Genomic DNA, 72089 nt, shown 5'->3' on the forward strand with positions numbered 1-72089 from the left:
ATTTAAAATACAGGAACCTGAGGGCACATCCCTCTTTTCCAATTAGTTTCTTTTTTTTTTTCTTTAGCTAAATACCCAGATGTTGAATTTTTGAAATATTCTTAATTTTTTGAGCAATGTTCATGCTCTTTTTCCATAAGGGCTACAGTTATTTGTACTCCCACCAATAGTGCAAAGGATTCTAGTTTATCTACATCCACATCCTCATCAACACTTGCTATTTCCCGACTCATAGCCTTTTAATTTCAGATTTTTTAATTCAGCACCTAATAAACTCTGCATATTCCTCCAGCATAGCAAGGGTAATGGACAACAGCTCTTGGAAAACCAAAGATCCGAGACATTTCGTGTCTTAACCTTTGATATAGAAGAGGCTGTAAGAGGCCTTGTTTTAGTGTCTTAAATGCTAAGTATCTGGGATCTTTGGTTTTCCAGGAGCTGTTGTCCATTAACCTAATCATGCTTGATGGATATAAAGTTTTTCAGGCACTGAATTAGCTACAGCTGATGTGAATGTACTCCAACAACAGTAAACAAAATCACTCAAAGATAAATACCATATTTTTAATTTATGTGTTGGGGGAAAAAAATGAAACAAAATAGTGACAAGAAAAGATAAACCCATAGGTACTGACAAAAGAATGGTTATGGGGAGGAGAGAGTGGATAAAACAGGTAAGGCAGGTCAATTTGTTGGTTGCAAAGAGAAAGCAGGCTGTTGGTAGAGATCATTATGTTATACACCAATGCCAAGATGAAGCTGTATACACCTAAAAGCTATAGATAGTTGTTACCCAATGTTACCTCAATTAAAAGAAAAGACACCTGAACAGAGAGACAACAACAGTTAGGTACAGTACAGTGAAATTCAAATGAACTTTGATTTACAGACTTTATCCTTCTTTGTATTACTTATATAAATTGCAAATGTAATTAAAACTGTTCTTATCTTGTGAAACAAAGTCAAACTTGGACTGTTAAATGTTAATAAAATATATCCCCACAGTCTTGTCAGAAACATAATTACTTGCTTAAACAAGGTATCATCTCCCTCCTGGCAGAACTTAAGGCAGGACAGAAAGAAAAACACAAAGTAATACTTGGGCTGGGCTTGGTGTATTGCACCAGAGTGAAGTATTCTGGAGAGGGAGGACAGGGCGGGCATGGTAGGTGGGTAGCTTTGGGGTCTTGGTGCATCACGGTAGAGGGCTACCTAGGTCGGAGGGTGAGAATGTTTTGCAAACATCTAACATGGGGGGATAAGAAATTGCACCTGTGTGTCAACAGCTGTACGGTGAACCATCAACTTCCTAATAAAATGATAAAAAAAGACAAGGTTTGATTTTCATCCTGATTGCTAAGTGAGAACAAATTTTAAAGCTTCCAAGACAGTAACGCAATTCTCTGAAGTTTGTTAAGATTTCAAGTTTGAGAGAGGCAGTGTTCTCAAACATTGATGTTGAACTAGTGGAAAATTCCAGTTCCCTAGCCATCATAAAATGGAGGTCTAGAATAGAATTATGTACACATGATCCAGAAATTCCTCTTCTCAAGAAGATGAAAATAGAAACTGGAAAAATAACAGGACCCCCCATTTTCTTTCCCTGTAGCACCACAATAGCCAAGAGATGGAAGCAACTTAATCTCCAATCCATGATGAGCTCAGGTGAGCAGCATCTCAGTGGCACTGCAAGAAAGCAAAGGCAAATTCATGCTGATACAAGACCCTTTGCGTGTTGGGGAAGACAGAGAGAAGTGATAGGAGACCTGTCAGGTTGCCCCCTCCCTTAGGACCGTGCTTATCTTTCCTCCATCAAGTCTCCCTACCAGTTCTCCAAGGGGGCCAGTACAGAAGTGTATTAGGGGCTGAGTTCATTTCCAATGTGTTTAAAGTTTTATCACGGGAGTTCGGTGGTAGTGAAGCGGTTAAGCGCTCGTGCCGCAAAGCGCAAAGACCGGAGTAAGGATCCCGGTTCAAGCACTGGCTCCCCACCTGCAGGGGAGTCGCTTTACAAGCAGTGAGGCAGGTCTGCAGGTGTCTATCTTTCTGCCCCCCCTTTTCTGTCTGTCTTCCCCTCCTCTCTCCATTTCTCGCTGTCCTATCCAACAACAACGACGTCAACAACAACAACAATAAAACAAGGGCAACAAAAGGGAATAAATAAATAAATAAACATACATAAACTCAACAAGGAATTGAGGAGAAAGCATAATTTTCAGGAATTTTAATCTTTATTGAGGAAAACTGAGAACACTGACATATTGGATTATACGTTGCCCAAGAAAGAGAAAGAATGAGAGAAACAACCTGAGATCCCTTTACTCACATGACAGCAAGTTCACCTAAGCAGAGAGTGAGCCAGGCCACACCCACAGCACTGGATTATAAACATCCAAGCCCCACCTTCACAGTCTTTCTAAGCCACATCCACACCTGTTACCACGCCCATTTCCGGTACAACAATTTTCTTCCCCCACGCACACCTGTGTGTTCTGGCATGGTGCAGCAGTGTCTGTGTTCCTCCACGTAATTCCTGTTATTTCTGACCTCAACAGAAGGGCAGTGGAATAAAGTTGAGCTTTAAATATGACAGTTATTCCTAAAATGTCTTTGTTGACAGCTGGTGAGGCACAAAATAAACACAGGCCCATTTGCAAGCAAGCAGGAATTAGCATAATCAGCAGCTGCGCATTACCCACAGACAGAGAACTGTAGAGAACTCCGTTCCTTCTGGAACAAAGTGAGAGCAGCGGCCTGCATGGAATAACGAGTTACTGACCACCTGCCAACACCCAGTGAAACAGCAAACCCAGGCCATTTGCCCCTGGCCTGAGCAGCCTCCAGTGTTCATTTTTCTCATTAAAACAGAAACTAATCCTATGATAAAAACGTGGCACCAGTACAGGGTAGTGAGGAGCTAGGATTAAGATGGCAGTGAAGCTAATCCAATAAAAATGACTATTTTTCTTTCAAAGTAAACAACAACAACAATAACTACAATAACAACAACAACAAAAAAAACGTGGCAAGAGGAATGAGGTGATAGTTTGGTTGAGGGTGAAATGTTCAGCTATCTATCTTAAGGAAATGTGCCCCTGTGACAACAAAAATCCTGTAAATCATCATTTCCTCAATAAAGTGATACTGGAATTGGGGAGAAATACAGACACTCTCATGTCTGAGGCTTCAAGATCTCAAGTTCAATTCCCTGTAGCACCTTAAGCCAGAGCTGAGCTGTGCTCTGGGTGGGGGGGGGAGTATCAGTTGGATGGTATATTTTACCATGTGCACAATTCAGGTTTGAACCCAGCCCTTACTGCATTGATCGACGTTTTGATGTTGTGGCGCTCTCTCTCTCTCTCCCTCCCTCCCTCCCTCCCTCCCTTCTCTGCCTCTGTTGAACAAGAAGTAACACCCTTGTTTCTGGTGGTGCAGGGGACTGAACCTGGGACATTGCAGCGTCAGGCATGAGAGACTCTGCATAACTATTATACTATCTACCCCACCCCCAATTTTATTCTCCATTGTTCATAATGTGATAGATAGATACCATCTTTGGAGAAGGTTTATTATTCATCATCCCTGGAGTTTGATCAAGATACAAGAACCAAGAAATGGTTTTCTGGGAACATCGTAGTTTGGGTGTACATTCTGGGTGAATGCCATCCAGTGGACCAATGGTGCCATACGTTGTCACACCTGGGAAAACCAGCCTTGTCCCTCATCAGAAAGGAAACATCTCTTCCACCTTTTCTGCATAGCCCAGCTGTGACCTTATAGTACCTGAGAAACTGACAGCAACATTATTTGCACTCCCAGGACAAATATATGCTTCCTCTTAGCAGAGCCGAGGATAGAGCTTAGGAAAAGAGCTTTTATTGCTCAAGATCTGTCAGAGAGCAAGTGACACGAAGGGCAGGGGAGAGGGCTAATGAATTATCTTGTGTTCAAAGACACCTGTTCCTAATGCATAAACCAGTGCATACCATATGTGGCTACAAGTTCTGCATTTCTCAATCCTATTATTAAGGTTTCACATATTCGGGCCAGACCTTTTTTTGTGTGAGGCAGACTTTTATTCTATGGCAGCCCATTTGTAGCAACGGGACTTCTATAAAATTCTTTTCTCTCCATTTAGTTCTATTAGTGCCATGTTCAGAAGCCCCTGGCTGTGTTTCACAGGCGCCACTTGCTGGGATTTATCTTTCTGTATTTCACAAAGCATCCAGGGTGGCTGAATCCTGGGCATGACCTCCTCTTGTGCTCCACACAATCAGGCTCCACTGTCTTTCTCTCTGGCGCTGTGGAGGCCACCTGCCCCTCCTGTTCTCCCCTGCTTGCATAGCGGAAAGTAGGTCAACTTTTAAAATAAACATAAATGTGTGACCCCATTTCTGGGATAGGTGTGTATCTGGAGTAAAGAAGTGACACAGGAACAAGCTTTAGCTTTAGCGTTATTTTGTTGCTTCCTTTTCAAAAATCTCTGTGCTATTCATATGGCAAGAGAATGCACATTGGATTCAATCTGGTTCAGTGTGTTAAGAGGAAGAGAGAGAGAGAGAGAGAGAGAGAGAGAGAGAAAGAGAGAGAGAGAGAGAGAGAGAGAGAGAGAGAGAGAACATAAGCTCAGGGCTTCAAGTTTGAGCAGATCTAAAGGCTGAAATTATTAAAAGGGACCTCTATCACTTCCCTATAACATTTTTCCCACTTAAAGTAACACACACTCAGATGTAGAAAATGTAGTTAAATATAAGGAAGAGAATGAAATTCACCCGTTATCTGGACATTCAGGGTACATCAAGGTTAAATGTTGGCATTTCACTCCAGGAAGACAGATCCTAAAATGAGTGCAGTCTAGACTGTTCCTAGCTATGACCATGGAATGTGAGCTCAGACCTAAGGGAGACAGAGGTTACACAGGCTCTTGTGCTGAATATGGGCCCCAGATCAGATTGATGGAGTTTGCAGTTAAGAGTATTTATATACTTTCTTCATAATTGGGAACTACTCTCTGCTCTGATCCAGCTTTCTAGTCTTATTTCCAACTCTAACACCATCTCCCTAGACAATATCTTTAGCTTACCTGCATGTTAGCTGTTGGGCTCAGGCAAAAATTAATGAAGTCATGGGCCCCTTGGAACATACCTAAAATAAACCTATTCACTTTTTCCAAAATGGAGACCACAAATCTCATCTGCTAAATTCTTCTTCTTCTTTTTTTTTTTTGCCTCTAGGGTTATTGCTGGGGCTTGGTGCCTGCACTATGAATCTGCTGCTCCTGGAGGCCATTTTTCCCATTTGGTTGCCCTTGTTGTTTTTTATTGTTGTAGTTATTTTTATTGTGGTCACTGGTATTGTTGTTGTTGGATAGGACAGAGAGAACTCAAGAGAGGAGGGGAGACCGGGGGAGGGGTAAAGAAAGACAGACACCTGCAGACCTGTTTCACCACCTGTGAAGCGAACCCCCTGCAGGTGGGGAGCTGGGGGCTCCAACCTGGATCCTCACGTTGGTCCTTGCACTTTGCACCACAAGCGCTTAACCCTCTGTGCTACCGCCTGATCCCAGCCTGCTAAATTCTTACCTTTTGGTTCCTGGTTATTAAACAATCTGTTCTGCTTTACATCTTAATGCTTTTCAGCCACCGAGTTGCAGATGCTACCATGACACCAATGTGAATTCCCTGGGCAGAGGACCTCACCAATGTGTACTAGAACCCCCACCTCTCCAGAACCCTACCCCACTAGGGAAAGATAGAAATGGTTGGGAGTATAGATCCACCTGCCAACACCCATGTCCACCAGAGAAGCAATTACAGAAGCCAGATCTTCCACCTTCAGCACCTCATAATGATCTATACTCCCAGAGAAATAAAGTATAGGGAAGCTTCTAAAGGAGGGAATGAGACATGGAACTCTGGTGGTGGGAATTATGTGGAATTGTATCCCTCTTATCCTACGGTCTTGTTAATCATTATGAATTCAATAATAGAAAAGTAATAAAAGAAATGTCAATAAAAACCTAAAGAATGTTGGCGTTTCTCTTTCTTTTTTTTTTTTTTTTTTTTTGCGAAAACATTTGGCAATGTTGATAGCCATGACTGTAAATTCCCAGCCCACCCTGATGCCAATTGCTTAGTAGCAATCTTTACTTGAGTATGGGTGGAGGTATCGCATTGCATGGCAAAGGGAGAGGAATTGTGCAGAGGTAATTAAGGTTTCTAATCAATTGCTCCCCAAGCCATATGCAAGAAGTCTCTGTGAAAGAGATACATGTCTCACGCTGCTCGGAGTCCCAAAAGGCATCAACACTTTCTCCTGCTTACCTTGAAGAATCAGGTCACCCTGAGTTCCACAGGTGCAAACAAAGATCCAAAGTCTCAGGTGGGACTCCATTTCTTGTTGACATGTTGACTTATAAATTTAAAGTCAATTTATGGAGAGATTGGACATGACCTAGGAGGAAATGGTGGGTGTCTTGGAAAATTGGGAAGGACAATTAATGCATAGATATAGAGAGATAGAGGCAGTAGGAGAATGATGTTAGGGAGAGCACAGGGACAGGATTTCCTGAACCCCAGTTTCACCAGAAATTTTGTGACCAGGAACCTTTCTTTTGCCACTTCATTATTGAGAAGGTAAGGAAGACCTCAGAGAACACCTGAAGAAGTTGGGCTTTGTTTCCCTGTGTGGAATTGTACCCCTCTTATCCTATGGTCTTGAGAGAGGGAAGGAGGGAAATGAAAGACACCTGGAAGTTGTAATAGGTGTGGGCATGACTTAGAAAGGAAGTGAAAGTTTATAAAAGTTGGTCACAATTATGGGCGTGGCCTTGCATTCTGATCAACTGTGTTTTGACCTGTAAGCTCTCATTCTCTCTTCACATGTATGCCAGTATATGTGGCCTCTATTTTCCTGAGTGGAGCTTAAAATTCCTGGAGATCATGCTTTTCTCCATAATTCTTTGTCCAGTTTTGAATTCTTAACTGTGGACTGTAACCAGAGATACTGAGCCTGAGTAGTTAACCTTGCAGCTCTTCAAATCGAGTGAGACCTTTCCTACCACATTACCTACATCCACATTAGAGGGCATATGATTTAACGATGTGACAGTTAGTAGATATAGGCTAGGGTTTACGGTACTGGGTACAGGTGTACATATATCCATAAGCAAGGGGCAGTTACATAACTCAAAGTTAAAGTGCTCAGTAGCCCTCAGTGATTAGACTTAGACCTAATAAACCTGGGATCCTAGTTGAAGTGCCTAAATAAGGTATCATAAATTCTCTAATCAGTTAGACTTAGACTAAATTAGGTTGGTAGCCTAGAAGAAAGTTCCAAAAGAAGACAGATACCAAAAACCCAATTCTGATTGGGTTTAACATATGATTCTCTGTGCTTAAAACAACAGGGAGAAAGTCTAAAGTTATCAGATAAAGAGAGGACTAAAAAGTTGGATAAGGGCAAGAGACTGTCTCAATTTTGGTCAATATCACATCACCTCATCATCTGGGGCCCTAGTCAGGGAATCTTTGGACTCCCACACAAATATGATGGGCCCAGACCTCTAATAGACCCCTCTCTCCACTTCTGCTTGTCACTTCCATCAGGAAAGTCAGCATAAATCATCTTGTGGGCTCCCCAGGACCTTGCTCTCACCATAAAGCAGTGATGGTAGTGACTGCCCCAGTCTGAAGAGAGGCTGGGGTATCCTGCCCTGCTATTTGAAAAGGACTGGTCCCAAAATGAGTGCAACCTGCAATGTTCTCAGCTATGACCAATAGGGACTTAGAGATTATATAGGCTCTGGTGCTAAATCTATCTATCTGTCTGTCTATCTATCTATCTATCTATCTATCTATCTATCTATCTATCTATCTATTTATCTATCTATCCCCTGTGTCAGGTGGGTGGAGAAATAGTTAATTTTACAGATTTGCTTTCAAGAATATAAGCTAGTCAGTGCCCAGATCCAACTTTCTAGCCCTTTTCTCTATTCTGACAACATTTTCTCAGACAATATTTTTTACCTTGCTATTTTCCAGACACCAAGTTGATGTCATGATCCCATCCTGATTTCTCTGGGAAGACGGTTTCACCAGTGTGTCCTAGAATCTCACCTCTCCAGAGCTATGGCCCACTAGGGAAAGTTAGAAGCAGGCTGGGGATATGGATAAACCTGTCAACACCCACACCCGGCAGAGAAGCAATTACAGAAGCCAGAATTCCTACCTTCTATACCCCTGCAAACAACCTAGAGCTATACTCCCAGCCGGGGAGAAATGATAGAAGATAAGAGAGTTCTGAACTCCAGCTCCATCAGCACCTGGAGAGAGGAGGCAAAGGAGATGGACATTTGGAGGTAGTAATAGTGCCATGAGTGGCTTGGAGGGCAAGAAAGGAAGGGACCCGGAAGAAAAAGGGGATAATTATGTATAAATGTAGATAGATAGTTGTAGAGATGATGGTTGGCTCATGTCTACAATGTTAGGGGAACTGCAGTGGCTTTCAGTGGTGAGACTAAAGATTTAGAACTCTGGTGGTGGGAACAGTGTGGCATTATAACCCCATTGACATGTAATTTTGTAAATTGATGTTAAATCACTAATAAGGAAAAAAAAAAAAACTACAACCATGGGGGATGGCTATCTTGGCTTTCTTCCCCCATACATGGAGAAGGTGAAAGAAGAGAAGAATAAATAAGATAAACTCAGCACTACACGACATACCATGCAAGTTATCTATGCAATATAGATCACACAAAAGACTTTTTTTTTCCTCCAGGATTATTGCTGGGCTTGGTGCCTGCACCATGAATCCACTGCTCCTGGAGGCCATTTTTCCCCCTTTTTGTTGCCCTTGTTGTTGTAGCCTCATTGTGGTTATTATTATTACCATTGTGGATGTTGTTTGTTGTTGGATAGGACAGAGAGAAATGGAGAGAAGAGGGGAAGACAGAGAGGGGGAGAGAAAGATAGACACCTGCAGACCTGCTTCACCACCTGTGAAGCGACTCCCCTGCAGGTGGGGAGCTGGGAGCTCGAACCGGGATCCTTACGCTGGTCCCTGCGCTTTGCGCCACATGTGCTTAACCCACTGCGCCACTACCCGACCCCCAACTTTTTTTTTCTTTTATTCACTTTTAGGGGGAAGGGGAGGGTGGCAGTGTTTTCATGCCAGGATCCAGTCTCTTAGATTCTCTCTTTGAAGAGAAGCCAGTGTTCTGTAATTTTGTGTGGGAAGTCATTTTTCTGTAAATGTTGGCAGCTACTTAAGTTTTTTTTTTTTTAAATTTAACTCACCCACTGAGAGAATCAAGCAAAAACTGTCAGCTTTCAATATTTACCTTGTAGATTTCCAACATTCAAGTTATGGTATAACTCATTCTGTATTGTTAGACATAGATTGCCCCCAACATTTTGTTATTATAAACACCATACAAATGAACATATTTGAACTAAACCCTTGCTAGGAGTTTGTAGCAATTTTATGGGGCAAACATCTAGACACACAGAGATGTGACAAACTGTATCAATGAGTCCATATTGGTGAAGGTTCTCTATGTATATTTTAAAGGTAACACTGAACATGTGTTATATGTTCTCAGCATCAAACACAAATATCTGTTTCATGAGTCCCACCACTAAGAGCTATAACTGTCCCTGGGCCTGGGAACATGCATTCCCCTGGCATCTGGCAGCCCGTTGAGACTTTCCTAAGAGCATGGGAACTTGCTTTCTCTGAAACAATACTACTTCCTAATCCTTTATCATCATCATCATCATCTCCTCCTCCTCCTCCTCCTCCTCCTCCTCCTCCTCCTCCTCCCTTTTTTGCCTCCAGGGTCATTGCTAGGGCTTGGTGGTGTTAGCACTATGAATCCACTGCTCATGGCAGCCATTTTCCCCTCACTTTGCTTGATAAGACAGAGAGAAATTGGGAGTCGGGCTGTAGCACAGCGGGTTAAGCGCAGGTGGCGCAAAGCACAAGGACCGGCATAAGGATCCCGGTTCGAACCCCGGCTCCCCACCTGCAGGGGAGTCGCTTCACAGGCGGTGAAGCAGGTCTGCAGGTGTCTATCTTTCTCTCCTCCTCTCTGTCTTCCCCTCCTCTCTCCATTTCTCCCTGTCCTATCCAACAACAACAACAATAATAATGACAACAATAAAACAACAAGGGCAACAAAAGGGAATAAATAAATAAAATAAATATTAAAAAAAAAGACAGAGAGAAATTGGGAAAGGAGGGGAAGCCTGAGAGGGAGAGAGAATGATAGACATCTGCAGACTTGATTCACTGTTGGTGAAGTGTCCCTTCCTACAGGTGGGGAGACGGGGCTTGAACCCAGATCCTTGAGTGGATCCTTGTGCTTTGTACTATGTGCGCTTAACTGAGTGTGCTATCACCTCCCCCAACCCCACCCCAAGGCTTTTACTTTCTAAACCCAGCCCTCCAGAGCAGCCAACCCACCCATATATGGGGGGGGGGGGACACAGGGTAACTCCAGCATGAGGAGCATGATGCAGGACTCACCCAGAGCTGCTCACAAGGCTGAGTTTTGGTTTAATCAGTGAAGAAATCTGGCAGACCTGAAGGTAGCAGACATTATTCCTTCTTCCAGAAGTTTGCCTCCTATTCTAGGGATGAAACTGAAAATTGAGTTGTTAACTTCATTCCTTCCTTCCTCTCTCCCTCCCACACTCCCTCTCTTTCTTTCTTTCCTTCTTTCTTTCTTTCCTTCTTTCTTTCTTTCTTTCTTTCTTTCTTTCTTTCTTTCTTTCTTTCTTTTTTAATGGGGTTGAAGGGGAGCTCTTTCCTAAAGTCAAAGAGGATTGTGTGTCTTAGCATCATTTACTGCCCTGCCATGTTGGTAGTGAGGGTGAATTTCTTTTTACTTTAATATTTTATTTATTTATTTGACAGAGACAAAGAGAAATTGTGAGGGAAGAGGAGACAGAGAGGGAGAGAGGAAGAGAGATTTCTGAAGCACTGCTTCACCACTCAGTCTTAGTTTTTTAAATTTTTTTCGATGAGATTTTTTTCATTATCATGGAGAAATGAAACTTTTGAAATAGGCTGTCAAACTAAACTCTACATATGTAACTACTAAATATTTTAAAATAAATAATGTAAAGATGGTTCATGTAATTTATAAGTGTGTCCTACATTGCCTGTGAGTGCCATGCACCTGGGCTACACATTGGAGTACCATGTGTTCCCCGTGTGTAACCTTACAAAACTGATGTAAAAGTCACTGCATGTGGTCTTTCCATAGAAAATGGTTTAGTCAATGTTTTCCTTTTATAAATAAAAAATTTTATAAGTAAAAAAATGAAAAAAAGAAAATGTTACTGGAGGGAGTCAGGTGACAGTGCAGCAAGTTAAGCGCACGCGAAGTGCAAGGACTGACAGAAGGATCCCAGTTCGAGCCCCCGGCTCCCCACGTGCAGGGGAGTCGCTTCACAGGCGGTGAAGCAGGTCTGCAGGTGTCTGTCTTTCTCTCCCCCTCTCTGTCTTCCCCTCCTCTCTCCATTTCTCTCTGTCCTATCCAACAACGATGACATCAAGAACAACAATAATAACCACAACAACAATAAAAACCAACAACAACAAGGACAACAAAAGGGAAAATAAATAAATAAAAAGGAAAATATTACTGGATTAAATTTCATGCTTACACTTAGTTATTAGCCATTTAAAATTGAATAAATATTAAATAATTTTCTATATTTTCATGCACACTTCACAGAAATAATGTAAAGTGTGTGTGTGGGGTGAACAGTGGAGCATCTGGTAGAATACACATGTTACCAAGTGCAAGGTCCTGAATTTAAGGCTCCCCATTCCCTTGGTCCACCTCTCCCTGCAGAGGGAAAAACTTTATCAGCAGTGGAGACATACTGCAGATGTCTCTCTTTCTCTTCATCTCTCTCTCTCCCATTATTTTTCTCTGAGAGAGATAGAGAGAGACACTCCAGGAGCAGTGGAGCAATCATGCATACATGAAGCCCAAGTGATAGTCCTGGTGAATATGAAAGAAGGAGGAGGAGAGAGAGGAGGAGGAGAGGAAGAAGAAAAGGAAGAGGAGGAGGAAGAGAAGGAGGGAGGAGGAGGAGAAGAAGAGGAGGCAGAGGAGGAAAAGGAGAAGGAGAAAGAGAATGGGGAGGAAGAAGAAAGGAAGAAGAAAAGGAAGAGGAGGAAGAAGGAGGGAAGAAGAGGAGGAAGAGGAGGAGGAGTGAGAGGAGGAGGAAGAGGAGGAGAAAAAGGAGGAAGAAGAAGGAGGAGAAGTAGAAGCAGCAGAGGAAGGAGGAGGAGGAGAAGGAGAAGGAAGAGGAGGAGGAGGAGAAGAAGGAGAAATAGAAGAAGAAATCATGTGACATCAGCACTGTATGACTCAGAGTGCATGTTACCTCAACAGTATAGATCACAGGTGAGTCACAGACCCCACAGTTTCCTTTCTGATTGCAGCTGACTTCTTCCTGTGCTGTCTGCACAGGTGTCCCCATCTGCATTATGATTATCATCATGTCTTCTTCCACATTCCCCAGACCCCAAAGCAGAAAGCCAGAGTAATTAGTAAGTGACTGTCACAATTTTTTTTCCCTGTCATCAGAAACATAGCCTCATCCAACTGCTTTGAAGTCCCATTTTAATTTAGAGGCAAACTATTCCCACAGCCCCAGTAGTCTACAAGGATCCTCAGGCTGACTGTAATTACAGAGGGTTGGTGTACTTCCTGTGATCAGAATATCGTTTCCTGGGCTGGTGAGAGAGCTGACAGGATATAGGGCACATGTCTTGCCATGAAAGACCAGGGTTCAAACCCTGGCACCACATGGGAGGTGACAGGGCAGCAGAGGAAGCTCTGGCCTCTGTCTTTCTCAGTGTCTCTTTCTGTTCCTCATCTAAATGAACAAGACAGAGAGGAATTGAGAGAAAGGTTCATCTTGCACTTAAGGGAAAGGCACATGCATGAAGACCTGTCTAAGCAAAACAAAAAATATGATGATAACGAGTTTGATCTTGAGTTTGTGGGCATGGGAAACTCCCAAGATTTACAGGGTGACTCAGAAGCTGGAGATGCAGAAGAGGTTCTTATATTTTATTTACATATGATTTGTTTATTGGATAGAGCCAAAGGGGAATTGAGAGCATAGGGGTGGGGGGGAGAAGGAGAGAGAAAGACACATGCAGCACTGCTTCACTGCTTGTGAAGCATCTCCCCTGCAGGTGGGGAGCAGGGACTCGAACCCCCATCCAGATGTTGAGCCCAAGGCCAAGCCCCCTTGATTTAGTTCTTATTTGGGTCCAAAGATCTGAGAAACAGGAGTGTCTCTGTATGTAACTATTACATCTGTGAAGTAATTACCTCACATACTGCACATGAATGATTGGTGGCATTGTCTCTTTCTCTTCCATAAAAGTAAAACAAAATGAGGTTTCTTCAGAAAACAAAAAGGACTTGGAGGCATCAGTGTAGTAACACACTCAGGAGATGTTAACAGGTGGCTGCACATCTGAAAAGGAAGTTTTCTACACATTCAGCCAAGGGGGAACATTTTTATTCGAAATAAATGAGAACGTCGGAGGTAACACTTTGAACTTTAGAGAAAGGTGTTCAGTAAGTTAAGGTTTCTCCTAATTGTTTTGCCTTCATGGCATCTCTGCTCCACTCATGAAAAATATTTCTGTTGAAAGGAAAGGAGAGGAGGAAGGAGGGATGGGACTGTTGATGGAGCAGTTTGGAGTGCGATCCCAGTGCACCTTGACAAGGTGTTCAGGGATGAATCCTTCCTCTCCCAGGTTGAAGACATTTAGCCAGCTCATTTAGATGTTTGTAGGGGGAGACAGTATAATGGTTATAAAAAGACTTCCAGACCTGAGGCACCAAAGTGTCCAGGATCAATTCTTTTTTTAAAATTTTTATTTATAAAAAGGAAACACTGACAAAAACCAAAGGATAAGAGGGGTACAACTCCACACAATTCCCACCACCAGAACTCCATATCCCATCCCCTCCCCTGATAGCTTTCCTATTCTTTGTCCCTCTGGGAGTATGGACCCAGGGCCATTATGGGGTGCAGAAGGTGGAATGTCTGGCTTCTGTAACTGCTTCCCCACTAAATATCGGCATTGACAGGTCCTTGCCCTCAACATGGGTCACAATGGTAGAGAATGTTCCATCCTCCCAAGAGAGGCTGGACAACATACTTTATCTTCCACCAGGTTCAATTCCTAGCACCACCAGAAGCTATAGTTTAGTGGTGCTCTGGAAAGCAAACAAATAAACAACAACAACAATAACAAAAAAACACCATAACTTTTTATATCACTAAATGAACAAAAAGTGGACAGAGGCCAGACAGTGGCACAGCAGGATGAGCACACCCAAAGCTACGTACAAGGATCTGGGTTCAAGTCCCCGGTCCCCTCCTGTAGAAAGGAAACCATACAAGCAGTGAAGCAGGACTACAGGTGTCTCTGTCTCTCTCCCTCTCTATCTCACCCTTCCCTCTCTATTTATCTCTGTCTGATCAAATATAAAAAAACTGAATAAATGTTTAAACATGGAGAGAAATTGGCAGTGACCCTGTCTAAACAGAAACAGTCCAACTACGTTATTTCCTACAATTCTTTTATTTATACATTGGGTAAAGACAGAGAGAAATCAAGAGGGAAAGGGGGAAAGACAGACAGAGAGACACCTGCAGCACTGCTTCAATGCCTGCAAAGCTTTCCCCTTGCAGGTGGGCTCTGGAGGCTTGAACCCTGGCCCTTGCACATGGTAACATGTGTGCTCAACCAGGGATGCCACTGCCCAGCCCATTCCCTCTTGTACAGAAATTGAGAAGGGAGAGGGAGATAGAGGGGAGAGTGACAGAGAGAGCAGCACTGCTTCACCGCTTGTGAAGCTTTCCCCAGCAGGTGGGGACTGGGTGCTCGAACCTGGGTCCTTGAACATTTTAACATGTGCACTCAGCCAGGTGAGTCCTCTATTTCTCTCTCTCTACACCCAGTCCAACAAAAAGCACCCTGGAAACAGGAGGTGGGCTTTCAACAGAAAGAGAATCTGTGGGTGTAGAACTAAGAGCGTCCATCCTACACACAGTGACACATGTCTTCAGGGAAGTAGGGGTATGAGCCCTGAACCCCCAGGCTCCCTGCATCAGCAGATGGTTCTGGTTCCTGCCTCTCTCTGATCTGACATGATATTGATGGCATAATGACTTGTCAGAACAGAGAGAAATCAGGAGAGGAGGGGAAGACAGAGAGGGAGAGAGAAAGATAGATACCTGCAGACCTGCTTCACAGCTTGTGAAGAGACCCCCCTGCAGGTGGGGAGCCAGAGGCTTGAACCGGGATCCTTGCACCGGTCTCTGCCCTTCTCACTATGTGCGTTTAACCTGGTGTGTTACCACCTGGCCCCCGAGTGTACCTTTTCTTCACACCCTTGCCAACACTTGTCATCTTTTGTCATTCTTCATAAGAGGCACATTAACAAGTGGTATTTTATTGTGGTTTGGATTCAGACTTCCTGATGATCAGAGATTCTGAATACCTTTTTATATGTCTGTGGTCTACTCTATATGTTTTTTGGAAAATTCTCCAGATTCTCTCCCCATGTTTTAATTGGATTTTTTCAGTTCTTTATGTATTTTGAACATTAACCTTTTATCAATACAGAACTTACGTTTTCTTATATATATTTTTTTCCAATTCAGTAAGCTACCTTTTCATGTTGTCAGATGGTCTCCAGTTTTGAGAGGAAATAGACACTTCGTAGACTTGCCTGGACCAAGGGGCATCTGGGCAACCTGGCCACCCGGAATAGCTGAACGTTTGTGTGGGGAGAGAGTGGTATGCATGGAGGCTGTGTGGAGGTCCGGAAGTGTTTCTCTCTTGGTCTGTACATGTCTCATGAAGAGATAGCAGCTCACAGAGGACTCTGCCTATTTCAACCCAAAGCCCTAGTTCTGTATCCCCAAGAGAGAAGCCAGCAGCCCTTCTGTCTTTTGTGTCTAAGTGGTTCTGTCAGTTACATTAAACTCTAGTGTGAACATTTCCCTACCCATGTTGTCCTATGTGTAGGCTGTTGCCTGCTTAAATAGCTCAAATGCGGTGGCAGACAACATCTAATTCTGACAGATACACCGGGTTGAGCCCTGAGGCTAGAGTTTCAGAGTCTGACTCACACATGGATGGTATCCTGCTCACCAGTGCAGTTGCTCTGGGAAGTCCTTATTTAGAGCTAAAAAACATTCCTAATAACTACACTGTCCTCTTAATCTGCCTATTGGGGTCACTGCATGAGGGCATCGGGCATCTGCCAAATTAGGCAATTTGATGGGATGGGGCCTTGGGTGCCCTGCCTTCTGCTCAGAGGGGTGCTTTATTTGAGAGAAAAGAAACACTTTGGGGGTGAGGGGACAATGTGAACATGCCCAGATAAAGTCTGTGTCAGAGTCAGCCTTAAAGAGCAGCTGCTTGGGACTCGGGCGGTAGCACAGCTGGTTAAGCACACGTGGTGCAAAGCGCAAGGACCAGGTAAGGATCCCTGTTCGAGCCCCCGGCTCCCCACCTGCACGGGAGTCGCTTCATGGGTGGTGAAGCAGGTCTGCAGGTGTCTGTCATTCTCTCCCCCTCTGTCTTCCCTTCCTCTCTCCATTCCTCTCTGTCCTATCTAAAAATGACAACATCAATAACAACAACAAAAATAACTACAACAACAATAAAAAGACAACAAAGGCAACAAAAGGGAAAATAAATAAAATAAAATGAGCAGCTGCATCAAGCACCATCGTGCAGGTGTAGTCAGTGTCTGGGTGGCCATGTCTGTTTAGTTTGAGGAGTGCTAGGAGGTTGACCCATGTGATCATTTTGACACATGGAATTAGCATGTAGAGGGATAGCATAATACACAGATATAATTGAGTGCCAAGATTCCCAGGGAGGTCTTCGTAATCAAGATGGCAATTGTTAAAGGACTCTGGAAAATGAGAGGCAGAAGGTGGAAGGTCTGGCTTCTGTAATTGCTTCTCCTCTGGACATGAGCATTGGTGGGTCAATTCATGCCCCCAGCCTGTTTCTTATCTTTCTTATCTTTCCCTAGTGAGGAAGGGCTCTGGAAAGGTGGGGTTCCAGGACACATTGGTGAGGCTGTCTGCCTGGGGGAGTAAGGTTGGCATCATGGTAGCATCTGCAACTTGGTGTGTGAAACAGCATTAAGATATAAAGCAGAACAAATTGTTTAATAATCTGGAACCTAAAGGTAAGAATAGAGCAGATGAGATTTGGTGTTTCTATTTTGGAAAAAGTCAGTCGGTATATTTTAGATATATTCCAAGGGTCCCATGACTTTATTAATTTTTGCCTGAGCCTGAAAGTTAACATGCAGGTGGATCAAAGGGGAGCTGGTGTTATAGTTGGAAAAAAGTCTAGAAAGCTGGATCAGGGAAAAGAGTAGGTCCAAAATCTGGGAATAGTGTATAAATACCATTAGCTATAAACCCTACCGATCTGATCTGGGGCACATATTCAGTGCAGGAGCCTGTGTAACCTCTGCATCCCTATAGGTCTGAGCTCACATTCTGTGGGCATAGCTAGGAACATTCTAGGTTGCACCCATTGCCAGACTCATCTTCCTCAGGTGTCCGAGGAATTTGGCCCAACCTCCCTTCTGAGAATGGGGCTGTTCCTACCATTGTTGATCCACGTTGAGGGCCAGGTCCTATGGGGGCCCACATACAGGTACATTCTAACTGTTTCTAACGGAGATGACTAGTGACAGGGGAGAGAGGGATCTATTATAGCTCTAGGCCCATCATGTCTGTGTGGGAATCCAAGTTCCCTGACTAGGGCGCCAGGAGATGAAATGGTCTGGTAGTAAGCAAATGAGATATCATTAAAGTATGCCACTCTTGCCTTTAGTTTTGGACTCTTTTAAATACACAGCCTACAATCTGCCAGTGATGGCTGAGATCTAACCTTCTCAGGGACACAGTAGTAGGGCCATTCCTATCATAAATTACTCTGGGCACCTAGACTTCTGAGCTTTGGCCAGTTCTTCTACCCTCTTTGTTCTAGGCCAGAATAGACGAACTTCTACTTCCTGTTCCTGGCAGGCATTACTAGTCAACCACAGCATTATCCTGAGGCAGGACCAGGACCAGGTTTCAGGATGTCTCCGAACACCCCCCCCCGACCCCCCACACCATCAGTCTATTAGAGGTGTTGGATAGGTAGACCCTCTCACAGTCCTCTTTAGACATAAGAGTAGAGGTGGTCCTTTGAGGAGGTGATTTGTTATGCAACAAAGTAGAGAGAGAATCTGAAATTTTTTTGTTGTTGTTGTATTAGATATACCAGGTTGGATTCAAAATGTGAGAAGTGGTTTTGACAGTGCTCCATTTAATTTTTTTTTTTAAAACCTTTATTTTGACAGAACAGAAATAAATTGAGATGGGGGTGATAGGGAAAGAGTCTGAGAGACACGCACAGCCCTACTTTACCACTTGTGAAGCTGTCCCTCTGAAGATGGGACTCAGGGGCTTGAATCTGAGTCCTTGTGCATGGGAATACATGCATTGAACCAGGTGTGCCACCTGGCCCAGCTCCATTTCACTTTGCTGTCCCCTCAGCAAATTACACGCCTGGGTCTTGGGTCCATCTGGTGAGCAAGCTATGTTGTCATCACATGTGGAATCTTTAGAGTGGAGAAGAAGACATTTCTTTATCTTCTGTATATTTCCTTTTTATTAACCAGACTAAAAAAAAAAGCACCCAGAAAACAACTGCGCTCAATTAAGTATAAATACAGAAAATAAACGAAGCATTACCATGTGGCTTGTGGGTAGAGGCAATCAAACGTGATGAATAGGAACTAAAGCACTGGATGCAGGTGCCATCTTGAGGCTAAATCATGAAGAGTGGAGACTCAAACAAGGTAAGAAGCACCAGGCAGAATAGCACAGGAAGGGATGGGAGTGGACGGGGCAAGAGCCTGGTACAAAAACTACTGGCGGATAGGAAATTGTGGTTTACAGTTGTTCATTTTCTCAGTACTCCTTTAAGGACAATGACTTGAGGGGTTCACTCTACTGAGGCAAATGGTGGGGAGGGCTGGAGATTACTCATCTTTCTATCAAATAAGAGGAAAGCACTGGGCTATTTCTTACAGGATGGGACTCAGGTCTCTATCAAGATTGGGAACCAATCTTCCTCCTGCTTTTAGAAAGAGTGCCTTCCAAAAACATTTAATTTTTTTTAGTGGGTATTGGTTTATCCTTTTTTTTTCTTTTTCATTTTGCTCCCAGGGTTATTGCTGGGGTTCCACCTACTGCTCCTGGTGGCCATTTTTTCCCCATTTTATTGGATAGGACAGAGAGAAATTGAGAGAGGAGAGGGAGATAGAGAGGAGGATAAAAAGAGAGACACCTGCAGACCTGCTTCACCACTTGTGAAGTGTTCCACCTGCAGGTGGGGAGTGGGGCCTCGAACCTGGATCCTTGCACAGGTCTTTGCACTTAGTAGTATGTGCAATTAACCGGGTACTCTGCCGGTTGGTCCCCAGTGTTGATTCATCCTAATTTGACTTTGAGGTATTGCAGTGACTGAGGGCCTAATGCTGTGGTCAGATGTTATGTCCTTGAGGCTGGAGCTGGCAGATGGCACCCATGTCACAGGGAGCCCAAATGCAGCCAAGAGCTTCCGATGTCCTTGGGGCTCTGATGATACACCGTGTGTTTTCCATGCAGGGGCAGAGGCTGAGATCTGTTTACTATAGCTGATGTTTACTCCCTTGGGCCCCTTTATGAAGGTAAGAGACCTGTGAGTCAGTTAGTTACAGCTGGCGGGCCCCTCATACCAAAGAGTTGCTAAATGCCTTGCATTGGTTTTTGCAGGTAGAACAGAATAGAATCAGCAGTTGATCTCAGAGTCTGAAGGGTCAAATCTGCTTTCCATTGTCCTGAGGAAAGAGATCCTCACCAAGGTTCTTCCCTCTCTCTCCTACAAAGTGCTACAGGTATTTTCTCATCTGACTCCTTGTTTGTGGTCTCTGATAACCGCTCTTTGATGTATTCTGTCAGTAAGATGTTAAAATCATTGGCATGTGGTGCATTCCAGCTCACAGGCCATAAAGAACCAGATCTCAGCCATTAGCTGTTCACTGAAATTTTTCCAATGAAGTTTATCAGCACCTTCATTTACTCAATACCCAGGAGAAAAGTGCAGTGTAAAGTCAGGCAGAATGGCAGGGAATAGATTACCTTCATAAAACCAGCAGATGAAATAATAGGATAGAAACTATATTGGCTTAGTTCATTAGGTAAATATATGTAGTTCATGATGTAAACAAACAAACAAACAAAATGCTTGGCACACATTTTAATATTGATTGTGAGAAATTAGTAATCCCATTCCCTTGCCTTTCCATAGTTGTAATTAACTGATGTTATGTCTGACCCCTGTGGTAGGTGGAATCCTGGCTTCAAAGATAACAGCCTTCTGAGACCAGGGACATAGCTCAGCCTGGTAGAGCACCAGCTGACATGTCTGAGGCCTCAGTGGTATCGGGCACACTCTCTGCATCACCTTATAGCTGAACTGAGGGTGTCGTAATCCCTTTTCTCTTCCTCCTCTCTTTTTCTCTGTGTCTCTAATCAGTCAATCAAAGAATCAATGAATCTCACTCACTTTATTTAAAAAAATATCCATCTTCCTAACCCTCAGAATTTGAGAGTGTATTATTTTCCCTGGAAAAAAGTATTTGTCGAATTCAGGATCATGAGTTGGGGATATTATCCAAGGTGATCATGGTGGCCCAGTGTGACTGCAGAAGTCCCTGTATGTGAAAGAGGGAGACCGGAGTTAGGTGAAGGGCAGAGAAGATATGATGGTGACAGATCTGCTGCTAGAGTGATGCTTCCTCGAGCCAAGGAACATGAGAGCCTCTAGGAGTTGAAAGAGGTAAGAAAACAGTCTCACTCCAAGAGCTGCTAGAAGGAACACACCCTGTCCACCCCTTTCAGTGTGGCCTTAAGTGATCCCTTTTAGATGTCTGTTTTCCAGAACAGCCAGGCCTCTTTCTCTGACCTCAGGTAGTGCAGGGACCATGAAAAACATCATTCTGCGTACAGTGAACGAACCAATGCACGAGTGAATGAAAGCAGACCTGGCTCACACTGTGTTAGGCACTGCTAACCACACACCTCACTAATAGCAACGGTCCGTCATGGAGGCAGTGACTCCAGGACTCCATCCATCGAGTTTAGGGGCTGTTGACATCCTCTTCCATCCAGACAGTGTTGGAATCTCTTCCCATGTGCCCATGCACAGGATGGTCTAGTCATACAGTATTCACACCACGCCCCAGAATCTATTTCATGTAGATCCTAGTTCATCACAGATACTGAATAATTCAGAATAATTGACATATGTGTGTGTGTGTGTGTGTGTGTGTGTGTGTGTGTGTTCTAGAGACAGGAAACAGCTAGGAATTCAGGATTATAGGCTGGAAAGGGGCAGGGCTCTCTGTCTTGCTGTTATATTCTAGGCCTAAAGGGTGGAAACATTTCTGAAAATGCAATGTGTGTTTGCCCCTGAAAAGCTTGGCACTTCCAGAGAATGGTCACACCCCTGTTGTCTCATGAGTGAGTGGTTAAAGGCATCCCTAAGCATTGAGTGCAAATCATTTCCTTGATCAGACAGGAAAACATCCTTTCCTTTTTTATTTCTTTTCTTCTCCTCTCCCTTCTCCTCTCTTCTCATTTCCATTCCTTTCTTGATTACCATTTTCTTTATTTTATTTTATTTTATTTTATTTTATTTTATTTTATTTTATTGCCCTTGTTGTTTTATTGTTGTAGTTATTATTGTTGTTGTTATTGATGTCATTGTTGGTGGATAGGACAGAGAGAAATCAAGAGAGGAGGGGAAGACAGAGAGGGGGAGAGAAAGACACCTGCAGACCTGCTTCACCGATTGTGAAGTGACTCCCCTGCAAGTGGGGAGCCGGGGACTAGAACCGGGATCCTTACGCCAGTCCTTGTGCTTCACACCACATGCACTTAACCCGCTGTGCTACCTCCCGACTCCCAATTACCACTTTTCTTAATTCAAACAAAAATAACCCTCGAAAACAAACATTCCCTTCAAAATGGAACATACGTTTGCAGAGCACAGGGTATGAGCCAGACATTCAAACATAGCATATGGATTCAGGCAATCAAAATTGCAAAGTAGGAAAGAAACACAGGAGAACAAGCTCCTAGGCAGCTCAGGCAGCAGTGAGCTTGCTGGAGAGCATGACCTTCAGGGCACATTGCATGGCTCTGCGTGGGAGCCATCTTTTGCAAAATGTATCTGTACAATTTATCTTTAGAGAGAAAAAAATGTGTTTGGAATATATCAGCTTGCTGTCATTTTTATCCCTCTATACCTCCCTGACAACAGACAGTAGGAATTTGTTCCAATTTGGTCTGAGTGCTTTCTGTGGGCTCCAGCGTCACTTCTAAGGCTGCACTGGTGATGTCCTGTGCCCACTCTAAGGACATCAGTGAGAAAGTGGGAGCAGTGAGCCCCCCATCCCCCAAGGCAGCCCCTGGGCAGTCACTGTCAGGCTCCATCATTTCACTGTGGCTTAGTCGGTGGTGATGCTCAGGACAGTGTGTTTTCCTGGAGCCACTGTTGTTTTTTTTCATATTTTATTTGTGATTAATGGTGGGTTCCAAATTTATTAGATTACATGGTTAGAGATCCATACCGCACCCACCAGCAAAGTTCTGTGACCTCATCCTCCAACTTCCCAAAGATAACCACCTTAGCTCTCAAAAAGTCTTAAACCAGTTTGCTTGCTTCCATTTATTTATTTTCTTTTTACTTATTTATTACTTAATAGAGACAGAGAAATTGAGAAGGGGGGAGATAGAGAGGGAGAGAGATGGAGAGTCAACTGCAGCACTGCTCCACTACTCACACAGCTTTCCCCCTGCAGGTGGGGATTCGGGGCTGAAACTCAGATTCTTGCACATTGTAACATGTACTCCCAACCAGGTACACCACCTCCTGGCCCCCTTCCATTTACTATTATTTTTTAAGTTCATAGGTATCAAGTCTCTAAATTCCATATATGAGTGAAACCATCTGTTAGTTGTCTTTCATCTCTTCCTTTGTTTTGTTGAGCATGATCCCCTCTAGTTCCATCAATTTTGTCCCAAAGGACTCAATATCACCTCTGTTGACTGCAGAGTAGTAGTCTATGGAATACACACACACACACACACACACACACACACACACACACACACACACACACACACACCCCATACCTGAAGCCACCTCGTTAATAGCTGTAGTCTCCCTTCCAGGCAACTGCTCAACTGAGTTCTCCTCTTTGCTTATGTAGCTCATCCATTCTCTGTACTGAAGGTTCAGTGGATACTGGGGAGAAGGATGAATCAGAAACCCATCACCCAGGAACTGTGTCCCTGTCCTGTGTCAGTGCCCTTGTGCAAGGTGGGAGAAAGTCCAAAGCTGTTGAGATTTGACTTGGCCAACTCACCTCCATCTTAGCCCATCATCCTTTCTCTCCACACTGGCCTTTCTTGTGTTCTTCAGAGAAGTGGATTTCCTTGTTTTTTCCAACCTTGACTGTGGCATCTAGAGATTTCTTTCCTTGGTGGACTCTAACCTTGTAAACATTCCTCCTTCTTCTCATTTGGTTCTCAGCACAAACACCCAGTGAGGTATTTGACCAGTGCCCTGAAGCCAAGAGCTTCCTTTTTGGTAGTTAGGTCCCATTGTAGACATAAGGCAGTCACACTTCTCTATTTCTCTATACCTTCTCAATTTCTCTCTGTGCTAGCAAATATAAGAAAAATGTAAAAAATTTCTAGTTCTAATGTAAGAACTCTAATATTCTAGCCAACATAAAATTCAAATGGGCCGTGGAGTACAGAAAAACTCAACAGATTCTTTCAGAAATAGAAACCACTTGCTGATATGGCCTTATGGGTTGCCTGCTCCCTTCCAAAACCTTTTTATATTATAGGTAGTTTAGTACTCACAAGAGCCCTTTGAGACAGAAACTATTAATATCCAGTGTTGTCAATGACAAGCCTGTGACACCAGAAGTGAATCAACTGGCCCAGGTCAGAGGGGCACTCAGACCGGGAATCAGGTTCTAGCGGGTCAGACTACAGATGCTGCCCCACAGAGATTATTTTCTTCTCAGTACACAGTTCAGTGACCAAAGGCATGAAGCCATATCCATCCATTGTATATAGAGAGAGCCACATGTCCAAGTCAAGTAAAATATATCTTATCACCCATCTGTGTTTGCCCAGACCAAAAAAAAATGAAAAGGCGAATTAAAATTGGAATACCTGTTTTGGAAAAGTGCTAGGCAGTATCGACTAAAACAGAACCAAATATATATATGATTTGAGATCTCAGAGTCTACTCCTAAGTTTACATCCAATAGATCTGCATGGCTGTGATGCAGGAAGGTGCTAGAAAGTACATTGTTATCTGCACTAAGAGTTCATACAGAGTGAGCCACTATTTGAGGTGGGGATGGGGTCACAGAACAGGCTTTGCCTGGAGGGCAGGGCAAATACTACTGAACTGTCTTTTTTTTTTATCTTTGTTGTGGTCATTATTGTTGTTGTTATTGATGTCACTGTATAGGACAGAGAGAAATGAAAAGAAGAGGGGAAGACAGAGATGGGGAGAGAAAGATAGACACCTGCAGACCTGCCTCACCACTTGTGAAGCGACCCCCCTGCAGGTGGAGAGCCGGAGGCTTGAACCTGGATCCTTGTGCTGGTGCTTGTGCTTTGTACCACGTGTGCTTAACCCGCTGCACTACTGCCTGACCCCCCCTGCACTGTTTTTACTTTACTTTCTCAAGCATTACCCAGTATTTCCTGGAGCAAGTACACATAAGTGGTCAGCTGAAAAGGAACTTTCTGGACAGCCTCCTCTAGGAGTTCTACAACCAGCTACCAGGTGATTCCAGACACCAGGCCAGGCTCACACGAGTCCCTGCTGAGAGAATTTTGCCAACAATCCAGTGGGCAGACTTGTCTACTTTAGTTATAACTGGCTTAGCGCCTGGGTTGACCCACTAGGAAAAAGACTGAAGGGCTAAGAACTCCTGTCTCTGACTTGCTTCTCCTGGATTCTTTCAGTTCTAGAGTTCAGGCTCCCTCTAGGTCTGTAGTTCCTGTCCTTGACACCTCACTGATTATGTGGGCAGAGTGTTTTCTCTCTCTGGGGCTTGGTCTGGCAGCAAGTGGGCCCTCCCAGTACCTGGACCAGCTGTCTCTGGGCAGGACAAGGTTCCTGGACTTCATACTGGAAGTTTCCTCTCCAACAGCATCTGGATGCAGCTACCTTAATAGGCCGTCTCACAGGGTCTAGCGGAAACTGGATTCAAATTCTGTCTCTGCCTCTATCCAGGACTTAAGAGATAGTGTCTTAGGATTTCAGTTTCCTTTTTTTGTTTTTTTCTTCTCTCCAGGGTTGACTCTGGGGCTTGGTGCCAGCATTATAAATACACTGCTCCTCCTGACTATTTCTACCCCCATTTTATTGGACAGGACAGGAGTGGGAGAGAGAAAAAGAGACACCTGTAGATCTGCTTTACTGCTTATGAAGCATTCCTCCTTGTAGGTGGGGATCTGGGGCTCAAACCCTGATCCTTGCATGAGCCCTTGTTCTTCATACTATGTGCACTTAACTGGGTGCACCACTGCCTGGCCCCCAAAGTCTCGGTTTTCTTATCAGTCAAATGGGGACCATAAAACCTCTCTTCCTCTGGGGCTTATTAGTGATGAGTCAGAGAGCTGATTCGTGTCCAGAGGACAGGCACTGTTGGGCATGTTATCCTTTCTTCCCACACAGGCTCTTGGGCAGGGGGCAGAGTCCTCTTCCTTGCAGAAAGTGGCTTTGGGGACACCAGTGCTAGGGGTTGAGGCAGGGGTCACTGATAAAGGAGCTTTTGAGGTGGGCTTGGGCTATGCTTTGTTCCAAAGCTCCAGGTCTGAGATTCTGACCTTCCCATATCTTGAGCACTTGTCATATATTTTGTATATTTATTTATTTATTTTCCCTTTTGTTGCCCTTATGTTTTATTGTTGTTGTAGTTATTATTGTTATTGATGTTGTCATTGTTGGATAGGACAGAGAGAAATGGAGAGAAGAGGGGAAGACAGAGAGGGGAAGAGAAAGATAGACACCTGCAGACCTGCTTCACCGCCTGTGAAGTGACTCCCTAGCAGGTGGGAAGCCAGGGGCTTGAACCGGGATCCTTACAGTGGTCCTTGCACTTCACGCCAAGTGTGCTTAACCCACTGCACTACCACCTGACTCCCCACTTGTCATATTTTGTAAAGGTGATCTCTGCTCAAACTATCTCAAGTGGAACCTACTAGTACAACTCAGAAATCATGTGGCTCAAACAAGGCAGAGCCCTTCCTCTAACTACTACCCTTTTTTCTAACAAATTGAAACCAGTCACTTCATACCTGACAAGAAAAGCCACATCTGTTTTTTTACCAGTGACTTAATATTGACTTACAAGATTATGAAATAACAGGGGTCTAATTCCACACTGTCCCCACCACCAGAATTCTGTGTCCCCATTCCCTCCATTGGAAGCCACAGTAGTTCTCCCAAGGTCACAGATATGGGTGGACTATTATTTCTATAACTATCTATATTACATATATTTGCCCTACCCCAATAGTCTTACCTTATCTTCCTTTCTAAGTCACACCTACACCTATTGCTTCTTCTGAATGTTCTTCCTTTTTTTTTTTTCCTTTCCTCTCTCTCCTGGTCCTGATGGAATTGAAACTCAGAGCCCCCCCCCCCCCAATGGTCATCTTCTATCATTTCTCCCCCACTGGGAGTATGGACCCAAATTCTTTCTGTGGTATAGAAGGAGGCTTCTGTAATTGCTTTCTGGCTTCTGTAATTGCTTCTCTTCTGGACATGGGTATTAGCACGTCAATACATACGCCCAGCCTGTTTCACCTCTTATAAGATATTACTGACATGAAAAAGTCAGAACTTTATAGCTCTGTAAAGACTAATGGTGCTAGGGCTGGAGGTGAGGAGAAGAGGGAGTGATTGAATAGGAGGTCCAGGATATCCCCTTGGTGCAAAGTTTGGAAATTAGTTGCTGGTGGGGGTTGTGTGACTGTGAATGTACGTAATACCACATAAATGTGCAATTTGAGCCATGAATGGATTTTTTTTTCTTACCTCCACAGTTATTGCTGGGGCTGGGTGCCTGCACCACAAATCCACTGCTCCTGGAGGCCATTTTTTCCCATTTTGTTGCCCTTGTTGTTGTTATTGTTATTGTCGACATTGATGTTGTTGGATAGGACAGAGAGAAATCAAGAGAGGAGGGGAAGACAGAGAAGGGAGAGATAGATACCTGCAGACCTGCCTCACCACTTGTGAAGAGACCCCCCTCTAGGTGGGGAGCTGGGGGCTCAAACTGGGATCCTTAAGCCGGTCCTTGCACTTCGTTCATGTGCATTTAACCCACTGCACTACCGCCCAACCCCCAAATGGATTTTATTTTTAGTGAATTTAATTTTTGTGAACTTTTAGTTATTGGTACAAAAGCTGATGTTGGTTGTGGCTCAGGATATGGCATGGAAAATATCCCAAGAGCTGGTGAAAGTTGCTGTGTAGTATCGTTAGGGGCTGGTTAGGGTCAAAAGGAGGGTTTGTAGGCAGGATTTCTAGCTTATTTATATGCTGTGATATGCAAATAAGGCATCCTGAAGTGACCAATAGCAAGAAGAACCAATCCCCACTGGCTGAAGACATACCTAGGGACCAAAAGCAGAAGTGTCAATCTGCTCCCACTAGGGGCTGCCAATAGCTTATAAAAAGACTTGACCCTGGGAACTGGGGGTTTCTGTCTGTGATGTCCTGCATGTGTCTATATGCAACTTGTTTACTACTTATAAAGTTTGTCTTGCCTAACTCAGGGAGTCCCTCTGATGTTTGGTAGCAACTACTGTGATGAACTTAGAGATCTCCCTAAGAGATTTGTAACACTCCCACAGACTGAGGAATCCACTTACTCTGGAACAATATCAGTTCCAGGTACAATGGAGGGAGAAACTCCTTCAGGTATTAGAGTTGCTCTGACAACTAGTTCTGCTATCTTCAGACTGGGAACTGGAGCACGATCATGCTGTGGAACTGAGGGAACGGGTGGTAGTACAGAGGGTTAAGCGCACATGGCACAAAGCGCAAGGACTGCTTTAAAGATCCTGGTTCACGCCCCCAGTTCAAGCCCCCAGCTCCCCACCTGAAGGGGAGTTGATTCACAAGCAGTGAAGCAGGTAGGTCTACAGGCGTCTGTCTTTCTCTCCCCCTCTCTGTCTCGATTTCACTCTGTCCTATTGAATATCAGCAGCAATGATAAACAACAAGGGCAACAAAAGGGGAAAAAAAAGGCCTTCTGGAGCAGTGGATTCATAGTGCAGGCACCGATCCCCAGCATTAACAACCCTGGAGTTAAAAAAAATTATTTATTGGATAGAGTCAGAGAGAAATCAAGAGGGAAGGGGGACAGAGACAGAGACAGAGAGACACCTGCAATACCACTTCACAGCTCATGAAGGTGGGGACCAGGGTTTGAATGTGTGTGCTTAACCAAATGCACAACCACCTGACCCCTCATGACAGTTTCTCCGCTGGAGAGTGAGTAAAAGTTGTGTGTATCTCTGGCTTTGAAATGGAAACGACATAGGAGTTTATTCAAGTTCTAGATCTGGGATAAGAGCTCTCTTAAGCTGGCTCCTATTCTGAATTTGAAGTGGTAGAAGTACTTGTTTAAGCTCTTAAGTTTTTAAAAGCGATGGATTGATCTTTCTTCAGGTCAGCCAGGTAGGCTGGTATATGTCTGTTCTAGCTCTTGACCTAAGATAACAGCTATGACTTCAGTCTGTTCTGACTTTGATGACCAAGTGAGAGCTGTTGCTCTCTTTAGCTCATGAATCAGAATGAGAGTTGTTTTTTCATCATGTGCTGGCTATCAAAGTGAAATGACATTTCTTCTTTTTTTTTCTATAAACTTTTTAAAAAATATTTTTATTATCTCTATATATTTATTGGATAGAGACAGCCATAAATCAAGAGGGAAAGGGGAGATAGATAGATAGATAGATAGATAGATAGAGAGAGAGGGAGAGACACCAGCATCCCTGCTTCACCACTCACAAAGCTTTCTCCTGCAGGTGGGGACTAGGGGCTTGAACCCAGGTCCTTGCATATTCTAACATGTGTATTCAACCAGATGTGCCACTACCAGGCCCCATGACATTTATTTCTTTTGTAAGCTGGAGTGATGTGGCATATGTCTGTCCTTGCTCCAATGGTGGATAAGACAGGCAATAAAATTTTCCATTTGAACTCACTCTGGTTTTGTTCTTGATGGTACTGTTCTATCTCTGGGTTTTTTAGATCTATGGTTTGAGTTTTCTGTTTCTGAAGTTGATGATTGGGTAGGTGCTTGCTCTAGTTCTTCAGGTTGAAGTAAACTCTTGTTTTGTCATGTCTGGGCTCTGGACTTGTAGCAAGTGTATGCGGTTGTTAGAGCACTTGGGATTGAATGAGAACTCTCCTTTGAGCCAACTCTCTAAAGGTGGAGGTGATGTTAGTTCTTGATAGAACTCTTGGGCATGTACAAGAGCTCTGACTTTTTGTGACTTCTGCTTTGAAGTTAAAGGGGATGTTAATTCTCCCATCTCTTGAGTTGTCAGAAACCATTGCATTGGATTGCTCAGGTTCTGAACCTGAACTGGGGTAAGTGCTTGTTGATGAACTTGAGCTTGAAGGAGAACTTGGACTCGAGTGTCTGTTGATCCTTATTCTGGTTCCTGAACTTGATCCCATGGAACCTTCACTTATCTTTTGCTTTCCTTAGGTATTCTTCGGTCACTTGAGATCTTTTATTTCATTTTCTTGAAAGCGTCATTGGGATTTTTATTTATATTGCACTAAGTTGGCATATTGCTCTGGGGAAATGAACATTTTGACTATTTTAATTCTCTAATCCTGTGTATAGACACTCATCTCAGCTTTATTATATGCTTTTTAACTGTGTCTTGTATGTTTTGTTACATAGGTTTTTCCAATTCTTTGTTAAATTTATTACTAACCATTAAATTACTTGGGCTGAAACAATAAATATGTCAAGTTTCATTTAAATTTTTTTGTATTATCTTTATTTATTTATTGGATAGAGACATCCAGAAACCAAGAGGGAAGGGGGTGATAGAGAGAGAGAGGGAAAAGGAGATAGCTACAGCCCTGCTTCACCACTCACAAAGCTTTCCCCCTACAGATGGGGACCGGGGGTTTGAACCTGGGTCCTTGTGCATTGTAACATGCATGCTTAATCAGGTGCACTACCACCTGGCCCCATATGGCAAGTTCCTTAATTTCATTATTTGCAAATAAGAACACAACAGATTTTGTTTAATCATAGTAGAGAACCCATCTGATGCTTTTATTATTTATTTCTAATTGCTTTCTTCTAGTTCTTGATCTTAAGTGAAAAAAAATGAGAAAATCATTGACTTGGGAGCTGGAGTAGGAAATGGTTTGTATACATTTCTTTTGTATCTAGGTGGAACAATTCGAGTTTTATTCAAGAAAGTACTGAGACATCTTTGACTTGGGAGACAGTCAAAGGGTATCAGCCTTAGGAATTGAGTCTTTTATAGACTCATTACTTTTTATGGTTTTATTTAGCAAAAACTGTTTCCTAGATTATCTCTTTGAAAGACATAAGCTTTAGTTTGCACTATATTAACTATATTCAAGCTTCACTATTGTTGTGGGTAAAGATCATTTCAGTTTAACCAATATTTAAATCTGTCAAACACAGTATAGGGCAAATTGACATGCTTTGGGAATTATAAAGGAGTGAAGTCAGAGATGCTTTGAAAATCACAATTTTCAGTTGGCAGTTGAAGGGAAAATCATTAACTGTTGGCATGTTGGAGACAAGCTTTCTCATGGATCTATTCATTTTCTGGGATTGATATGAACTTATCATTCCTTTCAAAATGAATTTACCCGCAAAGGACAAATACAGAGATCGTGTTTAATGCTGATTCTGTAATCCAAGTTTAATGTTTTAATCTAGTTTAAACTAAAACAAAGATTATAAATTATGTTCTTTGTTATGGTTCACTTTAGCCAGGTGAATTTATTTTAATCTAATGTATTTTGTTCGTCTTAATTTTTAAGGTAAAATTAGTCAGAACTATAGACAGATCAATACATTTGCATTTCCAAAACTCCTGGGAACTTGTTTTTTTTCCCCCTCTGTATATGTTAAACTGGAATTATGAAAACATGACTTCTACTATCTCAGAGAGCAAATTAAATAATACCTGTCACTTTGACATTTGTATTATCTTCCTGGTTTACTAAATTCTTTCTTTCTTTCTCTCTTTCTTTCTTTCTTTCTTTCTCTCTCTCTCTCTCTCTTTCTTTCTTTTTTTTCTTTTGGGTATTGCTAGGGCTCGGTGCCTGCACTATGAATCCACAACTCCTGGTGGCCATTTTTTTCCATTTTGTTGCAATTGTTGTTATTGTTGTTGTCATTGGGTAGGACAGAGAGAAATCAAAAGAGGAGGGGAAGACAGAGAGAGGGAGAGAAACATAGACAACTGCAGACCTGCTTCACCACCTGTGAAATACCCCCACCCCCTGAAGGTAGAAAAGGAGAACAGACTTTGTACATTTAACAACAGCTTCACACATTAGAAATGTTTCAAGCTGAGATACTTAAGCTCATGTCCTTTTTGCTCAAATATTTCATCCAAAAGAAAGAGCAACATTGGGAGTCGGGCGGTAGCGCAGTGGTTAAGCGCAGGTGGCGCAAAGCACAAGGACCGGAGTAAAGATCCCGGTTCAAACCCCTGGCTCCCCACCTGCAGGGGAGTTGCTTCACAGGAGGTGAAGGTCTGCAGGTGTCTGTCTTTCTCTCCCCCTTTCTGTCTCCCCCTCCTCTCTCCATTTCTCTGTCCTAGCCAACAACGACGACATCATCAACAGCAATGAAAACAACAAAGGCAACAAAAAGGGAAACTGAATAAGTAAATATTTTAAAAAATTTAAAAAAAAGAAAGAGCAACATCTTCATCAGCACTGTTCAGGAAATGTCTTGCGGTTCACTTCTCTTCATCTATATCAGTGAAGATACTCTTTGTATTCCTTTCAGAACTGAGTGTCTTACTAAGAAATTGCATCTATGTGCTGTCAACAGCTGTCTTGTCAACCACTATTTCCTAATAAACAGTTTAAAGAATAACTGAGTATCTCATGATCTTTTTAGATTTTTTAAATTAGTGATTTAATAGTGATTAACAAGATTGTAGGATAAGAGGGGCTACAATTCTATACAAATCCCGTCACCAGCGTTCCATCTACTCTCACCTCCACTGGAGGCTTCCCTATTCTTTATCCTTCTGTGAATATGGACTGAAGATTTTTATAGGGTGCAGAAAGTGAGAGGTCTGGCTTCTGTCATTGCTTCTCTGCTGTACATTGGCATTAACAACTCCAATGTTACTACTTCTCCATGGGGAAAAAAACTGTCTCATAAATAACCTAGAAGAATCCCTGAATAGGTCCTCTCAACACTGCTTTCACCAACCTGCCTTCTCAGAATAACATAGCAGGTTCTTTGCCTCTTTCTGATTCTCTGGAGTCATTTCAAGATCGGTTTTGCCTGAAAGACTGGGTCATACCTATGAGAAAGTGACTGAAGGGTTGGAGAAACGACAGCGCCAATAAGTTGCAATCACAGTTGGAGAAAAACAAAGTCCATCTCTTTCACAAGTTCATCAGGTCCTCGAACATCTGCTCAGAACGTACCACTGTCAGGTGTGTTCTAGGCATGTGGTGGTACTTTACTTACCAGGGCAGTCACTATGGTCAGAGCTTACACCTTCACTATGGCAAAGAGACTCTGGCAAATCATGTCCCTTCATTGCTTCCTGTGCTGTGGATGGAGAAATCAGAGGGTTGAAATCATCTTAGGTGAAATTATAAACTTGTTACCTGCTTTCTCTGCTTGGAGTCCTCTGTCACAGTGAACACATGCACACTTCAGAGATGTTAAAAATTATGCAGGAACTACTGGGGTTTTATTTTTGCTTTATATAATTGATTTTTTTGTTGTTATTGTTTATTATATTATTATTTATTTATATTATTATTATTATCTAGCACTGCTCTGATCTGGTTTACAGTTGTGCTGAGGATTGAACCTGGGGCCTTTTGGTGCCTCAGGCATGGAAGTCGATTGCTATAGCCTTTATGCTATCTCTCCAGCCCCTGGGATTTAACATAGTTGTGTTTAGTGCTCCTTCCTCTCCCCTTCTGGGTCCCCAAATCTGCTCCAGTATATCACAGTCCACTGAAGGCTCACCTTGTTTGTCCTTTGCTTTGCTTTTTGGATCCCATCTGCAAGTGAGAACACCTGATACTCAACCTTCTCCCTCCAGTCTCCTGGGAAGTTGGGGATCTAAGTCCCAGAGGCAGAAAAGGATGATGATTTGTTTAGTGGAGAGTGACATGCGCTGACATGTGGAAAATGTGGAAATATGCCTACTGACAACAAGCGTCCCATAAGTTAACATTTCCTCAATGCAGTAAATCTCAAGTGGAGGATCAAAAAAGAAAAAAAACAGTAATAGAAAGGAAGGGAAAAGAACACCCAAACTGTTATCATAAGTTTATTGTAATCTCCAGATTTTGTGATTACAAAGATGTTTCCCTAAATCTTCCATTTAACATATATATATATATATATATATTTGTATGATTAGGGAAAAAGATTCAATTTTTAATTAGCAATCACATTTGTGAATTGTATCATGAAAACAGCTTTGCTTATCAGAAATGTTTTCCTCACAGTAAAAGAGGATCTAACTTGCCTGATTAATTAACAGTTCTTATTCTCTAGAAGAGCCCACATTTTCCCTTTTTTCTTTTCACAAACAGAATTTGGAAGTAAAGGTAGAAACAGTGAGGGAAGAAGCAGAGAGACACCTGTAACACTGCTTCACCTCTTGTGAAGCTTCTCCCTGCAGGTGGAGACCAAGGACTTGAACCAGGGTCCTGGATCACCTCCTGACCCATAGTTGGGTTTTTTAGACTTAGTGTTGTTGTTTGTCTGTTTTTTTGTTTGTTTGTTTTGTTTTTTGTTTTTTGGTGATAGGGCATCAGAAATACCCCCATGGATTTAATTGGCTATTGCACTTACCTAATCAGGAGTATCTTTCAAATTCAACATGGTCACCGGGAGCACTGGACACATATAAACACCAAGCCTGAGCAATAACCCTGGTGGCAATAACAAAACTAACTAATTAATTAATTAAAAAATAAATTAAAAGGTCAAGTAAAATTAATTATTTCTGTATATTACAAAAATCACTCTTGATATATCTGGTGTAGGTGTTACTCTAATAATGGCATTACCACCTTACATTTGGTTAGAATTGACAGTTCCCTGCCCTGTGCCACACACATTGGATGCATTGTATTATGTAATTCTCCCCAGATCTGGCTGTCTTGTCAATCTTCTCTTTCTACTAAGAAGACATTAATAAATGTCAGAGTGGGAAGCTCCTAGGTTCTAGCTTCCATACAAGAAGAGGGCACGAGGTGCTGGAGCCCCTCAGATTTAACTGTTGACTGGAAACAGGACTAAGGAGTGTACTTTACTCAAATCCAAGAGGGAGAACCATGTTACATTGTGGTTATCTTTGTCCATTTCTATCTAGACTTATTCTTCTTGAGAAAACTCAGTTGTATGCATGATTTAGGATATCATAGTCCTAGTTCTTTAATCTGACTCAACATAAATTTTCAGATAACTTTTTTTTTTTTTGCTGACTCCATCACCAGACTAACAGTGCAACATTTATCAGAACAAATAACCTTTCCACTCTTTCCACATAATGAAACAGGGCAGGAGGCCAGGGAAGACTCCAGTACCTGAGTTAAGGAACATGCACTCTCCTCTGTCTTTCTGGGCCTTGAATTTCAAGGGTATGGAGATTCAAGAGTGCCTTACAAAGCAGAAGAAGGCTTCAGGGTCAAAGGAAAAGGTTGCCCTGCTCCCATGAGTGATGACCCTCTACAGAGAAATCTCAAAGTAGCAGAGGCACCAACGTATCTTTTATCTGACTTCTTACACAGAAAAATGACCGGTCAGTTGAACTCTGGGCAGAAAACTTAAAAGTCCAACGAGGGTGTCTGAGATTTTCTTCATTTTCTGAGTGCAGGAGGTGAGTGTTTAATGGTGTCCAGTGTTAATTCATTCTGCACCAACCTTGCTGAAAACCTTTTGGCCAGAATTCTCTGCCCTGAAATACTTTTTTTTTTTAATCCTCCAATTTCAGAAACTTTTGATCAGTTACCAGGTATCAGCTCACACTCGAGAATTTTAGGGGTTATAGTCAAAGTATGATTTTGGAAGTGGCTCTGGATAAATCGTCTTTGTAAATGTTTACTAAGCCGGTTTGACCACAACAATGTGCATAAAGTCTTAGGACTAGAACAGTTTACATGGTGTCCTAGTACATGCTACAGTGTTTGTGTCACATAATCTCTAGTAAATGTTGGTTTTGACATCACTGGTTGTGACTTCAAAGCACAGACTTTTGTACACAAGTCTGAGATTAAGAGAGGGTTGACTTGAAGTACGTCTATCCCTTTATAAAGCATAGCAAACTATTTCTTCTAAGACAAGAGATACATTACATGCCTTATAAACTAAACCAGAGTTGTCACTTACCAGTGAGGATAATGGCAGAAATCTCTTCTCTAGGGTTGCTGAGAAGAGTAAGCAGGTCAGACAGTATGGTAATCTCTCTCAGAGCACTGGTGACTGGTGTACCTGTGCGTATGCTTTTGATAATTTAAGTTCTGGCAATTATTGTTGTTTGTAGGCTTAGAGTGGTGACAGTTGCATTTGGGGGGCAGATCTTATCTCTGCACTGAGATGTAGTCCTCAGAACAGACTGCTCTGTAAACAGCTCACAGGGCAGTTCTGATCAAGAAGATAGGCTGCAACTTAGGTAAAAAATGGCGAGTCTCTCTTGACTCTTACTTGTTAACAATTCTTGTCAGTTTCATGAGGCACTAAAGCCCATTTCACTATTTTAGAATATAGCCTAAGGAACCCAACATACCCATCCAAAAAATTTGTGTACACCTATGTTCTTAGCAGCATAATTTGTAGTAGCCAGAACCTGGAAGCAACCCAGTTGTCCGTCCAACAACAGATGAGTGGCTGAGTAAATTGTGGTATATTTACACAATGGAATACTACTCAGCTACTAAAAATGGCGACTTCACCATTTTCAGCCCATCTTGGATGGAGCTTGAAGAAATCATGTTAAGTGAAATAAGTCAGAACAGAAGTTGAGTATGGGGTGATGTCACTGTCAGGAAGAAGTTGAAAAACAACATCAGAAGAGAAAACACAAGTAGAACCTGAACTGGAGTTGGTGTATTGCACCAAAGTAAAAGACTCTGGGGGGTGGGGTGGGGGGGGAGAGTATAGGTCCAAAAAGGATGACAGAGGGCCTAGTGGAGCTTGTATTATTATGTAGAAAATGTTATGAGAAATGTTACGCATGTACAAACTATTATATTTACTGTCGAATGTAAAACATTAATCCCCCAATAAAGAAATTTAAAAAAAGAATAGGTCAAAAAGCAAACTAGGTATCTTCTACTCTGGTATTAGTTTCAGTAGTAATTCATCTGTAGAAGGAGAAGTTTAATAGATGTTTTCACTTTGATATAATTGTTCTTCAAATTATAACAAGTTGTCTGGATTGACTTTTCTTAATTAACACAATTGTTTCTAATTCCAAAAAATGTATATATTTCTACGTTGCTAGTTTAGGTCCTACTAGCTATCAGAAAACTTTTATTCCCAACTAGGGTCCTTTTCTACCCTCAGTGTTCTGCAGACACCTATCACAGGGAGATGAGAAATTGTGCTTGTGTGGCAACAATTGTACTATCAAACAGAAAAGCCCAATACATTTCTGAAAGAAAATGATAGCTCCCCAGAAATTTTCTTTAAATAATTACTTATGCATTTACTTTTAGATCGATACAGAAAGGAATTGAGAAGGGAGGGGAAGACAGAGTGAGACAGTGAGACACCTGCAGCCCTGCTTCACCACTTGTGAAGCTTCCCCCTTACAGGTAGGGACTGGGGTCTTGAACTAAGATCGTTACGTGCTGTGACATGTTCTTTATGAGATGTCCCACCACCCAAACCCTCCACTGAAATTTTTTAGGGTCATTCCTTTACTGTTTTTTTTAAAAAATATTTTCTTTGTTTAATTATCTTTTATTTCTTTATTGTTTTTTTAATTTTTTATATTTATTTATTTATTTATTCCCTTTTGTTGTCCTTGTTGTTTTATTGTTGTAGTTATTATTGATGTCGCTGTTGGTGGATAAGATAGAGAGAAATGGAGAGAGGAAGGGAAGACAGGGGGAGAGAAAGATAGACACCTGCAGACCTGCTTCACCGCTTGTGAAGGGACTCCCCGGCAGGTGGGGAGCCGGGGGCTCAAACCAGGATCCTTTTGCCAGTTCTTGCACTTTGTGCCATGTGCTTAACTCGCTGCGCTACTGGCCCTATTCCCTTATTTATTTATTGTATAGAGATAGCCAGACATCGAGAGGGAAATGAATGATAGAGAGGGAGAGAGTCAGAGAGACACCTGAAACACTGCTTTACCACTTGAAAATCTTCCCTCCCCTGTAGGTGGGGACCAGGGGAATCAATGAGATTGTGGGATAAGAGGGGTTCAATTCCATACAGTTCCCACTACCAGAGTTCCATATCTCCTCCCCTCCATTGGAAGCTTCCCTGTTCTTTATCCTTCTGGGAGTAAGAACCAAAGATCTTTATGAGGTGCAAAAGGTGGAAGGTCTGGCTTTTGTAATTGCTTCTTACTGGACATGGGTGTTGGGCAGGTCGATCCATACTCCCAGCCTGTTTCTATCTTTCCCTAGTGGAGTAGGGTTCTGGGGAGGCAGGGCTCCAGGACACATTGGTGAGGTCATCTGCCTAGGGAAGTCACATTGGAGTCATGGTAGCATCTGCAACTTGGTGGCTGAAAAAGCAGAAAGATATAAAGCAGAACAAATTGTTTAATAATCAGGAATCTAAAGGTAAGAATATAGCAGATGAGAATTGGAGTCGTCATATTGGAAGGAACTAGCAAGTCTATTTTAGGTATATTTCAAGGGGTCCATGACTTTACTAATTTTTGCCTGAGCCTGACAGCTTACATGCAGGTGGGCTAAAAGTATTGCCTGTGAAGATAGTGTCAGATTTGGGAATAAGACTAGAAAGCTGGGTCAGGGCAGAGAGTAGCTTCCAACTATAGGAAGAGTATATATATAAACACAATTAACTGTAAACACCATAGCTCTGGGCCCATGTGCCTATTCATATCTAGCACAGGAGCCTGTGTAACTCCTGTTTCTAGAACCTTCACCTACACTTATGCTTCTGAATACGTGGTAACAGAGCCTCCGAGAGCAGGCTCTGACTCCTGTACATGACAGAAGCTTCCAAATGGGTTTTGGCCATGGTGAGCGCCCTTTATGGAGAAGTCCTCTGAATGGGATAATTGCATAGACATAATTACGGGGCTCTGTGCCATGGGAAATTGTAAATAGCACTGACAATGTAATTTGCACTCATTTATGATACAGTAGCTCATTACAGCTCTAATTTTCACCCCCTTCATTAGCAAGCTCATCTGTTTCTCAGATTGAAGCCCCTTTTGTGTTGAGATTGCATTTTCTTTTCTTCTCCAGGATGCCTGGGAGTATGGGCTGATGGGAAGTGGGCATCAGTACTGTTGAAATTGAGGGGTTAGGCACGGTGGTGCCCTCAGAGTGTGTTTATACCCCCCAGGCATTTTGAGACCGGCTGGAAATTGGGTTAAATCTTTTATTTTATTATGAGCATTTTGCTTGCTTGGATTACAGGGAGTTCTTACATTACATAAGTAATTGATACGGACCCATCTATCAATAGAAGACAGTAATGGGGTTGACAAAATAGCTCGTTTGGACAGGGTGCTTATTGGCCATGTATGTGACTCCCTTTGAGTCTGGTCCCCACTGCACTGGAGGAAGCTTTGGTACTGTGGTCTCTCTCTCTCTCTCTCTCTCTCTATCTCAACTTCTAGACTTAGTACATATGATGAATCCACCACTCCTAGTAACGAAGTTTTCCTTTTTTTTAATTTATCCTTTTTATTTGAGAAGACAGAGAAAAATTGGGAGAGGAGGGGGAGAGAGAGACCTTTAGCACTGCTTCACTACCTGTGAAGCTTCCCCACTGCAGGTGGAGACCAAGGACTCAAACCCAGGTCCTTGGACATGATAACACGTGCACTCAAACAAGTTTGCCACCACCACCCAGACCCTGGTGTCATCATCTCTGTCCCCCCCCAATCTTTCTCTTCCTTTCTTTCTACTTCTGTGTCTCTCTCTGAAAAAGTCAGCTTAGAATGATGAAGCCCTTGAGATGAAAAGATGGTGGTTATCTTTGGCAGGTGGGATGGTGGGGGAAGGGGACATTGGTGGTGGGTTTGGGTTTGGTGTGAAACTAGACATTGCAATCTATAGTCTTATAACATACTACTAATAATAAAAATTTAAAAAATAAAAAAACATCAAAAGGAAAGAAAAATAAAGTTTTGGGAGCCAGGTGATGCTGCCTCAATTTAAGTGCATACCACCATGCATGATGACCTGGGTTTAAGCCTCTGCTCCCACCTGCTTCACATGCAGTAAAGCAGGTCTGAAGGCCCCCTCTCTATTTCTATGTCTTATTAAATTAATAAAAGGAATAGGAAAAATGTCTGCTAGGAACAGTGGATTCATACTGCCAGCATGAAGCCCCACTGATAGCCCTGGTAGCAGTAAAAAGAAACAAAAGAATCAGAAGTTTTATTATTACAGAATAGTTTTCCTTAGTCCCAGGAAACGTAGCTACCAGTGAAAGGTGAATAATGCAAAATTTTTAGTGCCAAGAATTCTCTGGATAAGTATATCCAGCTCTCAGGGACATTTGTGCACAGTCTCATCTCTGGCAGGGCCAGAGTATGTTTGGGTGTTATTCCAGAAGACTCTAGCCAGAAACCACCCGTTAGGTCAGATGCGAGACAGGACTGGAGCCAGTATGCTTTTTGAACATGAGAGGTAACTTCCCTGAACTTAGTTCCATACTTAAAAAAAAAAGGTTGAAACATCAGTCTTGTAAATTAACATTTTTTTCAATAAAATTATTTTTAAAAAAGGGTGATGATGCCCACTTTTTAATTTTTTTAAATTTTTTTATTTCTAAAAATAGAGTCATGAAATACTCCCAGCTTACTCTAGATAGCTGTTGTAGATGTCAAATGAGAGGGACTGGGCAGTTGTGAAGAACACATGCTTCAGTGTGCAAGGACCTGGGTTCAAACCCCTAGTCCCTGTCTGTGTGTGTGTGTGAGGGGAAGACTCAGAATTGATGAAGCAGTGCTATAGGCATCGCTCTTCCTCCTTCACTATTTCTACCTCCCCTCTCAATTTCTCTCTGTCCTATCACATATAAGAAAGAAAAAAATATGGCCACTGGGAGAAGACTTATTATGCAGGTAAGAAGGCCCAACAATAACCCTGGTGGCAATAAAAAAAAAAGTCCAGTGTGAGAGCACACTCAAGTCAAGTGGACCTTTTTAACAATATACCTGTTTTACTTGGTTGATTAAAGCCCCTCATCCCAGTCCAAATTAATGATTTGAGAGACTGTTCCCTTGGGTAGAGCAAACACTATAACACATGAGAACTGGAGCTGGAGTCCCCAGCCACTACATGGGAGTAACACACAATGGGGAAGTGTCATGAAGAGTGAAAGAGTGTTGTGTTGTTTCCCTCCCTTCTCTCCCTTTCTCTCTCTCTCTGTCTTTTGCCTGATTAAAAAAAAAAAGATAGTTAAGGATTCCACACCAGAAGCAGTGGAATCATGCAGGCCTGAATCCCCAGAAAAAATCTGTGTGGAAATAATATAAACAACAATAGCACCCAGAATCTCAAAATAATACAGTGATCTTATTTGTAAAAGGTGAAAGATTTATGCGATCTGAAGAGAAACCAGAGTATACAGTGATCTTATTTGTCTTTTTATTGTCTTTTCAGATGTAATTAGCTGAGGTGATACTGGCATAAGGTATTATCTGGATATGATGAGCAAAGAGGACGGACACAGGGGTGAAGACCATGCAGCAGTGAAATCTGAGGTTGGAGTGATGGGGCCACAAGCCAAGAACAACTGGAGTCAGTAGAAACTGGGAAAGGCAGAAAATGCCTTTCATGGAGCCTTCAGAGGGAGCCCTGCTTGGTTCACTCCTTGATTCCAGAGTCTGGTCTTTGGAATTGTGGATGGATTTCTGTTGTTTGAAGCCTCTCCGATTGTGGTCATGTGTTATAGCAACTCCAGAAACCTCGTATACCTGTCATGGTAGTAGCTCCCGCTCCTTGGTGTTGTAAGCAACATGTCTTCAAAGTGCAGGCATAGTTTCTGACAGAGAGCAAGCACCAGGGAGGCATTTCTTTGTGAAGATTTTATAGGAGGATGGTGGAGCTTGTCTTGGGAAATAATGTGGATGTTCAGAGTGGCTAGCTATAAGCAAATAAGCAATCAACTGAGATACACATTTCAATACACACTGATACACTGATACACACTGATCAATACATCAGTCTTATTCCTCCTCTCTGTGAGTTTTGCGCATGCCCCCACTCATCAGCAGCAAAGGATGCTGCAGGGTGTGTGTGTGGGAGGGGATCACTATGAAGTTGTCTACTTGAACCATCCATGCTAAATACTCATTTTAAACAAGGTGTGCTGAGATCCCACTGTGAAATCAGAGCATGCTGACGGTATGGCACAATTAGATTTTTTTTTTTTTAAATCTCTTGTGTGTTTTGTATCATTCTGTTTTCTCCATGATGGAGTTGACAAGACCAGGCGATCTCTTCCACTCTAAACCTCAGAGAAGCCTTGTGACCCTTGCAGAGTATTTCACTCTCTCTATATAAAAAATGGAATTATGCAATTGCTTTGTGCAGAATGGAATGTCATCTAAATTGGTTCTCGCTCTATTAAGAGGAAACAAATATGGGAGATAAAATTAAATATCACTCCCCCCCACAATATAAAGATAATGCCACCATTATTTTTCATTAAGTAGACTAACGGTTGCATCTGCCTTGTGGGACTACATTATGGAATTTCTGAATTAATAGTTGCAAATGAACTTATAGATTAGTGCCTGGCACACCACAGTTTTTGGCAGAGGGTCAGAATCATTGCATTGTGGCTGAGGGGAGATAGCATAATGGTTATGCAAAGAGATTCTCATGCCTGAAGCTCCAGAGTCCCAGGTCCAATCCCCCGCACCACGTTAAGCCACAGCTGAGCAGTGCTCTGGTAAATAAATAAAAAAATAAACAAAATCATTGCATTTTATTATCTTCTGAAACACTGCTCTTTTTTCTTTGTGCTTGATTTTTATTCTATTTTTTTCTTCTATTTGAGAAATCTGAGAGAAATTGAAAGGGGAGGAGGAGATAGAAAGAGAAAAATGGGGCTGGGCAGTAGCACAGTGGGTTAAGCGCAGGTGTCACAAAGCGCAAGGACCAGCAGAAGGATCCTGGTTCAAGCCCCCAGCTCCCCTCTTGCAGGGGAGTCACTTCACAAGTGGTGAAGGAGGTCTGCAGGTGTCTATCTTTTTCCCTTGCCCTCTGTCTTCCCTTCCTCTTTTGATTTCTTTCTATCCTATCCAACAACAACAATAGCTATAACAACAATAACAATAGCAACTACAATAAGGGCAACAAAATGGAAAAAATGGCCTCCAGGAGCAGTGGATTCCTATTGCAGGCACCGAGCCCTAGTGATAACACTGGAGCTAAAAGGGAGAGAGAGAGAGAGAGAGAGAGAGAGAGAGAGAGAGAAAGAGAGAGAGACAGAGAGACCTGTAGCCTTGCTTCACTGCTAATGAAATTTCCCCCTGCAGGTGGGGGTCAGGGACTTGAACCTGGGTCCTCACACTTGGTAACATGTCTGCTCAGATAAGTGTGCCACTGGGTCCCCAAATGCTGCTCTTTGGATGTAGACTGGATAAAGACAGATCTTCATTCTGGTGCATCGTCTTCATCAGATACATTTCTCCTTGATATTTTCTAGCCATGTAGACATCTTCTACTAAATGGCCTGGAAAGTTCATAGGCAGGCAGGTTGCTGCTTGGGGGTGGGTGGGTAGCATTGCGCTAGCTGGCTCTGCAGGGGGAAGAAGCCAGAGTCACCACCACCTGTACCCCATGGGCCAAACCTGTATCCCTGGAGCTGGAAGAACAAGCCAGCTTTCTCCTGATATGTCTGCTCTTAGGCTGACCACTGCCCAAATGGAAAGGAATAATGTTTCAAGAACTGCTTTCATTTTGGCCAGCCCAGGGAAAAAACAGTTGTTATTATTATTATTACTATTGAAATAAAAGCCATATTTCAGAATTAGTCTGGGAAACACCTGTGCTGCAGATAAGAGCTTTGGAGTGGGGGGAGACCTCAGTTGCAACCTGCTCTCGCTGGGGTCAGTTATTGAATTATCACTGTAAGATTCAATGTCCCTGTTGATGGGAATTGGATGAGTGTCTCCACACCCTGGTGCCTTCTGTGACTGAGTCAGTTGTGTCCTTTATGCCCCCAGGGCACTGCAACTCAGAGAGTGACTCCTCAGTGCCATTACTGGGCTCAGCTTCCCTTCCAGCTCAGTGAATGCTCACTGTTTACCAAGGACTGCATTGTCAACACAATCCCTCTTGGAGGCATAAGAAGGATAGAGCTTGAAGTAATCATGTTAGGTAAGATGAGAGAGAGGGGGGCAGGAGAGGGGGAGGGGTAGGGGAGGGGGTGGAGGAGGGGGAGAGGGAGAGAGAAAAGGAGAGGGAGAGGGAGAGAAATACTGAATGATCTCACTCATAGGCAGACTGTAAAAAACAAGGATAGAAAGGGGAAACAAAAAAGCGACTCTTGGTCTGGATGAGGTATATTGCACCAAAGCAGAGGATTCTGGGGAAGAGGGGAAGGGTTGAGAGAGGGCATTGGTGTCGTGGTGCATGATGATAGAAAAACACCTCTGTTGAGGTTAAGAGTATTGCCAGTCTCTGTTTGGGTGCCATTATGCTGAGCTGGCTTCTCGGGCGGGAGAGAGAGACGACCAGGGACTCATGGCTGAGTGGTATGCAGTTCAGTCTTTATTCATGTGGAACGCAGCACAATCTAAAGTATCTCTAATCACAGTCCTGTCCTTATATATCCTGAGGCAGAAGAGTCAGGTCTGAAGAGGATGTACATAGGATAGGGGGTGGGGAGAAGGAAAAAGCATGCAAAACAATGAGGATTAAACCAATGCCCTGGAGGCAGGGCAGTTCTTAGTTAACAGTGGTAGAATACAGTGTTAAGCAGAGGGGATTAAACCAATGAAACAGAAGGGGTCTTAGAAGAAGAATTTAGAAGCATACCAACAGAGTATTTTGCAAACAACTATCACAAGGAGATGGGAAATTGTACCCATAAGTCAACAACTTTACTGTAAAGCAATAATCCCCGCCACTACCACCACCGCTAAAGTAATATAAAAAAAATAATAAGATTACTCAGTGTCCTGCTTTGTGAACATACCTGGTGCTGACTGTGATTACTGTTCCCCCCCCCCTTCTGTCATTGCCAGGATTTCATTGACTTGAGTTGACTTTTTCAGATTGATGATAGATGCTATGTTGGTAGATTGATGATAGACAAAGGAAACTAGACACAACACTGAACTTCCTCCAGTGCAGTGGGGCCTGGGGTAGAACCTAGGTCATGTGTATGATGAAACAGGTGCACTATCCAGGTCAGCTATCTTGCAGACTATTCTTTGCAGTTCTAACAGCAAAACTAGCTGTAAAAATAACCCTATTGGGCATATTTGGCTGTGCTTCAGACAGTGTCAAGTGCTTTGTAAGCTCGTGGATTCTCACAAGCGTGGGAGGTGGTCTTTATTATTATAGTCTTTGGGCCAGAGAAAATACAGAATTGAAGAAAGTAATTAAGTTTCAGGGTTGAGTGTAAAGCTAGTTTAATTTTTTTTTTCATTTTGTATCGGTGATTTAATATTAGTTTACAAAATTACAATGTAACAGGGGAATAGTTCCATACTCTTCTCACCACCAGAGTTCTGTGTCTCCATTCCCTCCACTGGAAACTGCAGTGGCTTAGGCGGTGGCACCCCTGGTTAAGCACACACACTACAATGCACAAGGATCCGGGTTAAAGCCCGTGGCCCCATGTACAGTGGTGAAACAGAGCTTTGGATGTCTCTCTGTCTGTCTCCCTTTTAATGTCCCCCTCCCCTCTCAAATTCTGTTTCTATCTAGTAGGGGGAAAAGAAAGAAAGAAAGAAAGAAAGGAAAGAAAGAAAGAAAGAAAGAAAGAAAGGAAGGAAGGAAGAAAGGGCAGTGGTTCTCTCTCTCCAGGGTCACAGACATGGGATGTTATTTCTATAGTGATCTATGTGTCTATCTGTCTCAATATTTTGTCACTATTATCTATGATCCTGCCTTCTCTTCCCTTCCAAGTCATACCTACACTCACCACCACTTCTGAGTGCCCCCGCCCACCCTGACCAGTCCTGACAGAATTGAGTTTCAGAGTCCTCTGGTCATCTTATGCTAACATCTCTCCTTCTCTGTGAGTATGGACCAAAATTATTTTGGGGTTCAGCATGTGGAAGTTCTGGCTTCTGTAACTGCTTCTTTTCTGGATATGGACATTGGTAGGTTGGCCCACACCCTCAGCCTGTTTCTTTCTTTCCCTAGTGTGCTTTTATTTATTTTTTTTAAATATTGATTTTTGGACAGAGATAGAGAAACTGAAAGGGAAAGAGAGAGAGAGAGAGAGAGAGAGAGAGAGACTTGCACCACTGCTTCACCCCTCTGAATCTTCCCCCTGTAGGTGGAGACCGGGTACTTGAACCCTGTTGCTTGTACATGGTTAACATGTGCACTCTATGAAGTGTGTCATTGTCTGCCCCCAGAAAGCTCATTTAACCTGAGAACATGTGTTGTATTTGGATTCAGGTCTGGACAAGGAGAGTGAGTCTTGCTTTGGTTCTGGGGTGTCACATCATGAACTGTTAGGACAGAAAGTGGCTCAGGGTTGGGATTTAGTTCCTAGTCCTAACACCTCCCTAGGTCAGAGCTTCTAGATTTGGTTCACTCGTTCCACTCCCCACATTTCTCTTTTCTCCTTTACTCCCAAGTCTCTGAATGTTTCCCTTGCTTTGCTTCTGAGCCTAGTTGCCATTGATTTTGCTGCAGGTTATTTTTATCCATGACTTATTTCAGGGTTGCAGGCTCTGGAGGAAATGTTTGAAGTGAACTGTTTTGTATGATTTAATCCCCTGGATTTTTTGATCCTGCTATAATAATCACAACAGTCACTCTAGCTTATTGATCATATATGATGTGTTGCATCCCAAGCTAAGACTTCTCAGGTCAGATTCATATTAAACCACACACAGTTGTTGAGGTGGGAGCCTTGGCTATCCCCAGCCTTTGACAGCTAAGGAAATCGAGGCTTGGAAGAAATCCTGGTCCCACCGTTGGTGAATGGAACCTAGGATTCAGACCCAGCTCTGCCCAACTCCAACCTGGGCCTCTACACCATTCTGTTAAGTTGCTTCTCCACATCAATACTAGTTTTCATCTTATCAGAGCAAGTTTTGTTATGCCCAGAAGTTTGAGTCCCGATCTCATGCAAAGAAGACCAGAATCACATGCAATAGCAAGAGCCTTTATTAGCAAGCTTAAGCTTGGGCCTCAGACACGCCTCTATGCAAGGGGAGAGGGGAGAGTCTGCAACCCTGATCATTTTTCATCCCACCTTTTTATAGTTATCACAGGGAGGGGACAGGTGGAAATATTTACATGGAACAAGGGACAGTTGGTTTCGGGTCAACGGCTGTTCTTATTAACCTCTTCAGTTTGAAATTCCAATTTCGGACTGCAGGTGTCTCTCTGTCTCTCTCCCTATCACCCCGTTTCCCTCTCTATTTCTGGCTGTCTCTATCCAATAAATAAATAAAGATAACAAAAATATTTTTTTTTAAAGAAGAAATTCCAGTTTCATCTTGTTTAAGTTATTCGTGTTCCTGTGATGATGATCACCCTTGATCATCAGATTTATTTGAAATATACCTTTAGTTGAGTCTGACTTCTCAATGTAGTCTTTCATTTAAGAAAAAAGGATAGAAAAGGACAGAAGGAACTGGAGGTAAAATAGATGTCAAAAGACTATCGGTTACATTAAAAACACTTGCTTTGTAGTTAGATGATTTACGCTTTCCAATTTTATCTCTTTTATTAGTTTCCTGGAATAATCTATTAATCTCTCTGAGTTCTACTCTCTTTTATTTGTCAAATAGGGATAACCAGAGTCCTTATCCACTAGGACTGACATGAAAACAGATAAAACAATGGATGTAAAATGTGTAACACTATGTCTGCTAGGAGGTGAATAACTGTGTGTGGATAAATTAAGAACTGTTGGAAAACAGACTTTTTACACTTAGTGGTATTTATATACTTTTCCCATATTTGGGAGCTAATCTCTGCCCTGATCCAGCTTCCTTGTCCTATCCTCAATTCTGACACCATCCTCCACAGATAATACTTTCATCCCAGCTGCATGTTAGCTTTCAGGCTCAGGCAAAAATTAGTAAGGTCATGGGCTCCTTGGAATATACCTAAAATAGACTTCCTAGCTTCTTCCAACATGAAGACTTCAAATCTCATCTGCTATATTCTTACCCTTAGATTCCTGATTATTCAACAATTTTCTGTGCTTTATATCTTGATGCTTTTCAGCCACCAAGTTGCAGATGCTACCATGAAGCCAATCTGACTTCCCTGGGCAGAGGACCTCACCAATGTGTCCTAGAATCACACTTCCCCAGAGCCCTGCCCCACTAGGGAAAGATAGAAACAGGCTGGGAGTATGGATAGACCTGCCAACACCCATGTCCAGTGAGAAGCAATTACAGAAGCCAGACCTTATGCACCCCATGAAGATCTTTGGTCTGTATTCCCAGAGGGATAAAGAATAGGGCCCCTTCTAGTGAAGGGGGTGGGAATACCATCCCATGGTATTCTGTTACATGTAGTTAAGTGGGTTGCAAAGAAAAGGAAAGATTCAGAGTTGCAAACGAGTGATAATTGCTGGGCATCACTGTTGAATGATAAATATTGACAGAAACAGCCAGTCGCTGAGATGATACAATAATTAAACAAGAGGACAGAAGGGTTGTTGCATAAACCCACTTTCTGTGTGTTTAATGATGCTAAAAACATTGACATCACAGTCTACAATTCCCCAGCCATTCTCATTGAAAACTCACCCAGGGGTTATTGGACTAGTATTAAGAAAAGGTGAAAATCCCTGACAACCTAATCAACATATTGAAATTGGACATTTTTTAATCTAAGATTTCAAATCTCTCATTAGTAAATAATTTTAATAATTTTATATTTATTTATTTATTTTGCCTCCAGGGTTATTTCTGTGGCTTGGTGCTGGCACAATGAACCCACTATTCCTGCCAGCCTTTTCTTTTTTTCCCCAGTGGTGGTACATCTAGTTGAGCACACACAATACAGTGTGCAAGGACACAGGTTCAAATCCCCAGTTCCCACCTACAGGGGAGAAGCTTCACAAGTAGTGAAACAGTGCTGCAGGTCTCTCTACCTTCCTCCTTCCTCTCATTTTGTCTCTGCCTTTATCCAAAGTACATAAATAAAATGTTAAAAATAATAAGCTTAGATGCTTCTATATTGACAAATGGGTACGAATCCAATGGAATGAAGATGATCTACCCAAGCTCTTAATCCTGCTCTAAGTACAGCATCAATCAAGAGTTTAACTAGACAGAGACCAGATGGAAGGATACAGGCCCACAGAAACCTCGGGAATAATATTGGAGTTATCAATTAATTTTCTCCTCTCTCTGCAGTTAATTTTATTTCACATAAAATATGGCAGGGAAGAGACCCTTCAGGATATAAGATAATCAGACTTTCGCTGCTAAGAGAGAAACATGAAAATGTTACTCTGAGCGAGGAGGAAGGAGTCCCATTCCAATCCAGCATGTTTTAAGTGTCTAAATATAGATTAAATTTAAGCATCATTGATGTCTATGGATGATTTTCTTTCAATGAAAAATGAACTTATAGTAGACTTATTATAATGTTCTAATCTCTGTAGTATAAGTTACCTGAGGTAATTTCATTGTTATCCTATAAGGAGATAAAAAATGTAATTTAGAATGTAGATAAATAAGTGAACTTTCAAATACTCATTGACCAGTTTTACCAATTATGAGTATCTTGCTAGCGTTGTATTTAATCTGCCTGGAGCACATTCTGTATATCAAAGTGCTTCATCAGTTGATACTTTAGGAGACATATTTGAGGGGCTCTTTAAAAGCATAACTATTCTTTCCCACGTGTACAATCCGGGTTCAAGCCTGTCTTCCATTGCATTAAAGAAAGTTTTGGTGCTGTGGTCATTTTCTCTCTCTGTCTCTCTCTCTCTGTCTCTCTCTCTCTTTCGCCTCCAGGGTTATCATTGGGATTCAGTGCCTGCATTATGAATCTACTGCTCCTGGTGGCTATTTTTTTCTATTTTATTAGACAAGACAGAGATAAATTAAGAGAGGATGGGAGATAGAGAAGGAGAGAGAAAGATAAACATCTGCACCACTTGTGAAGGGACCCCTCTGTAGATAGGGAGACAGGGACTCGAACCAGGATCCTTGCGCAGGTCCTTGTGCTTATTACCATGTGCACTTAGGTACACTACTGCCCAGCCCCCATCACTTACTTTATCTCTATCTCTATGTCTATCTCTATCTCTGTTTCTCTCTTCCTCCATCCCTCCCTTCCTCACTGTCTCTAAACAAAACCACAACTATTGTTCCAGTCAGATTAACAATTCTTAGTATCTTCTGATCCCAATCAACTGAAATATCTTGATTATTTCAATAATGACTTCCTACACATTAATATCTTTGCATCAGTTTTCTAAGAAGATCTATACATTAACCTTTGTAAACTGCAGAAATCACTGGGGAAGCTCATTTTCATATACAGCATACCCGTGGCAGGGGCACAGAACTTTGATGGCAAGCATAGCATGGAATAATACCCCTGTGATCTTATAAACCATTATTAAGTTACCCATAAAATTTAAAAATAAATGAAATATACTGATTGACAAACAAGACGTTTTGTAATATCTAGGTTTGAATAGCCAAACTGATGGAAATAAACCCATTTTCAACTTTGACATTAGTGTTGGAGATGTCCATACTTTACAGCTGTTCACGCTTCTGTAACTGCTTCCTGCTGATATGTGGCCAGTTGCCTGGTTGATCCATAGTCCTAGATATATGTGCTGTCCCTAATATTTCCCCAGTAGGTTAGGACTCTGGTGAAATGACATTTCACCATGTGGTCAGTCATCTGTGCAGGCAGGTCAGAGTGGGGTCATGGCAGCATCTGGGACTTGATGGCTGAAAGGTAGCAAGGCATATAAATGTTTAATAAATAGGGGGCCAGAATATAAAAGTAGAGTCAATTAGAACTAAGAAACTCAGGAGGAGAGGTAGCTATGATATCCATTTAGATAAAAACATTTCTAAGATGCTAGGATTCTAACAATCTTTGAGCTATTGCTGTAATTGTAAGATTGAGAAATATCTGGGGTTTTAGAGTGGGGGACTTGAAAACTGGATTAATGTAGAGAGTGGCTTCCATATTGAGATAGAAGACATATGTGTGTGTGTGCGCGCACGTGTGCGTGTGTGTGTGTGTATTTAACCGTACCACATCAACCTGAGCTGAGGTCTGTGTCTATTAAAATTTACCAAGAAGAGGAATCGGGTGATAGCGCAGTGGATTAAGCGCATGTGGCGTGAAGCACAAGGACCGGCAGAAGAATCCTAGTTTGAGCTCCTGGCTCCCCACCTTCAGGGGAGTCGCTTCACAGGTGGTGAAGCTGGTCTTCAGGTGTCTATCTTTCTCTCCCCCTCTCTGTCGTCCGTCCTCTCTCCATTTTCTCACTGTCCTATCTAACAATGATGGCATCAATAATAACTAACACAACAAATAAAAAAAAGGACAACAAAAGAGAAAATAAATAAATATAAAAAAATATTTACCAGGGAGTCTGTATGACCTCTGGGTCCCTGTCAGTTTAAGCTCACTCTGTGGCCACAGCTGGGGCTATGTCTGTAGGTTACGTAATTGTCTTTCAGTTACTCATCTAGTTGTATGAACTTATGGTGGCCCCACACTTGTAGGCAGAGAGAAATATTCTAGAATTGGTGGAAGTGTTCAAAATACTAAAATGATGGTGATAGTGGTACCATGTTGTTGGTGGTGATGAGATGGTGTTGTGCATATGTAAGAGTGCAAACTTTTTCAGGTATAGTGGATTGTTCTTCATTTAAATAGCGCAATCTATAATCGACTCAACCTAGATTCCAATAACCTGTTTTATTATCTGGAAGCTGGACTTGCAAAAGAGTGTCCCCTGGAATTGTTGCAAGGATTCTATGAGATATTGTGTGAATTCTCACTTGGACAGAGCAGATCTTGAAGCATTTCAATAAGACTAGTTTGTTTGTTATGCTTTTTTTGTTTTTGTTTTTGTTGTTGTTAAAAATTTTAATTTAAAAAAATTTCCACCAGGGTTATTTTGGGGACTCAGTGCTGGCACTATGAGTCCACCATTCCTGGTAGCCATTTCTTCCTTTTCTTATTTTTATTTTTCCCCCAATTTCATGTGATAGGATAGGGAGAAAGTGAGAGAGAATGGGGATGATAGAGATAAAGAGAGACAGAGTCATCTTCAGGCCTGCTTCACCACTCCTGAAGCTTGTCCCCTGCTGATGGAAAGTGGGGGCTTAACCCAGCTCCTTACATATGGTAACCATCGCTCTGAACTAGATGTGTCACTGCCTGCCTCCTTATTATGCTATTTTTATTGCTCTTATCTTCTCATAGCAGTGATGAGTGATTTAAAAAATGCCAGTATTACTGGTTAGCAGTTCACCTGAAAATATTTACTGATAGGAAAAAGGCAATTTTTAATTTTTTAAAATATGAATTTGACTAATAAAACTGTATCTAGTAACAACTTAATATGTTTGGTTCATAGTGGATTCTCTGGTTTTTTTTTTTTGTCCAGATATTAATGGCTGTTAAACAAATATCGAGGCATATTTTATTTTGAAGGACTGCAAAAAATTTGTTCATATGATCCTTAGCTTCTTGGAATGCTCCATACTTATGCTTCCTAAAGTATAATTAAACAGCATGCTTTCTGTCGGAAATGTTTTAATAAAATCGTTCTGAAAGTTAAAATGTGAGGAAAACCCTAAAACAATTTTCCTATAGCAAGGATCATCAAAGTTCAGCCTTCAAAGAACATGGATCGACCTGTCAATGTCCATGTTCAGCCGGGAAGCAATTACAGAAGCCAGACCTCCACCTTCTGCATCCCACAATGACCCTCGGTCCATATTCCCAGAGGGTTAAAGAATAGGAAAGCTATCAGGGGAGTGGATGAGATATGGAGTTCTGGTGGTGGGAATTGTGTGGAGTTGGACCCCTCTTATCCTATGATTTTTTCAGTGTTTCCTTTTTATAAATAAATAGATAATAAAAAATGGATAAAGATGAACCATGAAATATTTCTTTAAAAAAAAGTTCAGCCTTTGCCCTAGATTCAAGATGTTATGTAATACTCCCTCTTCAAGAAGTTGACACAAAATATATAAAAAAAAAAAACAGAAATAACTTAGTAGATAAACTATAAAAACATCTGGTGCAATAAAAGCCTTGGAATCATGAAATGCCAAAGGCTAAAGTTTATTACACACATTCATGATTGATCTTGTCTGTGTGAAGGACTGAATACTCCAAAATTTCATTTCAAGGTTCAAGTATTTGCCCAACCACCTGGGACAGGGAGTTTATAGAAAAGTTTGCAGGAGATGATAATAACAACAACAACAAAAAAAAAGTTCAAAGTTCTTGTAACTCACTCTTTTCCTCACTAACTCTCAATATTCTCTTTCATTCACCGTTTCTCTTTTCCAAGGACCTGTTGACATGGGCCTTCTCTTTTCCCATCACAGAAATGGATTCATGTTGGAAGGCTGAGTGGTGACATACCTATTCAAACACACATGTTTCCACGAGCAAGCTCCTGGGTTCAAGCCCCAGGTCTCCACCTGCAGGGGAAAAACTTCCACAGCAGTGGAGCAGTCTGTCTTGCAGGTATGTCTCTGTCTCCCTCGCTGTCCCTTCCTTCCCCCTTGGTTTTTCTGTATCTCTCCTACAAATAAATAATGAAATATATTTGAAAGGAATCATGTGGGTATTATCCAGCAAAAAGGGACTGATCAGGAGAACTGTCTTCCTCACCTCTGTCTACTCCCAAATGCAGCCAGTGTCACTGCTGAATTAACTTCTATGTCAGCATCTGATTTCACTCTGGGAAGGTGACATAGAGTATGTATATGTGTGGACAGTGTTTTTTTTTTTTTTCTGTTAAGCAAGGTTCACTGGAGCTCTGATTTTTAATTTTCTTTATTTATTTATAGCTAGAAATTGAAAGGGAGAGATAGAGTGGGAGAGAGACAGAGAGACACCTTCAGCACTGCTTCACCACTTGTAAAGCTTTCCCCCGTAGGTGGGGACTGGGGGATTGAACCTGGATCCTTGAACATAGTGATATGTGTGCTCAACCAGGTGTGCTGCCCTCTCCCCCACCCCTCAGAGCTCTTGTTACAGTACACCCCAGGTAGAAATTTCTTTTCTGTGGAAGAAAAGACATGGAGGTATTTCAATGTCTCAGACACATAGACATGGAGTCCCTTGTCCTTGCCCTGGCCTACTGGTAGAATCCCTTAAAAGTATGGTGACTGTACAGTACCCAGTATCTTGTATATAGCTGTGCTATTGGTTGCTTCTAATCTTCTTGGTCTAGGCTTTTGAGAGAGTCCGCATATCAAATACATAGCCTGGAACTGGAACTGGGATCCTTATGCTAGTCCTTGTTCTTTGCACCATGTGCTCTTAACCCGCTGTGCTACCGCCGGAACCCCGGATACAATTTCTTATCTCCTAGTGATTGGTGTCTGCAAAACGTGCTTACCCCCATCTTAGGTCCCATTACACCTACACTATCTCCACCCACTCCCCCTCTTTAGTCTCTCCCCTCCCCTCCCTCAGTTGTCTCTGTTTTTGGTTCACTATACACCAAACCCAGGGCAAATTTTACTCTGTTTTCCCTTTCTGTCCTTGTTTCTTAAGTTTCAGCTGTGAGTGAACTCATCTGGTAGTTCGTCTCATGGAATGTGATTCCGTTGCATTTTTATCTTGTGCTAGGGAATGAACACACCTTACTAGTAAGGCATCTCTCTGGCCCTTTAGTATTAATTTTACTTGCTAGAATGATTGTATTACATAAGTCTACACAGTGACTGCATGTATCTGAGCATAAATCCTGCCAATACACTTTGCCATGTCTATAATAGTTAAATATTGAAATCAACATACATTAAAGTAAATATAAAAAGTATCAGTAAAAGACTTTAGCATCAACAAAGTAACAAGCGGTGACTAAAAATGAATCTTCTTCCTGCATTTACTCATTTGACAAACATGTCTTAAGCAAGAAATACATTTCCTTACCCTTGGTTAAGGCCTGAGAGACCAGTGGGAAAAACAGTCAATGCTAACAATAGGAGTGGGGAAGGGAGGATAAGAACTCATTATGTGGGGGGCTGGGTGGTTAAGTACACATGGCTCTAAGTGCAAGGATCAACACAAGGATCCCAGTTCAGTCTCTGTTCAATAATAAATAAATAAAAACATTAAAAAAATAAAATTATCAAATCAGCTGGTTTAGTTGAGTGAGTCCCCTTGAGGTGCCTATCAACAGATTAGTGGCTGTAGATGTCATGGAAAGCAGAGACACAGTCTCTTTCCTTTGGCTTCAGTGTCAGCCTGGGAGACATACTACATTAGACTTTGGTCACTTGTAAGTGACAGCACAGATTCAATCTATTGGGGTTGTCTGATAAGTCATGATACATTTTTGCATAGAAAAGCAAAAAGAGGAAGTCGGGTGGTGGTGGCGCAGTGGGTTAAGCAAATGTGGCACAAAGCACAAGGACCAGCTTAAGGATCTCAATTTGACACCGCCCCCTTCCACATGCAGGGGAGTCGCTTCACAGGCGGTGAAGCAGGTCTGCAGGTGTCTCTCTTTCTCTCACCCTCTCTGTTCCCCTCCTCTCTCCATTTCTCTCTGTCCTATCCAACAACAACGACATTAATAACCACAACAATGTTAAGCAACAAAGGCAACAAAAGGGAAAATAAATATATATTAAAAAATATTTAAAAAGCTAAAGCAGAAAGATAATAGTTATACAAACAGACTCTCATGCCTGGGGCTCCAAAGTCCCAGATTCAGTCCTCCGCAGCATAAATAAATAAATACATAAATAAATAATAAAATTACTATTCAATGGGGATGGGAGAGAATTCACTTGGTAAAGCTGACACTTTGATAGGCATAAAGACCTTGACTTTAAAAAAATTATTTCATTATTTATTTATTATCACATAGAGACAGAGAAACCTACAGCCTTACTTCACCACTTGTGAAGCTTTCCCCCTGCAGATGGGGACTAAGGGCTTGAACCTGGGTCCTTGTGCACAGTAATGTGAGTGCTTAACCAGGTGTGCCACTACCTGCCCCCCTTTGATTTTTAATTTAATTTAATTTTTAAATGTTTTATTGCCATCAGGGTTACATTGGGGCTTGGTGCCTGCACAAAGAATACCTTACTCTTCATGGTCACATCTTCTTTTTTTTTAAATCTTTTCATTTATTTTTGATAAGACAGGGCAATTGAGATAGGAAAAGAGTGGCAGAGAGACATGGAGACACCTGCAGTACCGCTTCACCTCTAGTGAGGCTTCCTTCCTGCAGGGGGGAACTGGAGGGTTTGAAACCAGGTACCCTGAACATGGTAGCATTTGGGTATACTGCTGCCCAGCCCTGAGGACCTGAATTTAAACGTATTGGCTAACCTATATGAGCACCATGCAAAGGGAAAGCCCTTCTTTTTCTGTCTCTTACTCTCTTTGCCTCCAGTTTTCTGGGAGCAGTGAAGTTGTGTAGGGTCAAAGCTTCCGTGGAACCCTGATGGAAAAAAAAAAGCAAACAGTTAGCATCTCTGGATAATAAATATTGTTTACTTAGGACAAAAATTATGATAAATGGTATTTACCTCTACCCATGAATTGTTTGTAGTTATTTCTAAGTTCTTCTGTGTTTGACTTCTTATTAGAGACAGCCTGTGGGTTCAGTATTATTGTAAGGAGCACAGTGCAGCTTCAGAACGCGTTCACTTTCCTTCTCAGTAAAGAGAGCAGCACTAGAGTTCATTGTCAGCCTCTGCAAGCTCAAGGTCAGAGAGAAAGGATCATTGGCTTATTTTTGTTTTCCATTAACTAAGACATTTACTAAGAAGCTTTAAAGATCTGAAGAAAAAAAAAACAATGTTGAACTAATGAGAATGTCATTAATATCATTAGTCTTCTAACCCTCTGTAAATGTCAGCGCTTTTGCTCCATTAGACATCATTTAATCTTTAGAGAATGAGATCAAAGCAAGCATGAGTGATCACACAGCCAAGATCAGACATGGGGTATGGGAATTCATCCAAGATGGGTTAGTTCTAAGAGGGTCACTGGAAGACAGAGTGGAGTTTGCTCTGTCCATCTCTTGACTCCCTCAACTTCTACTACCTGTACTTGGTTAGGTGCACCCCTATCAGGCAGATAGTTGTCTGAGCTTTTCTAGGGAACTGGTCCTTCTTGCCCAAGAAGTAATCCATATTACACCATGACTGTGGTGATAGTCATTTTTTTACTGTTGTAGTTATTATTGCTGTTGTTATTGATGTTATTGTTGTTGGATAGGACAGAGAGAAATGGAGAGAGGAGGGGAAGACAGAGAGGGGGAGAGAAAGATAGACACCTGCAGACCTGCTTCACCACTTGTGAAGTGACTCCCCTGCATGTTGGGAGCCAGGGTCCTTGCGCTTTGCGCTACTTTGAGCCACCTGTGCTTTACCTGCTAAACTACCGCCCAACTCCTGTGATAGTCAATTCTTAACAATATGTCGGCATCCATATTGGTTCTGGTGGAAAGGGCACAGTGCTGTGCATTACTGTGCAAAAATTGTTCACATACCTTGAAGGATGAAAGAAGTACTGTTTTCCATTGGCACCTGCATTCTTGACCATCATGTCCTAACTGTGGGCCCAATTGTTCTTGCTGTAAAAAGGGATATGGTCTCTGAGAACTGGGATCAATTGCAAGGCTGTGAAAACACTTAGGGAAATTGCACCATGTAGGTTATCGATCCAGGAACTCAGATCTGGCTTTTTTTTTCTTTTCTTTTTTTTTTTTTTCTGAATAGACATTTACATCTAAGCCCTCTTGACATCTGGTGAAAGAACTGTTTGCCTTCATGGAATCTGTCCTCCTTTTAACTCTCTTCATCCCTTATTACTTTTCACCTTTCAACCTTTAAGGCTTGATGGTGATTTTAATGAGTTGCTAAAAGTGGAGTTTGCAAGAGATGCTTGAGGTTTTATTTGCATTTGCAGTGCCCATCTGATTTTAACAGGCTCAACCCAGGAGTGTCTCTTTTATGCAGTTCACACTGAGAACTGGCAGCTTGTCCTCACCCGGGAACAAAGACTGAGATATAGTCCATATTTTAGAAGTTTACATCTCTTCTCAAGTGAACTTAGAACTTATTTGTAAACGACTTTACCAGATGTACCAGAACGATTTGGTTGTATTTGTTCTAGACCAGAGATGGCAAAGAAAAGGGTAGAATAATTCTGGATTTGTCAATTTTAAGTCAATAGCAAATCAAAGCAAGGCAAGTCTTCAGAGAAGAGATAAAATAATTGATAAGCCCATGAAAAAATTTTTTTCATTGAGAAAACAATCCATGAAAATAAGATCATACTATATTTTTTTCCCTTTCTGTCCTGGCAGGTTAGGTAATTTTAGGGTAATGACATTTTCTTGGAGGTCTGTAAGCAAGAGTGAATGCAAATAGCTGCTATTATTGTTATTATTATTAATGTACACAGATCATTATTATTACTGTTAACATTATTATTATTATATGTGTACACAGATCTTTTTGGATAGATGTGTTGGGTTCCTTAGGATATATCCCCAGAAGAGGAATTGCAGGATCATAGGGTAGGTCCAATTCTAGCATTTTGAGAGTTCTCCTGACTGTTCTCCACAGAGGTTGGACCAGTTTACATTCCCACTAGCAATGTAGGAGGGTTCCTTTGACCCCACAACCTCTCCAGCATTTGCTGCTGTTACCTTTTCTGATATATGACATTCTCACAGGAGTGAAGTGGTATCTCATTGTTGTCTTTATTTGCATTTCTCTGACAATCAGAGACTTGGAGCATTTTTTTATGTGTTTCTCGGCCTTTTGGATCTCTTCTGTGGTGACTATTCTGTCCATGTCCTCTCCTTATTTTTGGATGGGGTTATTTGCTTTCTTGTTGAGTTTGGCAAGCTCTTTATATATTTTGGTTATTAGCCTCTTGTCTGATGTATGGCATGTAAAGATCTTCTCCCACTCTTTGAGGGGTCTCTTGTTTTCGGTATTAGTTTCTTTCGCTGTGCAGAAGTTTTTTAATTGATGTAGCCCCATAGGTTTATACTTTCCTTAGTCTTCTTTGTAATTGGATTCATTTCACTGAATGTCTTTAAAATTCATGCAGAAAAGAGTTCTGCTAATATTTTCCTCTAAGTATCTGATAGTTTCTGGTCTAACATTCAAGCCCTTGATCCACTTGGAATTTACTTTTGTATTTGGTGAAATATAGTTGTTCAGTTTTCTTCTGCATGTTTCAACCTATTTTTTCCAACACCATTTGTTGAAGAGACTCTGTTTTCCCCATTTGATAGCCTGGGAATCTTTGTCAAAGATTAGATGTCCATAGGTGTGGAGGCTTACTTCCGGGCTCTCAGTTCTATTCAACTGGTCAGTGTGTCTGTTCATGTTCCAGTACCAAGCAGTTTTGACGGCAATGACCCTGTAATACAATTTGAGATCTAGGAGTGTGATGCTTCCAGTTCTGTTCTTTCTTCTCAAAAGTGTTTTGACAATTCTAGATCATATCTGGTTCCAGGTAAACATTTGTAGCATTTGTTCTGTTCTCCTAAAAAAAGTGGTTGGGATCTTGATGGGGATAGCATTAAATTTGTATATGACTCTGGATAGTATAATCATTTTGAAGATGTCAGTTCTTCCAACCGATGAACATGGAACATCTTTCCACTTCTTTGTGTCTTTTTTCAATTTCCTTGAGTACTGACTCATAATTTTCAGTATACAAGTCTTTCACTTCTTTGGTTAGGTTTATTCCTAGATATTTTATTGTTTTGTTGCTCTAGTAAAAGGAATTGATTTCTGGATTTCAATTTCTTCTAACTTAGTGTTTTCATAGAGGAATTTAACTGACTTTTGAGTGTTAATTTTGTAGCCTGACACCTTACTGTATTGCCTGATGATTTCCAAAAGGTTATTGCTGGATTCTTTAGGTTTTTCTATGTATTCTATCATGTCATCTGCAAATAGGAAGAGTTTGACTTCTTCCCTTACAATCTGTATCCATTTCTTTGAGGTTCTCTAGCTTGGTGGCATATAGTTGTTCATAGAAGTTTCCCATGATATTGAATTTCTGCGGTGTCTGTTGTGGTATCTCCTCTTTCATTTAGAATCCGATTTATTTGGGTCTTCTCCCTTTTTTGTTTTGTGAGTCTGGCTTAAGGTTTGTCGATTTTGTTCACTCTTTTGAGGAACCAACATTTACTTTCGTTGATCTTTTGTTTGGTCTTCTTATTTTCAATGTTATTTATTTCTGACCTAACTTCTTTAGCTATTTCTGTCCTTCTCTTGCTTTAGAGTTCCTCTGTTCTTCTTCCTCCTCCTACTCCCCCTCCCCTGCCCCATCTCCTCCTCCTCCACCTCCTCCTCTTCTTCTTCTCCTTCTTCTTCTCCTTCTTCTCCTTCTTCTCCTCCTTCTTCTCCTCCTCCTCCTCCTTCTTCTTCCTCTTCTTCTTCTTTTTCTTCAAGATGTGCAATCAGGCTGTTTATTTGTGTTTTTTGTTTCCTAATGTGTGCTTCTATTGCTATGAACTTCCCTCTCAGTACTGCCTTAGTTGTGTCCCAAATATTTTGATAGCTCATGTCCTCATTTTCATTGAACTCTCGAAACACTTTGATTTTTTTCTTTATTTCCTCTTTGAGTCAGTAATTGTTAAGTAGTGAACTGTTGAGCTTCCACATTTTGGGACGATTACTAATCTTTTGTTGCTTGTTAAGTGTTAGTTTAATTCCACTGTGGTCTGAGAAGATGCTTGGGATGATTTTAGTCCTCTTGAATTTGCTGATACTGTCTTTTTGGTCTAATATATGGTCTATCCTTGAGAATGACCCATGTGGACTTGAGTAAAATGTGTACTCCAGTTTCTTGGGAAGAATGACTCTGAAAATGTCCAATAGTTCTAGTTTATCTATCTCCTCAGTTAGCTCCCTCATGTCTTTATTGATTTTCTCCCTGGATGATCTGTCAAGTTGAGAGAGTAGGGTGTTGAAGTCCCCTACTATGACTGTGTTGCTGTTAATATATTGCTGTAGCTCTTTAAGTAGATTTTTGATGTATTTATATGGATTCTCATTGGGTGCATAAATGTTACTAATTGTTAAGTCCTCTTGATTGATTGATCCTCTTAGCATTAAGTAGTGTCCATCCCTATCTTTTTAAATTTTATTTTAAAGTCTATTATGTCAGATATAATAGCTGTTCCTGCCCTTTTTTGTGGGCCATTGGTCTGTATGATAGTTTTCCATCCTTTCACTTTGAGTCTGTGTTTGTCTTGTTGAGTTAGGTGGGTTTCCTGTAGACAGCTTATTGTGTGTTGTATTTTCTCATCCATCTTCCTATTCTGTGCCTTTTAATAGGTGAATTCAGGCCATTGACACTTATTGATATCAAAGATTGAAGATATTTTAACACCACTCCTGTAGATTTTTAGAGTGTCCTCATATATGGCATATTTATGGTGGTCTGACTATTTATAGGAGAACTTTTATAACTTCTTTCAGGGCAGGCTTGCTGATAGTTGATTCTTTCAACTGTTGCTTGTCCGAGAAGATTTTTATGCCTCCATCTAGTCTGAATGATAGTCTAGCAGGATACAGTAGTCTTGGTTGAAAGCCTTTCTCATTGAACACTTGATAAATATCTTGCCATACTCTTCCGATCTGTAGTGTTTATGTGGAGAAGTATGCTGCTAATCTTATAGGTTTTCCTCTGTAGGTGACTCTTTGTTTTTCTCTTGCAGCCTTCAGGATCCTTTCTTTATCCTCATTCCTTTCCATTCTAAATATGATGTGTCTTGGTGTCTTTAAGTCTGGGTTAATTCTGTTTGGGACCCTCTGGGCTTCTTGAACCTTTATGTCTTTGATGTTGTCTAGACTAGAGAAGTTCTCAGCTATTATGTTCTGAAGAATGCTTTCTTCCCCTCCCTCTCTTTCTTCCTCTGGTAAGTCAATAATATGTATATTATTTATTTGGAAGTCATCCAATAGGTCTCTGTTGTTGTTTTTAGTATCTTTTAATCTCTTTTTGAGATTTGTTACTTCTTTTTTAGTTGTCTCTAATTGTCCTTGATCTTGCTAATTCTGTCTTCAGCCTCATTTATTCTATTCTCTGTCTCCTCTGCTGTTTCCTGGAGTTCATCTATTTTGTTCTCCTGTTCTGATACTGTTTTATCTTGTTCATCTAGTTGTGTTCTTAGCTTAGCTCTCTAATAACCTTGAGATAATTAATGTTTTCATCCAGAGTCTCATTTGTTGTTTCTGCGTTTCTGAGGACAAGTCTTTCAAACTCTTTACTTACTCCTGTGTTTATTTCCTTAACTAGTGTTTGGGTGTTGACCTCATTATTTTGTCCTTCAATCTTTGGGGGGCTTTTAGCTGGACTCTTGTCCTGGTTCATTTCTCCAATATTTCTTCTTGTTGGTTAACCATTTTATACAGTATGTTATGAGGTCCCTCTGTCAGTATTTTTCAAAGTACTGGTCACTCTTGCAAGCATTGACTTGCGTCCAAATTAGGTAATTAAACGGTTCACAGTTGTGGAAATTGACAGTTGTTTCAGTAGTATTTTAATCCCTGAGTTGGAGCACAGTGGCTTAAAAGCCTCTTTTGTTCTCTTTCTTCCCTGTAGGTTATGGGAGCCTGAAGCCCTTTAAACTATAAGTAGGCTTCTTAGCTTAATCACTGACTCCAGACCAAGATATAAAGCAGGGTGGGACCAAGATAATCCAGTAGTTATACAAAGAGACTCTCAAGCTCCACCGCTAGGCCATGGAGGTATAGATCTTCTCCTGAGTCTCCTGTTTAGTTCTTTGTCCCCTGGAGTCAGCACAAGGCCTCTCACTCGCTGTTCCAGATTTTGAGGGCAGTAACAATTGAGACTCACAGTTGCATTTGGTGATTGTTAGGGGAGTCCTCTCTTTCCTTCAGCCGTCTTTTTGTTGGTGAAACACACTGGAGGTGGTGTCTCAACTGGTAAACTGCCGGACTGTTACCATCCACTTCATCTCTCCTTGGGCTCCTCTCTGTCCATGAGCCACACGTCTTTGTACTCGCTGGTGATTTGGTGGGTTCCTGAAGTCATTCTAGTCCTGTCTTGTTGTGGATCCAGGTGGTCTCCTTTGGTATTCATAGTTGACCCGGGAGAGGAGAGGAAAGAAACACAGCTGCTGTGCTCCATAGCCCTGGCTTTGGAAGTCCCCCATTTGTATAGTTCTTAACTAACTTTCTCATCGTAACTCAGCAACAAGCTGAACAGATTATTTTTTTTATTTCTGTATAGAGTACAATTTATTTGGCTTATCAGCAGCCTTTTACAGAAGTAGCAAATTAAAGGGCTGTTGACCAAGACCACTTTGATTCCAAGAAAGCCCTTTTTATGCTGAGAGAGGGGCAAGATGGCCCACTGCATTTTTCAACTAAGAAGTTAACCTTACATCTCCCTTGAAAAGTTAACCCTTGCTTGCCTCAACAGATCACCATAAATGAACCAGAGATGAGCAATTCTCTGGTCAGAAACTGAAAAAAATAAAACTAAAGTATTCCCAGGTTCACTTCCAGACCCAAAGAGGTAATTCATGTTTTCCAGCTCTATTTAGAGGCCAATTCCAGAGGAGTTCACTGATACATTGGCTTCTGAGCAGCTTACTTCACAGCTGATGTCAAGAGGGAGAAAATAATTGGGGTCCAGGGAGTGATGGATGTGGTTTCATGAATCCTTCCCCACTGCAAATTTTCTAAAGGCTTCCCTTTAGCAGTAGAGTAAAGCAAAGTGGGGTAGGGGGTTGGCAATAGTGCACTGGGTTAAATGCACATAGTAAGTAGTGCAATGAGCCATTCAAGGATCCCAATTTGAGTCTCTGGCTCCCAACCTGCAGGTGGGTTGCTTTACAAGTGGTGAAGCAGGTCTACAGTTGTATATCTTTCTTTTCCCCTCTCCTCTCAACTTTTCTCAGTCCTATCCAACAACAATAGCAACAACAATGGAAAAAAAAAGATGGCCACCAGGAGTAGTGGATATAACCCCACTGATAACCCTGGAGGAAAAAATAAAAAGAGGCAGAGCAAGTGAAGCTTTCCCAAAGCCTGCATCTCAGCCCTAAATCTTCTAGGTTGCAGAAACTGCAACGTTAACCTAGTTTAGTCACTCTCAGACTTAACTTAGTGGGTACAGTTTTTCTGTAGAAGAAGATCATATCATCACAGAATGTCTGCAGACTATTGGCAGATACTTAATTCCCCAAAATACAAATCAAATGGTTTTTTTGAGGACACAATACAGTCTAGGTAAAGAACAACAACACCCCAAACAAATAGCAAACAAACAAAAAACCAACCAGATGCAGAGCAAACCTGCAAGATCTTATCATGTTTGAATTAGTAGATGCAGAATAATTTGTTTTACAATCTATCAGCTTTGCTGAAAAAGTACTTAGCTGTTGCAATATTAAAATGGAGATATTAAGACTGACTTTCCTTCCTGTGTCTCTTATTTCTCTCTTTGTCACTAGTGTTTTTGTTAATCAGTGCATACTGATCCCAGTGGTCCCAGAGGCCAGATTTTTGTACTTTATTTTATGATAGAGACAGAAATAAAAGGGAAAGTAAAGAGGGAGAGAGAGAGAGAGAGAGAGAGAGAAAGAAAGAGAGATTAGTACTTCTCTTTCACTCCCAAAGGTGCAGATCAGAGACTTGAACCTAAGTTTTCACACATAGTAATGCGTGTGCTCTACTGACTATGCTACCACCTCGTCCTGAGTGAAATGCAAAGGAATCATCTAATTCCATCTCAGAAGAGATGAACTATCTTTATTTTCAACTTTTATTGCACGAAGATATGTATTGTTTAGGAAGATTCCACTCCAATTTCTACCACACTAGGGAGATCTGTGCAGACTCCCTTGGAATAAATCACAACAATACACTATGTGTACAGAATAAAACAAACAATTGTCATACAAGATTTAACGAGACCATGTTGAGGAATGTGGTCTCAGTGATGATTCACAGAGTGCTTTGAGCACATTTCTTTCACTGCTGATCAGAGATTGTGTAGGCAATCAATGAATCTAAAGAAATCCCACATTTCTTGGTGGTGTGTCCTAGGAATACAAGTCCATTTTGGATGGGCAGAGTTGACCTTGGGAAGAGCTGTGTTCACAAATGAAGTTGGAGCACTGTAGCCCAAGGAGGGCACCCCTATATCACTGGACTCAAATCTCTTGGTTGGATTTCTGGGAGCATCAATGTTGCCTGGTGGTCAGTTGATTTGGATGGAGGGCAGGAAGCAGAACTTCTGGAAACTGGAAGACCCCGGATATGTTCCTGGGGAAGGGCTCCCCAGAGCTTGGTTCTTATCTCCAGGAAGCTTTGGACAATCTCCTTGTGATGTGTGGCTTCCCATGATCTCTTATTTTTAAATTTTGATTATCTTTATTGGATAGAGACAGAAATCGAGAGGGTAAGGGGAGATAGGGAGAGAAAGAGAGACAGAGAGAGACCTGTAGCCATGTGTCACCACTTGCAAGGCTTTCACCCTGCAGATGGGGACCAAGGCTCAAACCCTGGTCTTTGCGCATTGTAACATGTGAGTTCAACCAGGTATACCAAGACCTGACCCCTCATTTTTTCCATTTTATTGGAAAAGACAGAGAGAAATTGAGAGAGCAAGGGAAGATAGAGGGAGAGAGACACATGTAGACCTGCTTTACCACTTGTGAAGATCCCCTCTGCAGGTGGGAAGCTGGGTGGTCAGACTCAGATCCTTGCACTGGTCCTTGTACTTAGTACTATGTGCCCCATTGCATGCCTCCCCCACCCACCTCCTGAGATTTTTTCTCTTGGCTGAGTTTCTTGAAAGCTGATATGATCCTTCTGTTGTGCCCAGAAGTTCGAATCCCGATCTCACACAAGGAAGACCAGAATCACTTCTCCGAAGAAATAAACTTCTCCAGGAGTCTACATTTCCTCACTCTTTGTACAGCCAGGGCCTTTACAAGACACTTTTCTCTGACAGAGTTGACTCCTAACAGACTTCACTAGTATCCTTATTTCCAAATGGAGGTTGTGAAAACTGTCTTATGGACAAAGTTCACTGAACTGTACCCCAACCACCTCACCCAGTTCTTAAGGATCCACTCAAAGCCAGGAGTCACAAAAGCTGGCAGCCCCTTCTTAGTGGTGATTCAGAGGGCTCTGCCTTGTCACCATGGATATGCCAACCATTATGAACCCCAACATTCTACCTGGAATCCAGCCAACAACTGGCAACCTGGATTGATTGGTTATGTGGTCGGTTGGGGAGGGGGTTGTAAAACAAACAGGATTCCCTTCATTAATCAGACTTCAAAATAACTGACATTTGATCTGTGTATGTTCATAGCCCAACAATTTGTTGTAGCCAAAAGCTGGAAACAATCCAGGTATCCAACAATAACAGATGAGTGGCCAGGTAAGTTGTGGTATATATACACAATGGAATACTACTCAGCTATTAAAAATCCTGAATTCACCTTCTTTACATCATCTTAGATAGAGCTTGAAGGAATCATGCTAAGTGAGATAAAGTCAGAAAGATAAGGATGAACATGGGATGATCCCACTCACAGAAGTTGAAAAACAAGAATAGAAGGGAAAACACAAGCAGAACTTGGACAGAGTTGCTGTATTGCACCAAAATAAAAGACTGTGATGTAAGGGGAGGGCTGGTGTTCTGGCACATGATGGCTGAGGAGGACCTAGTGGGGGTTGAAGTGTTATGTGGAAAACTGAGGTATGTTATGCATGTACATCTATTGTATCTTACTGTCGACTGTAAACAATTAATCCCCCCATTAAAGAAAATTAAAAAAACAAACCTGGGAGTTGTGCGGTAGCACAGTGGGTTAAGTGCAGGTGGCACAAAGTGCAAGGACTGGCATAAAGATCCCGGTTCGAGCCCCCGGCTCCCCACCTGCAGGGGAGTCACTTCACAGGCGGTGAAGCAGGTCTATAGGTGACTGTCTTTCTCTCCCCCTCTCTGTCTTTCCCTCCTCTCTCCATTTCTCTCTGTCCTATCCAACAACAATGACATCAACAATAAAACAACAAGGGCAACAAGGAATACATATATAAATATTAAAAAAAGAAAAAGAAAAATCCTAAAAAAAAAAGCAATTATACATTTGTGCTGTGAGGTGAAATGATGTGGAAAATTTGAGCAAAATATAAAAGCAAAGGAAAATATTTTTAAAATTCTTAAATTAAAAACAGAATTATATATATATATAATACAAATTTTAGCCTCAGTGGCTTAAGTGAAGCACAGAGTGGTTATTGGAGAAAGAGCTAGTATATTAGAACAAGTCAGCGGGGAAGACAATCCAGAAAGGAGTTCTGAGAGAAGAATGAAGATGATGGAGGTAAAATGAATACAGAGGACAGAGATAGAAGAGGCAGCCATGTGACTATTTGTATTTTAAGTAGAGGAAGATTGTTAACTGAGCCAGAAAAAACATCTGAAGATAAAATGGCTAAGTACTTGACACTGTGGATAAAAGACATCAAGAAAAAGATTAAAGAGCCCAAGGGAGAAAAAAAAAAAAAAAAAAAAAAACTTCTGACAAATCCATACTTGTGTCCATCAGAGAAGCAATGGTGAGAACCAAAGGAAAAAAAATGAAAACCCTTAAAAAAAAGTTTTAGGTTTCATCTAGGAGACAGACTTCTTCATGGAAACAGCAGTCAGTTATATTTAGCTATCCAGTCTAAACAGTGGAAGACATTAAATAGCTGGATGAAATCTCTGCAACACTAAAAGGAGATACTTGATAAATGGGCATTCTATACACAGTCTTTGAATTCAAAGGACATAAAGACACTTGCAGACAAGTGGAAACAGAACATTTTTATCGCAGACCTGGTTATGAAAACCCTAATGAAGTGGAGGGAAAATGTCCCAAGATTATAAGTTAGATATTCAAGAAGTGGGGAGTCTGGGTTAAGTGCACGTGGCACAAAGCCCAAGGACCAGCATAGGATCGCAGTTTGAGCCCCCGGTTCCCCACCTGCAGGGAAGTCACTTCACAGGCAGTAAAGCAGGTCTGCAGGTGTCTGTCTTTCTCTTCCCCTCTCTGTCTCCCCCTCCCCTCTCCATTTATCTCTGTCCTATCCAATAACAACGACATCAATAACAACAACAACAGTAAGAAAAAACAGCAAGGGCAACAACAGGGAAAATAAATAAATATAAAAATAAATAAATAAATAAGAAATTCAAGAAGCAACAAAGACCAGAAAGGGTAAAAATCTGGGTACATCTCCAGAAGAATCAGCCACGTGGAATAACGAAAACAGCAACATTTTAGGGCATACATATATATGATGAATAAAAATACATGACATCAATATAAAGTATATTAGCAGGTGTACAACTGTAAATACAAAGATCTGAGAGCCAGTTATTGGGGTAGAAGAGAGAGATTCTACCAACTCACACTTGATTCTAACTAGTCAATCAAGTGTATGCAATTGCATTTTTGTTTAAGGTAAGAACTAAAGTAAAAATATATGCATATATATTAATAATAATATATTAATAATATGTATATGTATTGTAGAATAGTTAGAATAAAAATATAAATGTCTTTTTTTTGTTTGCCTCCAGGGTTATTTATCACTGGGTCTCAGTGCCTGCACTACGAATCCACTGCTCCTGGAGGCCATTTTTCCCATTTTGTTGCCCTTGTTGTGCTTGTTGTAGTTGTTATTGTTGTCATAGCTATTGTTGTTGGATAGGACAGACAGATATCGAGAGAGGAGGGGAAGACAGAGAAGAGGAAAGATAGACACCTGCAGACCTGCTTCACACTTGCGAACCCCCCGCCCCCCGGGGCTCGAACTGGGATCCTTACTCAGGCCCTTGAAGTTTGAGCCATGTGTGCTTAACCCGCTGCGCTACTGCCTAGCCCCCATAAATGTCTTATAATAGATGAGTAGTCAGACAAATTGTGACTTCAGTACGTAATGTAATATTAGACATCATGAAGACTCATGTTGAAAAGTAATTGCAAAAGCGTAGAAAGTCATAATAATAAACAGGAAATTGAGAATATCTATAACGGCAAGAACAAGACCAAAACCAACGTGCTACTTACAATGTGCCTGGCAGTGTGGAGAGCATTTTACATTTATCAACTTTGAAAATCTTTACAGTTCTATTAGCTGGTCGCTTTCACCTCCTTGTAACAGATGTTAAAATCTGAAGCAGGGTAGCCCGGCCCAAATTTCTGAATCCTCTAGATGGCGCTCTTCTGATTACAAATGTGCTTGTGCTGAATTACTGACATCAAATGAAGAAATTCATGTACTCAGAGACACAACGCTAGGAGCTGGATGGTAGCACACCTGATTGAGTGCACATGTTATAAGAACCTGGCTCAAGCCCTCAGCCCCCTCGGTGGGAATGAGGGGGGACTTCAAGAATGGTAAAGCAGGTCTGTAGGTCTTTCTCTTTGTCCCTTTCTATTTCCCCTTTCCCTCTCAATTTCTCACCGTCTCTATCCAAAGAATGAATGGATATATACAAATATTTTAATGATTTTAAAAAGCAACAGTGCTTAACACAAAGCATGTGCTTGGATATCCCTTGTGGTTATCATTGTCATGAGCATGAAATTAAACTATTGTGGGAAAGTTGAATTTAAAAGATCCAAAGAGGTACTTTACTTTGCTGCAGCACCTTCACCTTCTATTTATCTTGTTTACCCCATGTCTTATAGTGGACCTCACTGGGATTTCACCATTAACACTTTATGCTTTTATAAGTAGATATAATTATAAAATAAAAATATCGACAAGACCATAGGATAAGAGGAGTACAGTTCCACACAATTTCCATAACCAGAGTTCTATATTCCATTCCCTCCCCTGATAGATTTCCTATTTTTTTAACCCTCTGGGAGCAAGAACCCAGGATCATTATGGGGTGCAGAAAGAGGAATGTCTGGCTTCTGTAACTGCTTCTCTGCTGGACATGGGCAGTGGCAAGTGGATCCATACTCCCAGCCTGTTTCTTTTTATATGTATATATATTTATTTATTCCCTTTTGTTGTCCTTGTTGTATTATTGTTGTTGTTATTGATGTCATCATTGTTGGATAGGACAGAGAGAAATGGAGAGAGGAGGGGAAGACACAGAGGGGGAGAGAAAAATAGACACCTGCAGACCTGCTTCACCACCTTTGCAGAGACTCCCCTGCAGGTGGGGAGCTGGGGGGCTCAAACGGGTTATCCACATGTGCTTAATCCGCTGCGCTACGGCTGCACTCCCTCTCCAGCCTTTTTCTGTCTTTCCCTAGTAGGACGTATTGCTAGTAGGGAAATATTCCAGGGCATATTGGTAAGATCCTCTGCCCAGGGAAGTCATGTTGGCATCATGGTAGCATCTGCAACTTGGTGGCTATTACCACCACGTTCTTTTCCTATGAAAGGGTAAGGTCTGAGTCTTGACTGCTACCCTCTCACTGATTACAGTGAAGATGTTTCTAGTAAATTCTCTCTTGCACCTTGGGGGTCCCGCAGATGGTCCTGACTTATTTAATAGTTCAATAACAGTTATGTGCCACATAACTGGTCTATAACAGGGACCTATTAACCGCACCTACCAAGTAAACCTCTGGTGAGGATTAAATGCATTAAGCCTTGGGAAAAAAGGTTGAACAGTGCCCTTTCCCTTAATCAGATCTTAAATTGAAGCAGCAAATGAGACCAGAAAACCAAATATTTGGAAAAAGAGAAACTTTATTACCCTAGTGGGCTTGGTGTCTGTTACTCCAAGAACAGCAGCTCCCAGCCTTTGTTCTCTGTGGTACTTATACCAATTGGACAGGTCTTTACTTGTCGAGATTTGATTGGTGTGTAGCAAGCAGGGAATATAGAAGTAGAGTCTTAGTGGTTGGCTCTTTCAGTTACTCCATTGTTACATACAGTTACTCCATTGTTCATAGTTACATCATTGTTCATTATTCACAGCAAACAGGGAGTACAGAAGTGGGCTATTAGCAGTTGACTCTTACAGTTACACAAGTGTTTGCATATCTTCCTGTATAAGGCAGTGGCATTTCCTCTGTCTACATCTAGCCTAGCCTTTCTTTAGCTATTTCAATATGATGGTCATTATCATTCTGAACACATGAGCAAATGCCTCTCGACAAAGCTGCCTTAAAAGGATGCTGTCAGGGAGCCGGGCAGTAGTGCAGAGGGTTAAGCACATGTGGCGCAACGACCATCTCAAGGACCCCGGTTCGAGCCCCCAGCTCCCCACCTGCAGGGGAGTCACTTCACAGGTGGTGAAGCAAGTCTGCAGGTGTCTGTCTTTCTCTCCCCCTCTCTGTCTTCTCCTCCTCTCTCCATTTCTCTCTGTCCTATCCAGCAACAATGACATCAATAATAGCTACAATAAAAAACAAGGGCAACAAAAGGGAATAAATAAATAAATAAATAAACAAATACATATATATTTTTTTATTTAAGAAAGGATTAATTAACAAAACCATAGGGTAGGAGGGGTACAATTCCACACAATTCCCACCACCCAATCTCCATTTCCCACCCCCTCCCCTGATAGCTTTCCCATTCTCTATCCCTCTGGGAGCATGGACCCAGGGTCATTGTGGGTTGCAGAAGGTAGAAGGTCTGGCTTCTGTAATTGCTTCCCCGCTGAACATGGGCATTGACTGGTCGGTCCATACTCCCAGTCTGCCTCTCTCTTTCCCTAGTAGGGTGGGTCTCTGGGGAAGCTGAGCTCCAGGACACATTGGTGGGGTCTTCAATCCAGGGAAGCCTGGCCAGCATCCTGATGGCATCTGGAACCTGGTGACTGAAAAGAGAGTTAACATACGAAGCCAAACAAATTGTTGAGCAATCATGGACCCAAAGCTTGCAATAGTGGAGAGGAAGTGTTAGGGAGGTACTCACTGCAAACTCTAGAGTACTTCTGCTTTCAGGTATATATTTTGCAGTAGTTTATAGATACGTGTGAAGATATGCTCTCTCTCACAGAAACTGGTGTATATCTAGGTTTTGGGACTTTGTTAGAAAGTGAACCACCTGAGATGAAAT

Source organism: Erinaceus europaeus, chromosome 6 (assembly GCF_950295315.1).
Source record: "Erinaceus europaeus chromosome 6, mEriEur2.1, whole genome shotgun sequence".
NCBI classification, from domain to species: Eukaryota; Metazoa; Chordata; class Mammalia; order Eulipotyphla; family Erinaceidae; genus Erinaceus; species Erinaceus europaeus.